General features: G+C 43.7%; 1 protein-coding gene across 1 annotated transcript; it reads left to right on the top strand.

Moving 5' to 3' along the window:
* Positions 1 to 38,988: 38,988 nt before the first annotated feature.
* LOC128136151 (leukemia inhibitory factor receptor-like) lies at positions 38,989 to 59,220 on the top strand. The gene is given in 10 exon segments (XM_052775324.1): positions 38,989 to 38,995; positions 41,892 to 42,071; positions 44,792 to 44,893; positions 55,387 to 55,482; positions 55,485 to 55,553; positions 55,950 to 56,111; positions 57,165 to 57,258; positions 57,814 to 57,892; positions 58,581 to 59,192; positions 59,194 to 59,220. Coding segments are annotated over 10 exon segments (1,428 nt in total).
* Positions 59,221 to 72,089: the final 12,869 nt, after the last annotated feature.

Below are 72,089 nucleotides of genomic sequence, written 5' to 3' on the forward strand. Positions count from 1 at the left end.
TTCAAGGTGTGACCACCCCTCACTGAGCATGCGCTCTGAATTTTCTCTAGTATATACCTTTAAAAGTAAAGCGAGTAGATTTTATACCAATCATAATAAAGGTATGTATGACTAGAGTCACTCAACCTCCACCTAAAAATAAGAAAATAGTATAAAAGGGCTTAAGAGAGGAGGAATGTGTGAGGGACTGAAAGAGTTAATGTCTCAAACATTGTGGTGAGGCAAGTTCTGCTTAACAATGAACTCTGCATAACAAGGAACTCTGCCCAGCAAGGAACCACAGATCAAAAGCAGCTGATCAGCAACAGGACAGGGAGGGTGTGCTGGAGGGTGCACAGCTCCCTGTTCTGATGTGCTGAGCAGGACAGCTCACCATGCAGGGAAGGGGAAGTTACTCCCCAAACAACCCCCAAGTCCCAAAGGCTCACAAACTGCTCATGACACCTAATTAGCCTAATGAGTTCGAGTGCCCACCCAAAGGAGGGGCAAGGATGATAAAAGGACACAAACTGAAGCCCCACATGCGCAAGCCCACTGGAACCAGACCCCTCAGCTGACTGGATCCCTCAGCTGACTGAACCAATGCTGGACCCAGGACCGGTGAAATCTTTCTCTTCTCTCTCTCTCTCCTTCTCTTTCTCTTTTTTTTTCTGTAATCCCTACACCTCATCCCTTTAGACATAAACTGTTGACCAAGTCTGGGACTAGGAGTGGATCCAGCCACCCCTAGGCTCCTCTCTGGGAAGGAGTCTAGAAAGCAAGGGGGTCTGCTCTGAACCTTGTGACTCAACGGGAGGGCTCTCCTTATTTTCTTCCCTGAACTGATCCCCAAATAAGCAAGGCTTGTAGTATATCTTTGGTGACTTATGGTTAGCACATGTTACACAGTTTACTGACGTAGTTTCATGCCGATTCTTGTTGTGAGTGAATAAAAAGTTGAGTTTTGTGACTTAAAGGATCCCTGGTGTCATTTCACCTTAATCCTGACCTGGGAATCGGTGAACCTGAGTCATCGTCCTGAGAAGTTGGGACATGACAGAATGTTAGGGAAGATACCATCATAGACAAGTTGGGAGGACATCGCTGACTTCTGGGATCAGTTGACGGGATGAACCTCTCTTCCCCCCCATAGGGACGCCTATTGTGTAAGATTCGAACCCTCAGTTATACTAAGTGCTTCCCTGGGAAACTTAGAAATCTCTAGAGTTTTTCCATAATTTAACACGTTTGTAGTCGACTATATTATTCATATTCTTGTACTTGCACATGCTTTGCAGACAGTGTATTTATCACCAGCAATCCAAAAGAACCTGCACTTCTGTTGCTTTAATAAACTGTACTGTTCATTAAATCTAGCCGTGGTAGTTCGTTGAACGCAACCAAACTTCTTAAGCTTGCCATGTTAGTTCGTTGAACGCGACTAGACTGAAAGTACATTGGACTATTTGTGCATCTGTAATCATGGCAGTTCAATATATTGAACGCGACTGGACTTATAGCATTGAATTGGGCATCACTCAGAATCTAAGCCTAGCCGCCCCCAGCCCCTCTGATATCTGAGGACAAGCTGGAACGCAAGGGGGTTTATTTTCTGCCAAACTTCTTTACCCTTTAATGCAACAACCATATCACTGACTGCAGTTTGGAAGGGTTTTTTTCTGATTATCAGAACTGTATGTGATAAACAAACAAGCCATAACCTATGGTCAAGACTCGTGTAAGCCCAACCAACAGCAGCTAGTCCAAATGTGTAGAGGTTCACAGTGAGCAGAGTGGGGATCCAAGGAGCTGTCTGTAGTAAAGTAACATACCAAGAGTACAGAACTGACAGCTTATTTATCACTACTTGTTAGTGTTTTAGTAGAGAGAAATAGTGCTCTCATCTGTTCACTGCAGTCTTTTCCTGTTCCAGTACTGAGCTGGTCTTTGAAGTGGCACTGTCTCCCCACTTCCCTTCTGACCCTATGATGTGTGTTTATGAAACTTCTTAAATCAATGGTGTGACTTTTTGCTTAAGAATACGGCTCACTGCCAACTCTGATTAGGGGAAACGTTTGAAGGGGTACAACAGGATGGTGCTTGTTTGCTTTACTTAGCTTATGCAGAAATTAAGGCAGCAATAATCTAAGGGTGCAAATACAATGCAGTGCCATGCAGAGATGCTGTACTGGGACCCAAATAACCACATTTGCATGCTACTGCATTGTGTTCAGACCTAGCTTGGGTGTTCCTAAACATTCCTATAAATGGTATTTCTATTAGTTTGTTATTTGGCCAAAGCTTGACAGATTTTCATGCAATCAATACAAGATCTCATATTTGCAGATTGTCCCATTATCATATTGCAAGATTTAGTCCAAATCTTGAAGTACTTGACAAGGAAAACTTTTGAAATTAATTAATAAATGTAATACAACCTATTTTCTCCTTATTTTACACTCAGGAATGGTGGTGGTGTTTTGCCAAAACTAGGAACAAACCAGAACAGCATATCAAGACTCCTTGAATGGTTAACATTTGGCAAAAGAAAATGAAGGTACATAATAGTATAATTGAAATAACAACTTAATATTGCCAACTGTCTTCTTTATGGTCAGTATCATTTAGATCTTTATTTCATAGAGAAAAGACAATGATCAATCAATTGATTTCTGGTTCTTAGAAAAGTCAATACTTTTAACTTGAAGTTTATATCTTGCTCCTTTGAAAATTAAGCTTTGAATGTGGTATGACCTTTGTATTTCTTATAACAGCCAGGTAACCCAAAGTTATTAATAACGTAGCATTTGGAAATGCCATTCTAGTTCTGGGCTGACAAGTGGCATGCACTGTGTTATGAGTTGGCTCTCTCCTGCATACCTTCTTAGGGAAGTAAATAGCTGGCACACTTGGAGACCTCTGGTTAAGATAATCTGGGGACAAGAACAGGGGAGCCGGAGGTGTTGGAGATGGATAGACAGGCATGATATCTGGCAAATACCTGCCTACACTATTTGTGGTTCTAACCTTTGCTTTTTATTCCTCCCTAATCATTAGCCCTGTTAAGAATTTTATATGAAAAGTTAAAGGAAAAGGTTAAGTGCAATTCCTTTTAGCTTTTTTGCAGTTGATAATTCTAAAGCCTAAAGCAACTCCTATGACAGCGTGACTCAGAGAGGGGAGAGAAGGAGAGAAAGTAAACCAAAGGGACAGTGACATTTGCTGCTAGATTCTTAGAAAGCATAAGAATCGGAGCATGGTAGATACCTTCAGTGCATGGCCGCCTTCTGAAAAATACTAAAGACCAGGAGAGTGAGTGTCCTGGTTTCAGCTAGGATAGAGTTAATTGTCTTCCTAGTAGCTGGTACAGTGTGGACACATATTTAGCTAACGGTCGCAAGAGCGTTCCAGATGCCTTTAGAAGGCCTTGAACAGAATAAACAAGAAGACAAAAAAAGAAAGATGCCAATTAGAAGAACACAGGTGCACATTCCACGATAAAGGGAACTTGGCACAAAGAACCTCAATTCGGCAGTTTATCTTGACCAATTAGACTGAGACAAGTTTCGCATGTTTTAGTTAATATAACCAATTATGTCTTATGTTTATGCGTGTGTACAGTGTTGATATAACCAATCATTAGGTGTAACTAGGCGCGTGGACAACACATGCTAACCAATCTTTAATCAGCTTATGCATGAACAGGAACCAGAATGAGTATATAAACCGAGCTATTTGGGCAATAAAGTGGCATCTGCTTGATCATATTGATTGTGTGCAGTGTCCGTGACTTCCGTGCCAACAGTACAGTGCTATGTTTTGAGTTCAGTATGCGAAGAATGTTGATAACACTGATGTTTTCAGTTGTTGCTAAGTAATGCTTAGTCTAAAGTCAAGGATTTTTCAGCTTCTGATGCCCAGCCAGCAAGAAAGCTGGAGGGGGACAAGAAGTTGGCACAGGACACAGCCAGGACAGCTGACCCAAAGTGGCCAATGGGGTATTCCATACCATGTGACGTCACATCTAGTATATAAACTGGGGGGAGTGGGGGCAGGGGGGGATCGCCATTTGGGGACTAACTGGGTGTCGGTCGGCGGGTGGTGAGCAATTGCACTGTGCATCGCTTGTATATTCTAATCCTTTTATTATTACTATTGTCATTTTATTAGTGTTATCATTATCATTATTAGTTTCTTCTTTTCTGTTCTATTAAACCGTTCTTATCTCAACCCACAAGTTTTACTTCTTTTCCAGATTTTCTCCCCCATCCCGCTGGGTGGGGGGGGAAAGTGAGTGAGTGGCTGCGTGGTGCTTAGTTGCTGACTGGGGTTAAACCAAGACAGTGAGTCATCAAAATGTTTTTAAAAATCTAGCCCCAGTTCCTTCCATTTTTGCTGTACTCTGCAGGATCAAGGCTATCCAGTGCCATCAAGGACACAGTTAGCTGTCTGTCCCCCAACTACAGAAATACGTGTGGGTTTTAGACAATAGATTCTCACAGAAATGAGCTTAGCACCATAGCCTCTCTCCTGCTCCACACACCAGATGCAGCTGATTGGCCTCATTGGTTAGCATCTGCACATGTGGCCCTGAGCAGGATAGTGGTCATCCTACAGCATTGCAGCCAGGACAAGAAGGGAGAAATTGCCTGTACCTCATAGCATGGCCTTTGACATAAAGGAGCCCTGCCAGAGGCACACTCTAGAACTACAGCCAGTCCCTGCCCCATTGTGTGACATGTTGACCCCTGTTTTTAAAGGAAATGATCCCCATCATGTGCCCTAGCATGCCTCCATCTGTCAACATCAAAGTCCCCTGCAATGTCTGCAAATGTCATATGCTGAACAGCTGATTTTCTTAAGCATTGAGTCCTTCCTTTCTTCTCTCAGACAGTTTACAATAAGACCAGTCTCTGACTTTGCAAAGTCAATTGTATATTGGGCTAAGTTTCCATATTAAATATGAGCTTCATGGGCCATGTTAGCTACAGGTTTTACTTGTGACTCCTGCAGCCTAATGATATGCAGCTAAAGAAGTACAACTACCTAGTGAAGAATAAATAAACCTCAACTTTCTCTGGTGCAAGTTTTCTTAAGCCTGTATCAGCAAGATTATTATAAATTTATAGTAATATGTCACTTTGAGTGGATCTCATGTCTTTTTTTTTAGATGACAATTTAAAAAAATATCTCGGGTAAAAAAAAAGCTGGATTATCTCTGCATAAAAAATAAATGCATGCATTATTAGATGCTGAAAGATGATTTTATGCACACTTTTCTGCTGTGCCCCAGTACCAAGTAAATATCATAGAATCATTGCATGAGTGGATGCAAGTGAAAAATTATGACAATTTCTTTGATGTATTTTACCTTTGGGCAGGGATTGTCTGTAAAAAGGTTATGATTTTCTAAAACTGAGTCATCCTTTGTATGCAAAACAGCTAAAAAGAATAAGGTTATAACAGAGAATTTAAGATTACAGCTTTCATGTATTTAAAATCCTTTTTCTTCCTAAGAAGCCAGTGTTTCTAAACACAAGAAAATCCCCAGAATATGCCTGATAATAAGACTACACCTAAATTTGGTATCCATTAGTTTAAATTGGGAGCCAAGGTTTCCCAAGACAGAGCACCTTTCCCACATTCTGCTCCCCAAGAACTACGTGGTAGGCAAGATGAAGAATATATTTTCCCCTTCCTCCTCCTCCCTTGAAGGTCAAATCATTACTCTGTTTCATAAGAACAGTCATGCTGACAAGCCTGTTAAGCAGACAAGATCTCTTGCCCAGTATCCTGTCTCTGACAGGGACCAGTAACAGATGCCTAGCAAAAGCTAGAATAATGTGACCTGCTGCCTGGTATACTGTCCTAGTTGTTGGTCTTTGGTGGCTTAATGACTTCCTGAGCCTGTGGTTGCATCTGGACAGTGCTTAACAGCCACTGACAGATTCAGTGTAATATTCTTAAATCCTTTCTTGAGCCTGCAAGGGTTGCGGTTTACTATGTCTTGTCTGTATATTCTCCTGGAAGAAGCAGGTCAGGTAGCAGAGAGGATGTCTGTTTTTGATGGCTGCCTCTCCAAGAGCACCTGAATGTACTTACTGAGAGCAGGAGAGAAAGGTGGGGAAGCACAGTACTTTCCACAGTGTGGGGTGGAGCAGGCAGAAGAGAGAAAGGCACAAAGGCTCATCTTCTGTCATTGCATTCACATATTTTGCTTCATAATTGAGCTCATAAAAGTTGATTCCTGTACTGGGTTTGTGTGGCAAGGTTTTGGTAGCCGGGGGGGGGTTACGGGGGTAGCTCCAGTGAGAAGCTGCTGGAAGCTTCCCCTATGTCTGACAGAGCCAATACCAGCTGGCTCTAAGACAGACCCGCCGCCGGCCAAGGCCAAGGCCATCAGCGATAGTGGTAGCGCCTCTGTGATAACATTTTTAAGAAGGAAAAAAAGTTGCGGGGCACACAGAAATGGCAGCTGGAGCGAGGAGTGAGAACATGTAAGAGAAACGACCCTGAAGACACCAAGGTCAGTGAAGAAGGAGGGGGAGGAGATGCTCCAGGCGCCGGAGCAGAGATTCCCCTGCAGCCCGTGGTGAAGACCATGGTGAGGCAGGCTGTCCCCCTGCAGCCCATGGAGGTCCACGGTGGAGCAGATATCCACCTGCAGCCTGTGGAGGACCCCACACCAGAGCAGGTGGGTGCCCAAAGGAGGCTGTGACCCCATGGGAAGCCTGCGCTGGAGCAGGCTCCTGGCAGGACCTGCGGATCTGTGGAGAGAGGAGCCCACGGAGCAGGTTTTTTGGCAGGACTTGTGACCCCGTGGGGGACCCATGCTGGAGCAGTGTGCTCCTGAAGGACTGCATGCTGTGGAAGGGACCCATGTTGGAGCAGTTCGTGAAGAACTGCAGCCGTGGGAAGGGCTCACGTTGGAGAAGTTTGTGGAGGACTGTCTCCTGTGGGAGGGACCCCATGCTGGAGCAGGGGAAGAGTGTGATGAGTCCTGCCCCTGAAAAGGATGAAGTGGCAGAGACAATGTGTGATGAACTGATCGTAACCCCCATCCCCCTGCGTCGCTGGGGGGAAGGAGGTAGAGAATCTGAGAGTGAAGCTGTGCCCAGGAAGAAGGTGTTTTGAGATTTGCTTTTATTTCTCATTACCCTACTGTGGTTGATTGGCAATAAATTGAGTTAATTTTCCCCAAGCTGAGTCTGTTTTTCCCATGACAGTAATTGGTTGAGTGATCTCTCCCTGTCTTTATCTTGACCCACAAGCCCTTTGTTATATTTTCTCTCCCCTGTCCAGCTGAGGAGGGGGGAGTGATAGAACGGCTTTGGTGGGCACGTGGTGTCCAGCCAGGGTTAACCCACCAGAAATCCTCAGCTCTTTAAAAAGAAATATTCAGATCAGAAAGAAAACACACAAGAAACATAAAAGCATTTAAAAGGAGAAGAAACATTTTCTGAAAGCACTGTGTATTGGGCATATGTATAACAAATATTCACACTTTCTCGTTCATCTTCTCAGTGGCTACTTCATTCCTGCAAAAGATAGAAGATAGCCAGGATAAAGACAGATATATAACCTGAGAAAAACAAGAAATCTTGATGGTGCTAAATACATTCACCCTATAAATTGCTTTGGATGCCTCTTTCTCTGAATCCACAACCCTGTCAGAGTGCTTTCCAACACTTCATCAATTTGTTTTGGAGAATGAAATGGAATGCTAACCTGGGAGGGTTCCTTTTTTCCATTGACATCTTCTGGTGCCAGTAAATCACTAGCCCCCTAGGTTGTTACAGCTGAGAAGTTAACATATTGAACTTAGCTAGACAAACTGGGGCCTAATTTGAAAAGTGTTCATCTGAGCTCTTATTCCACGTGGGGAATATTCATAGAGAGAACATTAATAAAATTTATGAGCATGATGAGAAAAGGCTAAAACAATCCCTCAAGTAAAAAACGAAAGGGACAAAAGTAGAAGTATTTTCTTCCTGACTCATTTCCTGGTTCAGAATGTTTAACAACATACATTATTTTTCTCTGCTGCAAATGGCATTTGCTAACATGCAGGTCAAAGTTGACTGACAGTTATAATATATGCTCCAAGAAAAAAGATTTTAGAGGGTCAGAGCCCATAATATGGTGAATTCACTGTTTTCACTCTCTTCCTCAATGCACCTTCAGAAGCATAAATCTGCTCTTGATAGAGTACATTAGCAACTTGATGCACAGGGACTTCACACAATGACACCAATTAAACTTAATGAAAGTTCTGCAGCTGAATTCCCACATGCCCTCAGCTGAAAATGTACTTCTAATGGTGTTTGAACTCATATTGTTTTTCTCTATGAGCATTATAAGCTTTTTATCTTTTATGTCTTTAAGAATTGCGGCACAATTTGCATATTTTGCAGTCACTATGTCCACATGTTCTAATCACATGCTTTTTCTCATCAGTTGAATTTGAGCAGAATTACTTTGCATGCTCTGAATAATTAACAAAAAAAGTCAAGATTTCCCATGTTGTGATGATTTTACTTTGGTCAGACTACCTTCCCATGACTTCGATGCTTGTTTCCTCTGAACATTTGATCACTCATTTTTTTTTATGGAAGTAGTTGTCAGCATTTACATTTATTATTGTCCTCACATATCACTATCATCATCCTTTGATCTGACTATTTTTTAAACAATTATGTGTGTATTTACAGTGCTCTGTTAAAGCTAAACATACTATATGGATTATAAATAATAACCAGTATAGTTTGTTTTCCTACATACTTAGAGCAGATATGCATTTTTCAGGTTAACCAACATGATTTTCTGTTAGAGAAAGTACATACAAAAGTAATCAGGAACAGTTTTAACAGTGGGACTGAAGGATTTTCATCTATCACTGGATCAGTTTCGCAAATGCTTAGTGTGAATGACTAATGTTCAACAACTGGACAGGCACACGAAATAGCAGTGGAGATGCTCTTCTCTAGGAATGTGCAGTACACAAAAAATAGAATCTCTTCTGCTTACCCAGCAGTAGATACTGCAGATGCCTATACTGGGCTTTTTACTTTATGCACTGTCAAAATATGGTGCAAATCTTTACATTCAATATACACACTGCACAGAAGCTACAATTAAGAGAAAGGGTCACACTGATTTTTCCAGTAAGAATTCTAATTTTTTTTTATTCTTAGCTCTCAGAAAGCCAAGTTATTAGCTATCAGTAGAGGTTGCAGGATGTTTGAACTCTTCTTTTTAGTGGCAAGAAAGTGAGATTAATGGGAGTTCTAGTGTCTCTCTGCTGACAAGAAGCCCATTTCCATTTTTGCTTTTAAAGGAAAGCACTGCATTTCTTGTAATTTGCAGGAGAGCCATCAGCTAGATATAGAGAAAAGAATATATATTCAGCTTCCCTTCTGAGATGTGGCATCCTGGTTGTCACATTTACTGGCAAATGAGCATGCAAAAGCACTGCACTTCTGTTTGTTGAGCAGTTAAGAGCAGACTTTAGTATACTGGGACTTCATAAACCACCCACCCCACTCCCCTAATCAATTAACACACCTGTTGACTTTGCAGTCTCCTCTGGGGCTTCTGTCCTGCATGTTTTTCCTCTGTCTGCTGCAGATAGTTTCACAGAAATCTGTACTGAAACAGGGTCAACCCCTGTGTCCTTTGTCAAACAGCTCTTCCCCAGTGAACTTGCCTTTGGGAGCTGTGGGCTGTGGGGAGTGAAACATTGCACAAACTGTTCTGTCTCCACTGGTTTGTGTGCAGAGTTGTAACACAGACTTGTATTTGCCCTGAAAAATTGTCTGGCACCTTTTGATTTATTGTGCAATAAATTTTTCCTCCTTTTCTTTTCCCAATCCCCATGTACCAGCAATGATAAGAGGCTGCATGAAGCCTGTTAGCCTATGTGATTTCTGTAATGTAGTGTTTAACTCCTAGGCTCCTACATTTCTTGTGAACTGTAGAGGAATTCCCAAGAATTTGTATATTGTAAGCCATTCTTGGACTGCCCTATCTAGGTTGTCCAAGAATGGCTTGCAATATATTAGTTAGACTCTGTTAGTTCAGCTGTAGTTTTTATGCCAGTCCTGATCAGACAGCATAAAAAAATTCCATTGTTTTTCACTGTGGAGAGCAGGAAGGAGCTGACTGAGGAGGAGGATAGTGAAACCAACAATGTAAGGATTTTCCCCTCTTTTGCTAGCACCAGAGGGCATTTTGGTAATAAAACCTCCTCCTCTAACCCCTCCAGCTTTTTTGGTAATAATCAGTTTGGAAGCTTTAAACCTGGCAAATTTCAAAAATGAAAATGTTTGTTGAAAAGATACTTCTCAGTTGTTTGCTTGTTTTTAATCCAGAAATTATGTTCTGCTCTGTTCTGCTGGGAGGCAGTGTAGAGCACTGTGGTGGGTTGACCCTGGCTAGATGTCAGGTGTCCACCAAAGCTGCTCTATCACTCCTGCCCTCAGCTGAACAGGGGAGAGAAAATGCAATGAAAAGCTTGTGGGTCAAGATAAGGACAGGGAGATGACTCAGCAATTACCATCATGGGCAAAACAGACTCGACTTGGGGAAAATTAATTTAATTTAATTTAATACCAATCAAATCAGAGTAAGATAATGAGAAATAAAAGCTAAAACTTAAAACACCTTCCTCCCACCCCTCCCTTCTTCCCGGGCTTAACTTTACTCCAGAATTCTCTACCTCCTTCCCCCCCTGAGCGGCATGGGGGGACAGGGAATGGGGGTTGTGGTCAGTTCATCACACATTGTCTCTACAGCTCCTTCCTCCTCAGGGGGAGGACTCCTCACACTCTTCCCCTGCTCCAGCGTGGGGTCCCTCCCACGGGAGACAGTCCTCCATGAACTTCTCCAAAGTGAGTCCTTCCCACGGGCTGCAGTTCTTCACAAACTGCTCCAGCATGGGGTCACAAGTCCTGCCAGCAAACCTGCTCCAGCATGGGCTCCTCTCTCTCCATGGGTTCACAGCTCCTGCCAGGAGCCTGCTCCAGCATGGGCTTCCCACGGGGGTCGCAGCCTCCTTTGGGCATCCACCTGCTCTGGTATGGGGTCCTCCATGGGCTGCAGGTGGATATCTGCTCCACTGTTAACCTCCATGGGCTGCAGGGGGACAGCCTGCCTCACCATGGTCTTCACCACGGGCTGCAGGGGAATCTCTGCTCCGGCTCCTGGAGCACCTCCTCCCCCTCCTTCTTCACTGACCTTGGTGTCTGCAGAATTGTTCCTCTTACATATTCTCACTCCTCTCTCCCAGCTGCAATTGCTGTTGCCCAGCTTTTTTTCCCCCTTCTTAAAAATGTTATCACAGAGGCGCTACCACTATTGCTGACTGGCTCAGCCTTGGCCAGGGGTGGGTCCATCTTGGAGCCGGCTGGCATTGGCTCTGTTGGACATAGGGGAAGCTTCTAGCAGCTTCTCACAGAAGCCACCCCTGTAACCCCCCCACTACCAAAACCTTGTCACACAAAGCCATTACAATGCCAGTGCAGGGTCCTGTGAAAATGTCAGAAAAAGAATTAACTCTTGTCTCTCTCAAGCAGTAGTAAACTGGTTTGGACGGGCAATAGCAGGATTTAAAGGCAAAGTGTTTGCGAACCTCATTCTGAACTGACTTCTGCAAAAGTCCAGGATGAAGCCAGACACAATCTTAACCTGAAACAGGGGAAAGCCTGAGAGAGCATTTATTTGTCTTGCCTGACTCTGGGAGTGCACTGCAGGCTCCCACCTCGGTGCCCCAACCCCAGGCTGTGAGGTGGCCAGGCATGTTCTTGCTTTGCTTGCAGAACTAATATAAAGTAATTCTATCAGGAGAGTTAAGGCAAAGTGAGAAGCAGAAACTGATTCTGTAGTGTTTCATTTGGGCTGTTTGCTGGTTTTGATTATTTTTACAAGACAAATATGACAGTCTAGTTCTCCTTCTTAGATGGACCAAAAACAAATGATGAAGCCTCCAGGATTTTCTCTCAGAACATAAACTGTGTCCAGTATGTACAACAGACTAGACAAATTGTCTCTGGATGTCTCTCTTCATGAATTCAAGAGCAAACTTCTGCCCTGTCTTGCATAAGCTTGTTTAAGAGCAGAGGCAGAGTCCCTCCAGCTCTCCCTAGGCTTTGGTAAATGCATGCAGGAGCAGGACACACTGTATTTCTGGTATTGTCCTTGGCACTCAGGTGGGTCTTAGCTCCAGCACGTGCTGATAGTCCATCACTAAGAAGAGGCAGTTAATAAAACACTGAGAGCAAGCTTCCACATCTCCCTTTTCCTCCTCCAGGCCTTTGCACATGTGGCTCTTTTTGGTCGAGTAGAGTTTTAGAGGTCATGTTGTTCCAGCCCTTTGAACCTCAGTGTTCTGTACACCCTTTGAAACATTCTGTCCTTCATTACACACAGCTTCCAACCTGTTTCCATCAGCACATTTGGTGTAGGAATCTGCTCTCTGCATCTCAGTAAATATGACCTATTTGAACTTTTAAGATGAGGACATGTTTAATCTCAAGTTCGCTAGTCAGCTTTTCTACCCTAAACCCATTTCTCAGGGGATGAAGTGCAAAAAGCAGCAGCTAGTTTCTGTAAAAAGTCTGGAATTGGTCCAAGGAATTTGGTAAAATTTGGGGGATTTGAATATAAAGGCATTGCAGGGGGGGAATTTAAAATTGAGAGAGAGATTCAGATCGCTTAAAGAATCACCTCCAATTGTATTAGCAATAGAAAAATGATTTAATAGAAATTTGTATAAAAGTGCGACTTCACAGAATTTGTTGGCAAGGTTCACTCTATTACTTAGTACATGGATAAAATGCACACAGGAAAATTAAATCAGAATCAAACTGAACTTATGTATATAGAGACCGAAAACATAATAGGGTAAAAGGAAATGTGGGAAAGGGTAAGGAAGACCCTCCCATTGAGTCACAAGGTTCGGAGAAGACCCCCTTGCTTTCTAAACTCCTGTCGGAGTCTAGGTGCAGCTGGATCGACTCCTAGTCCCAGACTTGGTCAATGGTTTCTATCTAAAGGGATTTTGAGTGCAATAGCAGCCTAAAATTCATTCACAGTTGAATAAAAATCACAACAGTAATTTAAGTATAAATTTGAAAGTAATAACTTATAATATATCTTATAATGTACTTGCTATAACTTATAGTGTACTTGCTATAACTTACTTGCTATAGCCTATTCAGGTTAGTACACATGCATGCATAAAGACACTAAGAGAAATACATAAGAGAGTAAAAGAGAGAGAAAAAGAGGTATACCTGTTAAAACTTCCCCTTAAGGTCAGTGAAAATATTCACGTCAAATGCTTTGGCATTTGTCTCAATGGGCGAAGGGTCGAGCCTCAAGGAGCAAAGAGAATCAGCCCAGGTCGTGTCGGCTTTCAGCGACAGACCTCCGATTTTCACAAACAGGAAAGTTTGCAAGCTCTGAGAGGCATCCCACTCAGAGAGAGATGCTGGTCACAGCCCGCTGCAGTCCAGGAGAGCTCAAAGAGCCTCGCTTAGTACCACTGTTTATAGGTTTGGAAGATGATTGACTTTCGTCATTAACAAATTTCTAGAATCCCAGCTGCGCTGGAAAATTCCCAGACTGTTTGAGAATAACTCAAAACATAGATAAGGGATGCTCCAAGATTGTCAGGGGAGGATTGTAATGTCTCAAGGTTGTTATGAGAAAGAACTGGCTGCAGGTTGTTATGAGAATTGGCTATCTCTACTCCTGTCCCCCCGCCTTTGCCAGGCAGCAGGAGTTCTTGAGATGCACAGCATATCTCCCTGTTTTAGCTGTGTAAGAGTTCCTGGCACAGTCAAGGGTCGCTTAACTGCCTGACTCATTACACTTATGCTAAGGCCTAGCGAGCCTTCCTGAGTTCGTAAATCAGCCTGGAGAGGGGGAAAGAAATGCACCACCACAAAAGGTGTCCTGGTTTCGGCTGGGATAGAGTTAATTGTCTTCCTAGTAGCTGGTACAGTGTTATGTTTTGGATTTAGTATGAGAAGAATGTTGATAACACATTGATGTTTTCAGTTGTTGCTAAGTAATGTTTAGACTAAGTCAAGGATTTTTCAGCTTCTCATGCCCAGCCAGCAAGAAGGCTGGAGGGGCACAGGAAGTTGGGAGGGGACACAGCCAGGGCAGTTGACCCAAAGTGGCCAAAGGGGTATTCCATACCATGTGACATCATGCCTAGTATATAAACGGGGGGGGGGAGTTGGGCGTGGAGGGATCGCTGCTCAGGAACTAACTGGGCATCGGTCAGCAGGTGGTGAGCAATTGCATTGTGCATCACTTGTTTTGTATATTCCAATCCTTTTATTATTATTATTGTCATTTTAGTATTGTTATTACTATCATTATTAGTTTCTTCCTTTCTGTTCTATTAAACTGTCTTTATCTCAACCCACGAGTTTTACTTTTTTTTTCCCCGATTCTCTTCCCCATCCCACTGGGCGGGGGGGAGTGAGTGAGCGGCTGCATGGTGCTTAGTTGCTGGCTGGAGTTAAACCACGACAAAAGGGTACAGTGTGTTTTCTGCTTTTGATTTTTCTGCCTCTGCATTCAGCTATAATTTGTGGAATCACGGTTAAGTCATGTTATGCCGCTGACATTTTTGTATGGTTTATCATTCCTGATTGTTGTCTCTGCCCTTTGCTAGCTGGTTTCTCTCTGCAGTACAGCTCTCTTGAAGGGCCACAATAAAAAACAAACAAACAAACAAATAAATAAGAAAGAAAAGAAGAAGAGTACCAGTAAGGGCACTTTATTTTCATCTCTGAATGTTTGAGTAAAGCAGGTCTCCCGTGGAAAATGAAGCCAAATGAAATGCTGAGATAAGTTAATATATCACCTTGTCATCTTTCTCACCAATTTCTTTCAAAGCAACGGACACTTGCTCTCATCAGCAAGTCTTGAGGAGCCTTGATTGCTGGAAAGGAAGCAGTCCACATCCTAGTAAGGCATGTACCTCACCATGAAAGGAAATAAAGGCATTATTCACATGAAATCTGTCCTGTTTCTGCATTGTACCATGTGAATCTCTCTTGACCTCCTGGCAGGCCCTAGCATGTGTGCCTTACTGTTTCTAGTCATTCTCTGTGTGCCTGGGTGGACAGGTTGCAAAGGAGGCCTGTCTACCCATACAGACAGTGCATTCTGCCAATTCTGTCCTATGCTGGCCTCAAACAGTGCAACAAGGAAACTGTTCTCTGAACAAACTGTTGCTCATATTGTGAATGAAAGGCAGTGTTGTGGCCTGGCACTGGAAATGTCAGTTGAGGCTAGCTGGCTGGGAAACACTGAGAAGCTTCCTCCGCTCGGGCCATATGCCCACAGTCTTCACTGTGTTGTACTCCGCATCGATATGCCTGCATCTTCGGAGTCAGGAAATCTGTAGACAATACCATCCTAGATACAAAAGAGTTTGTTACTTTGGAGACATCGCTTGGAACGTATAAGCAGTGTTGCAGTAGGGTTTTTACAAAGGCATCGACTTTTGTATCACTGGCATATTGTCTCAGGTAGCATTTAACCCCATATGGGTTTTAAACATTACTACAGCACATCTGGCTCTGAGAGGACAAAACATAGTGTCTGAAGTCTTTTTCATTCTGATGCTACAAAGTGGTGAACTGTGTATGAAGCCTTTTCAAATATACTTTTAAACAAACACATTCTGGCCAGTCATCCTGGTGATACTAACTTCAGCCGAATACCTGCTAGATTCTTCCTGAGGGTAACCATCTCTTCAATCTCAGCTGATTTAATCTGCTAAGTCATTAGCTGGTGCGTTTTTGAGACAGGACTGTGAGCTCTGATGAGAGAGGATTCACTGACAGCTTACTGTCAGCAGTTTACAGGCACTGGTTATACTTATGATCTTATGTAACTCATTAATACAGAAAGAGGGAGCCAAAGGTGCTGGAGCTCACTATCACAGAGCATTTCTCAGCAGCTTTCTGTGTGGGATTCATATCACTTCAGTTTTTGCTATCGTCCTTCCAGTGCTATGATTGTGGTCCATAAAGCAAATGACAAAAGTGTATTTTAAAAGCATTTGTTTCCAAGCATACATATCAATACCCACAAGCAAAGAAACAAGCAAAATGGAAGAAACTGAAGTAATAAATGAATATGCAAAGTTTAGGCTAATTTTCATGTGTTTATAAATCAGAACCATTATGGCAGCTCTTCTCTATATGCCATTTGGATCATTTGTTTAATGAAAAAAGCTGAGATGTCTCTTCATGAGCTTATTTCAAGATTTTTTTTTTTAATATGAATGCTCTATATTCTTTACATTTAGCCTTTTGGACATTTTTAGCCACTTTAAGTTCTTCTTGTAAATTATAATATCTAGCATCCCTGCTCAACTCTATTATCTGTATAAGGCGGCAATATGAATAATGAGTCTTTCAAAGAATGTGTTATGTAAACCAACCCCATGAAATTTGAATATACAGTCAATCTTTTGTGTATGCTAGTGCCTATTACCACACACAAATTCTAGGGTTATGCAAAAATTTTACTGGCAATGTAGGCCCTTACATTTGAAAATCTTATCTTTAATATCTCTGTGCATTAGGTCCCATTTGTAAAAACTATGAGATCTAATTGGCCTTTGCAAATTTTTTTGATTAATAGAATTCAAGTCTGTATGGGACCATGGTAATTATTTAATCTGATATTTTGCAGAAGACTGACTGATATACAGAGCTCTCCAAGACCAGGGGGAATTTATTTTGCTTTGTACAGTTAAAGAAGAACAAAGGCTCTTCCTTGCAGTTGAACTATACCCTATTTTTCAGATAACAAATCAATTTAAAGACTTCAGGGGTGAAATTTGTCTCATATCATTTCAGCTCTATTCTTTGGTGATTGTGTAGGTTTCCTCTCTAGTCGACACAGAGAAATGGGCATTGCAGGCTGGCAGGTCTAAGAAAGATGGGCTCTATCACCTCCAAGAGCCGTCTGCCTCTCCCCACTGACTATAGAGGGAACCTAGACAATTAGTTGAGGACAGATTTTCATAAGCAATAATGGTGAAGTAAATCCCACCCCAAGTGCTAGTATGGAGATATGCCATCAATTCTCTAATGACTAAAGCTCACATATCACAATTTATTCTTAATTCTTTCTAAGTATCGCTTCCCACCACCAGCTCTTGCCTAGACCCTTGATACATTAAATTGCCAGTTAGGTAAATGAGAACACTTCTCCTTGTGGTATATACTTGTTGTGGTTTAACCCCAGCCAGCAACTAAGCAACATGCAGCTGCTCACTCACTTCCCCCCACCAAGTGGGATGGGGGAGAAAATCGGGAAAAAAAAGTACAACTCGTGGGTGTAGGAGTTGGTCAGAAAATCAGCATTGCCTCAACATTGTCATCAGGAACATGAACAGTACGTTACCTGACAACAGCCTGCTTGGAGCGCAGTGGCCGATCCCAAGAACGGAATGTGCAGTACAAGGCTCCTGGAAGGTACCTGGCTAGAGCCGTTAGACTGTCAAAAAGGATGGATTGCAACTGTTGCCATAACATCGATGAAGAAATCATGAACTTTAGAGGAACTTTGCTTCATTATAATACCAAAACACACCTCCTGGTCGAAGGCTACACGCCTCCAAGACTTACCACGCCTCAGACACTGACCCTGCACCTGCATGATAGCCTCGCTCGAGAAGGGCGGAGACTCCTGAGGCAGAGGTGGAGCAAGGTGTGTTACTAAGCATAAAAGATGACTTCTGAACAACGGAAATTTGAAGCTTCCCCACCAAGGACCACGACGATCGACGACGCAGCATTAGCTGGACCCGGGACTGTTAGGACGTCTTGAGATCAGCAGTGGCAGCTATAACTTCTCTTTCTCCTCTCTCTAAACTTAACTTTACTTTTCTCCTTTCTTTCACCCATCTCTAACTATCGTGTGCCTCTTCACAGGCAATACAATAAAGTTTTACTGTGTGAATATTGCTATCCCCTTTGGTGCTGGTCACCTTAATTTTGCACTTTCGAGATCATAGCAAACGAACCATCACGAGTCCACCGAGTGGACCGTGACAGTGGGTTGAGATAAGAACAGTTTAATACAACAGAAAAGAAGAAACTAATAATGATAATGATAACACTAATAAAATGACAACAGTAATAATAAAAGGATTGGAATAGACAAGCGATGCACAGTGCAATTGCTCACCACCTGCCGATCGACACCCAGCTAGTCCCCAAGCGGTGATCCCCCTGCCCCCACTCCCCCCAGTTTATACACTAGATGTGACGTCACATGGTATGGAATACCCTGTTGGCCACTTTGGGTCAGCTGCCCTGGCTGTGTCCTGTGCCAACTTGCTGTGTCCCTCCAGCTTTCTTGCTGGCTGGGCATCAGAAGCTGAAAAATCCTTGACTTAGTCTAAGCATTACTTAGCAACAACTGAAAACATCAGTGTTATCAACATTCTTCTCATACTGAACTCAAAACATAGCACTGTACCAGCTACTAGGAAGACAGTTAACTCTATCCCAGCTGAAACCAGGACAGTATCCACCCCTTATTCTATACCATTGACGTCATGCTCAGTTCCCATACCTTTAGTTACATCCTGGTCAATCATCATCACCTTTTCCGTCCCTTTGGGACATATAAACAATGAGAGAGATATATATATATATGTATGTATGTATATATGTATACACACACAGAGATATCATTCCTTTAGTTTATGGGTCGTGTTCATTAAATGTTCGTTGAGTTCATTTAGTTCCTGTCTCTGGGCTCCATCTGTCATACCAGTCTTTCTGGGCAGGAGGGATGGTGCAAAGTCCTCTCAGTCAGCAGAGCAGGATTGGGCTTCAGTGCGGTGTGACGAGCAGGTGACATTTGGCGCAGCAGGAGGATGGTGTGTAGTGTTGGATTGTTGCATGCTGGAGTCAGTTCTGGTTCCATCACTACTGCGCTTTGCTCAGTTTTATCACAGTTCCTTCTTGCTTGATCTAAGTAATTCTTACTATAGTACTATGGATATAGCATATAACAATTATAGTAAGGATAACATACAGTTGCAGGTTTATATAGCAACTAATATCATACAGTTTAATTCTGGCTGTTCTCACCTAAAATCAAATCCCCTTGAGGCACACATCGGACTTCCCCATCTTTTCGCATCACCCACCAAGTGCACCCAGGTCCTTGAGCAAAAGCAATCCCACAAATGGGTTTGCCTTTGCCTGAGGCAGTACTAACCCAGACTGCCTTCCCTAACATATTTTTTATGTGCACTACAGGGACTTTGTCCCCTTCTACAGTATGTAAAAGTTCTGACTGGGCAGGGCCACCCCGATTGGCAGATCCTCTGGTGTTGACTAACCAGGTGGCTTTTGCTAAATGTGTATCCCAATGTTTGAAGGTTCCACCCCCCATTGCTCTCAATGTAGTCTTTAACAGTCCATTGTATCGCTCAATTTTCCCCGGAGGCTGGTGCATGATAGGGGATGTGATACACCCACTCAATGCCATGCTCTTTGGCCCAGGTGTCTATGAGGTTGTTTCGGAAATGAGTCCCATTGTCTGAATCAGTTCTTTCTGGGGTGCCATATCGCCACAAGACCTGCTTTTCAAGGGCCAGGACATTATTCCGGGCAGTGGGATGTGGCACAGGATATGTTTCCAGCCATCCAGTGGTTGCTTCCACCATTGTAAGCACTTAGCGCTTGCCTTGGTGAGTTTGTGGGAGTGTGAGTCAATCTGCCAAGCTTCCCCATATTTATATTTCAGCCATCGCCCTCCATACCACAGGGGCTTTAACCACTTGGCTTGCTCAATTGCAGCACGTTTCACATTGTTTTGGGTTTGTGTGGCAAGGTTTTGGTAGCTGGGGGGGTTACAGGGGTGGCTTCTGTGAGAAGCTGCTGGAATCTTCCCCTGTGTCCGACAGAGCCAATACCAGCCGGCTCTAAGACGGACCTGCTGCCGGCCAAGGCCGAGCCAATCAGCGATAGTGGTAACGCCTCTGTGATAACATTTTTAAGAAGGAAAAAAGTTGCAGGGCACACAGAAACGGCAGCCGGAGAGAGAGTGAGAACATGTAAGAGAAACAACTCTGCAAACACCAAGGTCAGTGAAGAAGGAGGGAGAGGAGATGCTCCAGGCGCCGGAGCAGAGATTCCCCTGCAGCCCGTGGTGAAGACCATGGTGAGGCAGGTTGTCCCCCTGCAGCCCATGGAGGTCCACGGTGGAGCAGATATCCACCTGCAGCCCATGGAGGACCCCACACCAGAGCAGGTGGGTGCCCGAAGGAGGCTGTGACCCCGTGGGAAACCTGCGCTGGAGCAGGCTCCTGGCAGGACCTGCGGATCTGTGGAGAGAGGAGCCCATGTTGGAGCAGGTTTTTTGGCAGGACTTGTGACCCCGTGGGGGACCCATGCTGGAGCAGTGTGCTCCTGAAGGACTGCACGCCGTCGAAGGGACCCATGCTGGAGCAGTTCGTGAAGAACTGCAGCCCGTGGGAAGGACCCACGTTGGAGAAGTTCGTGGAGGATTGTCTCCTGTGGGAGGGACCCCACACTGGAGCAGGGGAAGAGTGTGAGGAGTCCTCTCCCTGAGGAGGATGAAGCGGCAGAAAATAACGTGTGATGAACTGACCGTAACCCCCATTCCCCGTCCCCCTGTGCTGCTGTGGGGGGTAGATAGAGAATCTGGGAGTGAAGCTGTGCCCAGGAAGAAGGGAGGGGTGGAGGAAAGGTGTTCTGAGATTTGCTTTTATTTCTCATTATCCTACTCTAGTTGATTGGCAATAAATTGAGTTAATTTTCCCCAAACTGAGTCTGTTTTGCCCGTGACAATAACTGATGAGTGATCTCTCCTGTCCTTATCTCGACCCACAAGCCCTTTGTTATATTTTCTCTCCCCTGTCCAGCTGAGGAGGGGGAGTGATAGAACGGCTTTGGTGGGCACCTGGCACAGATAACTTGTGTGATACTGTCCATGGTCAAGTCCACCCCTCGATCACGAGCCCATCTATATGTTGTATCTCTTCCCTGATAGCCTGAGGTATCATGGGCCCACTGAGCCATAAATAGCTCACCCTTATGTTGCCAGTCCAGATCCACCTGAGCCACTTCAATCTTGGCAGCCTGATCCACCTGTTGGTTTTTTTGATGTTCTTCAGTGGCCTGACTCTTGGGTACATGAGCATCTACGTGACGTACTTTTACAACCAGCTTCTCTAGCCGGGACGCAATATCTTGCCAGAGTGCGGCAGCCCAAATGGGTTTACCTCTGCGCTGCCAGTTGCTCTTCTTCCATTGCTGTAACCACCCCCACAGGGCATTTGCCACCATCCATGAGTCAGTATAGAGATAGAGCACTGGCCACTTCTCTCTTTCAGCAATGTCTAATGCTAGCTGGATGGCTTTCACCTCTGCAAATTGACTTGATTCACTTTCTCCTTCAGCAGTTTCTGTGACTTGTCATGTAGGACTCCATACAGCAGCCTTCCACCTCCGATCATTTCCCACAATGCAACAAGATCTGTCAGTGAACAGGGCATATTGCCTCTCATTTTCTGACAGTTTATTATACAGCGGGGCCTCTTCAGCCCATGTCACCTCCTCCTCTGGCAACATTCCAAAATCTTTGCCTTCTGGCCAGTCTATGATCATTTCTAAAATTCCTGGGTGACTGGGGTTTCCTATGCGAGCTCATTGTGTGATCAGTGCGGCCCACTTACTCCATGTGGCATCAGTTGCATGATGTGTAGAGGAGACTTTCCCTTTGAACATCCAGCCCAGCACTGGCAGTCGGGGTGCTAAGAGGAGCTGTGTTTCAGTATCAACCACTTCTGAGGCAGCTCAAACTCCTTCATATGCTGCCAATATCTCTTTTTCAGATGGAGTATAGCAAGCCTCGGATCCTCTGTATCCCCGACTCCAAAACCCCAGGGGTCGGCCTCGGGTCTCCCCAGGTGCTTTCTGCCAGAGGCTCCAGGTAGGGCCATTCTCCCCAGCTGCAGTATAGAGCATATTCTTAACATCTTGTCCTGCCCGGACTGGTCCAAGAGCTACTGCATGAACAATCTCCCGTTTAATTTGTTCAAAGGCTTGTTGTTGCTCAGGACCCCATTTAAAATCCTTCTTCTTCTGGGTCACTGGACAGAGAGGGCTTACAATCAGACTGTAATTTGGAATATGCATTCTCCAAAAACCCACAACACCTAAGAAAGCCTGTGTTTCCTTTTCATTAGTTGGTGGAGACATAGCTGCTATTTTGTTGATGTCCTGGTTTCAGCTGGGATAGAGTTAATTGTCTTCCTAGTAGCTGGTACAGTGCTATGTTTTGAGTTCAGTATGCAAAGAATGTTGATAACACTGATGTCTTCAGTTGTTGCTCAGTAGTGTTTAGACTAATGTCAAGGATTTTTCAGCTTCTCATGCCCAGCCAGCGAGAGAGCTGGAGGGGAACAAGAAGTTGTCACAGGACACAGCCAGGGCAGCTGACCCAAACTGGCCAACAGGGTATTCCATACCATGTGACGTGTGTCGCGTCCCAAATTTGGAGCGACTCAGGTTCGTGGATTTCCTTTGTCAGAATTAAGGTGAAACGACACCAGGGGAGTTCAAACAACAATCAACATTTATTCAGCCTAGCTAAACTTGCCCAATTACACGTGAACTTATCAATATGAACCTTGCAACATGTCATTAAGCCGCTCTTTGAGAAGAGAAGGAAGGTGTAGAAAAAGAAATGGAAAAAGGAACATGAAATGTATCAGAAGGAGAGCCCTCCCATTGAGTCATGAGGTTCAGAGCAGACCCCCTTGCTTTCTGGACTCCTTCTCAAAGAGGAGCCCAGGGGCGGCTAGATCCACTCCTAGTCTCAGACTTGGTCAACGGTTTATGTTTAAAAGGATGAGGTGTAGGGACTGTGGAAAAGAGAGAAGGAAAAGAGGGAGAGAGAGAAACAGAGAAAGAAAGAAAGAAAGAAAGAAAGAAAGAAAGAAAGAAAGAAAGAAAGAAAGAGAGAAGAAAAGGGTTTCACCAGTCCTGGGTCCAGCATTGGTCCAGCCAGCATAGAGATCCAGTTCCGGAGGGCGCGCGCTGAGAGCTCGTTCTCCCTTCTTTTATAGTGTGTTAGTCGATGGTCTCGACACGCGCAGTTCCCATTCCCGGGGTTCTCTGGAATTGGTCGGTGAGCTTTGGGGGGGGTGTTCATTGCGGAGTTGCCTCTCTTTTTCTGCTGGCATGACCACTTAAGACAGAAGCACAGTCCCATCTTCCATGGGGCCTCCTCCTCCAGGCGCATATGCTGTGCTCCTTCTCCTGGTCTCTTAAGATAAGGAATTGGGGCTTTGGAGAAGTTCGGTCCCACCCTCCACGGGGCCCTCTCCTCCGGCCACATTGTCCTGTTCACAAAACTCCAGCATTTTTACAGAGGCCATTTTCTCCACCAAAGTTCTTTAACGAATGTTTGAGACATTGACTATAATTTGTCAGACCGTCACACCACCCCATGGCTCAAATAGTCGCTGGACTTTGATTCTCGTTCATATCATCTTCGTCTGTGGTGATTTTAATATAGCGGACAGTAGGAGAAGAGAGAGAGACAGCTGAGGATAGTAAGCGGCTAATCATACATCTTACTATGGCAAAGCCTGTTATTAAACATATAAATCCAATTAATATCATGTCCAATATTTACAAGCCATTTTCCCCACCCCGTCAGTCCCAAGGATCCCAAAATGGAATGTAGCCATGAGTTTGGACTCCAGCCATCAAACCAGTCAGCTGGTTGCATTGCGTGGCAGAGTTCCCCCATCTGGTCGACAATCTCCTTCATCTTTGCCCGGGCTTCTTCAATGGAGGTCGGATTCAGTCAAGTTTAACATACCACACACACCTTGTTCTTTTAACAATAACATATCTAAGGCTAAATGATTCTGTAATGCCATTTTTGATACCTGTTGCACTTGCAGATTTAGTTCCCCAAAGGCATATCGAGTCCAATTACTTAATACATGTACTTGCCAAGTTAGGTTTTGTAGCACCCATTGGTGCCGAACAATAAACCCAGATGGTGCAAAGAATGCTTCTAGCTCTAATGATACCTTCTGTCCCCAGGTATAATAATCGGGTTTTAGAATGCTTTGAATCCACTTCTGGGTGCTACTTGGGTCATCAAGTTCTCGTTTTTTTCCTGTGAATAGGTGGTGTGGTATATTCAAAGATTCGCCTGGGACACATAGTAGGAATTCCCAAAGCACACTGCAATCCAGCCTGTTTGATAACATTCAAGTGCGAGTACATTTTCCCATCTGAGCACCCCCAGATGGTCCCCTCAGGGGCGGCATACAAAGCGTTTTGACAAGTAGCTGCATCTCCCCGAGGTATTTGATTATCCTCCCCCACCTTATGTCTTGGGAAGTGGTTAATGGGAATTCCACATTTTAGCCAGATATTAACATTATTGGTGATCTGATTACATTGGCTATCTCGGTTTCGGTATCCAAAATAAGGATATCCCCAACAGGTGCACATATCTTGAATTAAGGTTCTAACTTCCAAACTGATCCACGTTTCGATGGGATTGCCAGCACCTGTGGTACAATCTATAATGCGGGTACAGTTTAACAAATGGGCATCATTGGGGTTGGGCGTGCCCATGAATTGTTTCTTTAATAAGTGAAGAGGTTGGGTTTTTAACATGTGTTTCACTGACCATCCCCAAGCAGTGTGGACGTTATTCATTAAAAGATATTGTCCCTTCCTGTCAGGTATGTGAACACACCAAGCCGAATCCCATCTTACATTATATTGTAATTCAAAAGGGGTAATTTCCGGGGAAGCAGGCCAAAAGGGCACTAGATTACAAGATATATTGTGATAGGAAGGGCAGCCTGTTATTCTCTACCAGGATGGAGGAGGTGGGAATCGTCTGGAATAGCCTTCCTTGAATCCTGGAGGACACGGTGGGCTTTGACTAATACCAGTTTTGCGACTGACCTCCAATCTCCATTGCTTACAAGTTTTGTTTATTAAGTCAGGCCACCCCGTGTCCCGAGGGATCTCATAGAAGGCTGCTTCATCTCACCACCATCTGCCAGAGGAGGTATAATCACTTCGATATTGATACTCAAAAGGAGCATCTACTAACCCTATAATGCCATTGCTCATATTATGTTTTCCAATATTGAGCCTCATGGGTATCAAACCAAATCTAATCCCCTGCTCGGCAGAAGTAGGAATCTGAATACAGATCCCCTGATCCGTTCTATTCCAGCCGTGTATGAATCTTGTATCACTTCCCAAGCTAAATTGGAGGTCCTTTCTCCTTGTCCAGATGCACCAAAGGTAAGAAAGGCAAGGAGGAAGGAGTTCCAAACCATCTTTCCCTGTTGTACCATAAAAATATCACAAACAAAATCAAACAAACAATACAGATAATGGCCCACTCATCAAGTGAAAACATAAGTCCTGCCGTGGGCTTCTGATAACCTGCAAAATATATACAAAAATAAACAATCATTAGAGGGATAGGATTGGAGGAGATGCCAAGCAGTGTTGCTAGTGGTTGGGATCCATCTGAGAGGCTGAGGTGCACCCTCCAAGGCGCTCATGCAGCTTCTGTAAAACAACCTCATACAGGCCATGTGCAGGATGTGTTACTTATTATAGATGCATACAAACTAGCCTTAAACTTCAAGCTCTCTTGACTGGAATTGCTCTGATTAAAGCATCTGTAGATCAGCAGAATGTGCTCATTGTGTGTAAAAAGGCTAATAAGTTCATAGCGACCTCTTGCTCTTGTGTGGCATCAAAGGAACACTGCCTGAACTTTGTGGTGAAGGAACCACATCCTAACCAGGTAAAAAAGCGACCTCTTGCTCTTACATGGCATAGGTGCCGCTGCAAGAACTCCAACGCGGTCTGCTGCCAAGCTCCCCATGTCCTCCCCCCAACTCAGGAATCCTGAGAAGTCAACACAGCATCACTAGTCAGAAATACAAAAGTAACAAAAACATAAGCAAGCAACCAAGCAGCTATAGTCTTAGCACTATAGCAGAGGGTTAGGGTTATATTGTGTATCTTAACTGATATGCTTGTTAGAATCCAGCTAGTGGGATACAGAAAAAACATATTCCCATCAGCCATTTAACATCGGAACAACTTTAATTCAGGACATGAAGGCCCACTTAGAAGGATGGGACAACCCATCGGGTATTGATACGATGCTCCTTCCCATGGGCATCTGTGGCCATCCAGGAATAAAGGTTAAGGGGCGTCTTTAGAGTTAGGGGCACTTGCCCCACAGTGGGCAGTTCCACTAATACTGGTTGTCCAGCATAGTGGAGCAAGTGTACAGGGTCTTTGCCACCTTTCGTCCCTGGAACAATAGAAGGAGGTGTGGGACAGAACGCTAGGAGTCGGGGGCAGCCATTTGCCCCCCACTGGCTATTGATTCGGTATACTGCTTCTGGTACTCACGAGGCCCACCCTGGGTCATGGGGCCTCAGAGCTCGTTTTAGAAGTCCGTTCATTCTCTCCACAATACCATTAGCTTGAGGGTAGTAAGGGGTGTGAAAAACCCACTGGATTTCCTCACCCTTAGCCCATTCTTGCATTACTCCAGCAGTGAAATGGCTCCCATTATCAGATTGAATTGATTGAGGCTTGGGTAAGCAGCTAAACCATACTTTAAGACTTTTCACTGTATTTTCTCCTGTTGCTCTGGATACAGCTTCAGCTTGTGTTAGTCCTGATACTACCTCAACTCCTACTAACACATATCGTTTTCCCTCTGATACCCGAAAGGGGCCAATATAGTCAATTTGTCACGTTTGCCATAAACCTTTGTTTGTCCTTAAATGTAGGGGTTGCTCTTTTAAAGGGTTATATTTTTCCAAACGAATTCGACATTGACCGCATGCAGAAATAACAGTATTACATAATTCTTGTGTAACGGCCCATCCTCTACTAATAGCCTCTTTGTACAGGTCTTTACTCCCTGAATGGCCACGCTTCACGTGCAGCCACTCCAGAAGATGTTCCCATTTCTCTGCTTCGCCATCGATGGCAAGACTGGCTAGACGTGTTAAGGAATCTACTTGGTTATTTAGGAGGTGAGCCAGGTTATCCCCTGCCTGGTGTGCAGCAATCCAGCCTACCAAGAAAGATCTCTGTCTGGAGATATTCAGTATTTCTTCCCATTTGTCTCGTTGCCACACTGGCACTTGGTTTACTTCCCATTGGTTTTGTTCCCAAAACAGTAACCATTCAGTGCATCCTTTAAACACTGCATAGGAGTCAGTATAAATGTATACTGGTTCTGTTGTCTCAGCTTCCTTAATGACTATGCTCCACACAGCAACTAACTCCCCTACTTGGGCACTACCCTCTCCCTCAGTTATCACATGCTCCCCTGAATCAATATGTAATGCTACTGCTCGATACTTCCACGCCTTTCCTTCCCTTTTTGTGGAAGCATCAGTGTACCACACGTTTGTTAAATGGGGTTTAAAATGAGGAGCCACTTTGATGTACGATGGAGGGGGTTCTGTATCTGGGTGATCAGAAGGGGGATCCTGTATTTGGAGCATTTTGGGTGTTCCCTCCTCTATCTGTCTAGTGTGACAGTAGTGGTCTAACTGGGCATACCACTTCCTTACTGTTTCTCGTTTAGCTACTCCTACAGGGGGAGGAGTTCCAGCCAATATTGGTTTCAGGATCTTAAAGGGCCCTCGTAAGATGATGGGCTGCTGTCGTATAATTCTCTCGGCTTCCTGTAAGGCTAGGTTAACCACAAAGAGTCCTTTCTCCCAATCTGAATACTGTTTTTCAGCATCCTTAAAGCTACATGAGAAAAACCCTATAGGACGAGTAGGACCTTCAGGTCCACGCTGCCACATATGTATAGATAACCCATGAATTGCAAAACCCCATTCTACATGGAGCGGGTCTGTTGGATGTATCGGCCCTAGGGCCTGGTAAATCCCTGCTTCAAAAATTAATCATTTCAGAGCCTCTTCATGGACAGATGTCCAGTCCCAAGCAGTTCTTTTACGGGTTAAATCATATAAAGGGCGAGCTATGATAGAAAAGTCGGGGATGTGTTTTCTCCAAAACACTAGCAAGCCTCAGGCATGCTGCAATTCTTTCTTATTTTCAGGCATTTTCACTTGTTCGAGGGTGGACAAGGTTTCGGGAGGTATACACACAGTCCCTCCTTTCCACCAGATACCTAAAAATTTTACTTCAGGTGATGGGAGTTGCACCTTTTCAGCAGGAATTCGGAGCCCTAAATTCTCTAAGTGACTAATGATTTCTCTCTGGGTTTGCCCCACCACAGTGGCATCTGGTCCTCCAATTAGCACATCATCAATATATTGATATACTCTTACTCCATCTTTAGGAGTGATCTGATTTAGTTCCTGGGCCAATGCATAGTGAGCAATGGTTGGTGAGTGGCAATAGCCTTGGGGAAGCCGTGTAAATGTATATTGTACACCTTCCCAGGTAAAGGCAAAGCGGGTCCCTATCTGCTTCTTGCAAGGGAACCATAAAGAACATGTCTTTCACATCAATGGTTGCTAAAATCTGATGACCCTGTTCTTGTATGGTTGCAATTAATTCTGCTATATTGGGGACTGCAGCTGTTAATGGGCCAGTATTGGCGTTCAGGCGTTGATAGTCAACTGTCAATCGCCACTTCCCATTTGCCTTGCGGACCGGCCATATTGGGGAATTATAGGGTGAGTGCGTAGGAATAACTATCCCCTGTTCCCGTAACTCAGTTATCACTGAAGTGATCCCTTCCCTTGCTCCCAAAGGCAAAGCATAAGGTTTGACATTAACTATCTTTGAAGGGGGAAGAGTTGGTGCAGACTGCAAAAGCCTCACAGAGATTGCGGGACACCCAAATTTCCATTCTCTTCCCTTAGAGTCTACCCATGACCAGCCCTTTAAGAGGTCGAGTCCTAGAATATTGGTGGGTAGAGGACCTAGTATCATAGTAACCTCAACAGGGGACGAATCCCCTGGCAGCCAGCATTTAACTTTAGCTGTCGGCTGCGGTTGGAGCTTCCAAAAATGTCTGTGACCCATATCTGCTTCTTATCTGCAATTATTCCATTGCGGTTAGCAACATCCGCCCGGAGTGCTGACATCTGAGCACCCGTGTCAACTAAAAAAGTTACTGGGGTCTTAAAGGGACCAAGGGGAAAAGTGATCAACAGGTGTCCTGTCTTATTTTCAGTGAGCCTCCTTAAATAAAACCACTGGCCGTCCCCCGGCTCACTTACTGGGGACGGCCTGTCTAGTTTCCCGTCCTTCAGTCATACCTTCCTCTGGGGCAGTAGGCGTTTGGGGAGTGGGAGTTGCCAGCAACTGTGGATTCGCCCCCTTATAGCCTCGAATGTCTAACTCAGTATGGGGAGGCTCCTTGTTCTTGTCTTTCCACCCTAGGACCAACTTTTCTAGGACAGAGGTGGGCAAGCCGTCCATCACATCCCGGGGAATTCCCTTTTCTATCCCTTCTGCCCACAACAAGTTCCATTGACCCCCATACGGCTTTTTGGTGTTTACAGTCTTAGATGGGGGAGGTCGGCCAGGTCCTTCTATTCAGCACATAGCAGGCTTAGCCCTGCTTTCTTCCCTTGTGAGACCCATTCTCCGGCCATAGTTAATCAATTCCTGTGCCACTTCTCCCCAGGTCAGGGCCCCTCCTGCATTCCGCCTGCCTCCTCTAGGTGCTATCGCATCGCGTAATCTATCCTACAGTTGGATAGCATATAATTTCAAAGAATCTGGTAAACCTCGGATTAGAGGAGTCATTCTGTCAGGATTGGCATTTAACAACATTGGAGAGGGCTGTTGTGGCACTAATCGCCTATCATGCATTAATTGGAGACAAGCAGTTTTCTGTAAGCTCTCAGTTAACTGATTTATAGAAGGGGTGTCTATCCATGTTGGTTCTCCTCGTTCCATTTGGTCTATTCCCCCTGCCCAGTAAGCTGCCCGCTGCGTCAGAGACCATGGTTCCCTAGGATCATCGGTAGTTAGGAACACTCCAGGCCCCCAATATCCTTGGGCTTCATCTTCTGACAATAAAATCCGGTCACCACCAGTTAGTGACACCCTCCACACATATTCTGTTTCGGTCTCCTTTGCTAGTTGGATATACTTTTCCTGAATTTTAGATAATTCAGTGGCACAATATGGTATCGTCTTAATGGTCACGTGTGGTGCTCTGCCATTTTGGCCATTGTCTATGGTTTCTGTTTTAATTAATGGCCTCATTGCTATCCCTTCATCCTCAGGGTAAAAAACTTTTCTGGTACATTCTAACTCTTGATTTGGGTATAAAGTTTTTTGCTGTTTCACCTGAACTACCTCTAGACCTTGCAGGTCTAAGTCCGGGTCAGATCGTTTGTCCGCCTCGGCTCGTAAAATTCTTTCCCGATCTAATGCATCAGACAAGGCGGCATGAAGCCGCTGTGTTGTATTACGCTCAGCAGTTAACTGCTCTTGCAGGACTTTAACTAAATCCTGCAGGGACTGAATCTTCTCCTTATCTGCCTGCTCAGCTCTCATTGTTTCCTGTCTGTCTTCCTGGGCTGCTACGAGTGCGGCCCCTAAAACTGCACACACTACAGCCTTCCCTTTTCCTGGGCGAAACCTGCCTTCTTTTGCTAGCTTCTCAATTCTTCCTACAATGGCTTTTGGGTCATGCCAGTGGTCTCGTGCCCAGGCTACTCCTTGTGGGGAAGGGTGGGCTTTATAGGCAATTAGCTTCTCTAAAACAGGGGAACAGTCAGACACAGATATTTCCCGGGCCTCTATGTCTGCCACTGCTTGGATCTCTCCCGACTTATTGTTGAGAGATCCTTCCCAGATCCTCCCCACCCGTTCTCCGAGTGGAGGTCCGGTATCCCGTTAGAAACTCCCTTCCAACAAGGGAAATCCTGTCCGTGATGCCAATTAAGATGTCACGTCCCAAAGTTGGAGCGACTCAGGTTCATGGATTTCCTTTGTCAGAATTAAGGTGAAACGACACCAGGGGAGTTCAAACAACAATCAACATTTATTCAACCTAGCTAAACTTGCCCAAGTACAAGTGAACTTATTGATATGAACCTTGCAACATGTCGTTAAGCTGCTCTTTGAGAAGAGAAGGGAGGTGTAGAAAAAGAAATGGAAAAAGGAACATTAAATGTATCGGAAGGAGAGCCCTCCCGTTGAGTCACGAGGTTCAGAGCAGACCCCCTTGCTTTTTGGACTCCTTCTCAAAGAGGAGCCCAGGGGCGGCTAGATCCACTCCTAGTCTCAGACTTGGTCAATCGTTTATGTTTAAAAGGATGAGGTGTAGGGACTGTGGAAAAGAGAGAAGGAAAAGAGGGAGAGAGAGAAACAGAGAAAGAAAGAAAGAAAGAAAGAAAGAAAGAGAGAAGAAAAGGGTTTCACCAGTCCTGGGTCCAGCGTTGGTCCAGCCAGCGTAGAGATCCAGTTCCGGAGGGCGCGCACTGAGAACTCATTCTCCCTTCTTTTATAGTTAGTCGATGGTCTCGACACGTGCAGTTCCCATTCCTGGGGTTCTCTGGAATTGGTCGGTGAGCTTTGGGGGGGGGTGTTCATTGCGGAGTTGCCTCTCTTTTTCTGCTGGCATGACCACTTAAGATAGAAGCACAGTCCCATCTTCCGTGGGGCCTCCTCCTCCAGGTGCATATGCTTTGCTCCTTCTCCTGGTCACTTAAGTTAAAAAATTGGGGCTTTGGAGAAGTGCGGTTCCACCCTCCGTGGGACCCACTCCTCCGGCCACATTGTCCTGTTTGCAAAACTCCAGCATTTTTACAGAGGCCATTTTCTCCACCAAAATTCTTTAATGAATGTTTGAGACATTGACTATAATTTGTCAGACCGTCACAATGTCCCATCTAGTATAGGAACTGGGAAGTGGGGGCGGGGAATCGTCGCTCGGGGACTAACTGGGCGTCGATCGGCGGGTGGTGAGCAATTGCACTGCGCATCATTTGTACATTCCAATCCTTTTATTATTACTGCTGTCATTTTATTACTGTTATCATTATCATTATTAGTTTCTTCTTTTCTGTTCTATTAAACCGTTCTTATCTCAAACCACGAGTTTTGCTTTTTTTCCCGATTTTCTCCCCCATCCCTCTGGGTGGGGGGGGAGTGAGTGAGCAGCTGCGTGGTGCTTAGTTGCTGGCTTGGGTTAAACCATGACAGTTGATCACGTCCATTGGGATCTGACGACGTCCATCTTGTCATTTTATTCCTAAAAGCTGGATCTCCTGTGCAGGTCCCTTGACCTTACTTTCTTTTATGGCAAAAACGGCTTTCAGAAGGATTTGGATTATTTTCTTCCATTTCTCAAAGACTTCTTCTGCTGTGTTGCCCCATACAATGATGTCACCAATGTATTGCAGGTGTTCCAGAGCTTCACCTTTTTCCAGTGCAGTCTGGATTAGTCCATGGCAAATGGTGGGGCTGTGTTTCCACCCCTGGGGCAATCGATTCCAGGTGTACTGGATGCCCCTCCAAGTAAAGGCAAATTGTGGACGACACTCTGCTGCTAGAGGGTTTGAGAAAAACGCATTAGCAATGTCAATTGTGGCATACCACTTGGCTGCCTTTGACTCTAGTTCGTATTGAAGTTCTAGCATATCTGGAATGGCAGCACTCAGCGGTGGTGTGACTTCATTCAGGCCACGATAGTCTACTGTTAGTCTCCAATCTCCATTAGACTTTCGCACTGGCCATATGGGACTGTTAAAGGCTGAGTGAGTCTTGCTGATCACTCCTTGGCTCTCCAGTTGGCGAATCAACTTGTGGATGGGAATCAGGGAGTCTCGGTTGGTGTGATATTGCCGCCAGTGCACCGTCGTGGTAGCAATTGGCACTTGTTGTTCTTCAACCCTCAGCAACCCCACAATCGAAGGGTCTTGAGAGAGACCAGGCAGGGTAGACAGCTGTTCAATTCCCTCCGTCTACAGGGCAGCTATACCAAAGGCCTAAATGTACCCCTTTGGGTCCTTAAAATACCCTCTTTTGAGATAGTCTATGCCAAGGATACACAGAGACTCTGGACCAGTCACAATGGGGTGTTTCTGCCATTCATTCCCAGTTAGGCTTACTTCAGCTTCCAATACAGTTAACTCTTGGGATCACCCTGTCACACCAGAAATACAAATGGGTTCTGCCCCTTTATAACTTGATGGCATTAAAGTACGCTGTGTGCCAGTGTCTACTAGAGCCTTATACTCCTGTGGGTCTAACGTGCCAGGCCATCGAATCCACACAGTCCAATAGACCTGGTTATCCCTTTCCTCCACCTGGCTGGAGGCAGGGCCCCTCTAATTCTGGTCAGAGTATCCAGTATTCACTTCTCGTAAAATTGGCTCAGAAGTCCCTTCAAGAGGATCAGAAATGAGATCAGCCCTTCTACTCTGTTTGGAAACCGGAGTGGCATTTTTCCTGGTGGAATCCCCTTTTGTGGTGGTTTTTCCTCGCAACTCACGTACCCGTGCATTTAGGACCGAGGTAGGTTTTCCATCCCATTTCCTCATGTCCTCTCCATGATCACACATGTAAAACCACAGGGCAGCTCACGATGTGTACCTTCTATATTCTGTCTGTTGGGCAGAGGAGCGCTCACTCCTAATAGCTGAGACATTGGTCCTTACAAGTGGGGAGAAGGACATATCCTCTTTGATTGCTGGACATCCTGGAATAGCTTCTCCACAGCCAAAATGCAGCCTTGTAGGGAGGAGAGATTTTCTTTGTATTGCTGGAGTTGGCGAGCCATTTCATCCTGACGTGCGGAAAACAGACTCCACAATCAGTGAGATTGTAAAGTAGGTATGTTCATTCAGTGCTGGGCAGCACAGGGGGTAGTCCCACCAAAGTCGTGCGCACCCGACTCAGCAGTTCGCTTCAAGTTTATACAGTCAAGTGTTACATATTCACAATACGCCTATACATAGGCATGACCTATCCCCGCTTCATATTAAAATTAGCTCCGAGAGGTCATTTCCATAGTCTCCTCTCAACTGCGCTTGTGCAGTGCCTCTTTATGGTGGTCGTCTGGTGGTCGCAGAGATGAAGATAGACGACTCCTCTTCATCACCGCTAGTAACCTCTTTTCTTGCGCAGGCTCAGTGGTTTCTTGGTATTCACCCAATCCGCAAGACTAGTCTTGGCTGGCTCTTGGGGCCAGCTCCTGCTTCTTATCAGGAACTGTCTCTGCCTCATTGGCTGGTTCTTGGGGCCAGCTCTTCTTATCAAGGACTGTCTCTGCCTCAGCTAATTTCAACAATGTAAGTGCTAAACATCATCTTTCATCCCCCTTTATTATGTCTACTGAGATTCTTTTGACTCCCCTTGTCTCAATCCACCATCAGTGCCTCTTCGTCTTTCCAGGTCAGTATCGCCAGTGAGTTGGCATACGATGATGGTGCGCTCCGTACAAACTTCCACCACATGGGTCGTGTGCATTGGACTTCGTCTGGATCTTTGGGTAATTGTAGGTTGTCCGGGTCATAATGAATTGTCCCTATCATGGCTAATTCCCTCAGATATTGGATACCTCTTTCCATGGTGGTCCACTTGCTTGGTTGACATATAACATCTTCCTTAAAGGGGTACCTTTCCTTCACACTTGACAGGAGTTGCCTCCAGAGGCTGAGGGCTTGTGTCCCTTTTCCAATTGCCTTGTCAATGCCACCTTCCCTGGCAAGCAATCCCAGCTGCTTGGCTTCCCTACCTTCTAATTCCAAGCTATTAGCCCCATTGTCCCAGCATCGGAGGAGCCAGGTGATAATATGCTCACCTATACGGCAGCCAAAATCTTTTTGCATATCCTGCAGCTCACTCAAGGATAGGGACCGGGTGATTACCTCTGCTTCTGCCTCTTCCTCCTGTTCCCATGATGACCCTGGTTCACCTTCATCCTTCGCTAAGTGAACTGATTTTTTTGTATATTTCTTCTTGTGTATGGGGGCAACTGATACTGGTGCGGGTTGGTCCACTGGTTCAGTTGCAGTACTGCTTGCCGAGGTTTGGGTAGCTGCAGTGCGTGTCACCAGGGTTGGAGGGACCTCAGTGCCCATCGCCGAGGTTTGGGTAGCTGCAGTGCCTGTCGCCTTTTTGTTAGATCCAGAGACCTTCTCTTCCCCTTGAGGTTACTGAGTGGTGTTGAACAGGGCTCGATAGGCATGGGCCAGGCCCCAGCACGTTGCAGTGATTTGTGTCTCTCTGGAGGTGCTGGGGTGACAGCATACCTTTTCCAAATATTTTACTAGTTCTTCTGGATTCTGCACTTGTTCAGGGGTGAATTTCCAAAACACTGGAGGTGCCCACTTCTCTAGGTACTTGCCCATACTACCCCACACACCCTGCCACTCATAATTATCCAGCCTCGGGGCAGACCTCTGGGTGATCTTCTTAAATAGTTGTTTAACTTAAACGAGAGCTGAACCAAATTCAGGAGCATGCTAATTCCTAGCAGTAGGGCTAGGACCGTGCTGGTCTCAACATCCCAAGAGTATTCAAATTTTTCAAAATTCTCAAACGCCGTTGTAACTGGACTGAAGGAGAAAGGAGAGGGGAAGAAAGGTACCCCACCCATAGATTGGCTCTCCGAGGAGGAAAAGTAAATGGTGTAATTATTAATAGTTTCCCACAGATGGCACCTGAAGTATAGAGGTGACAATGCTGAGTGCAAGTACCGGATTAATCCCACAACCGATAACTTTATCATACCATAAACCAGTGTTATACAATACATCAAAGCAAAAACCTTAATCCACCTCCCACGGATGATAAGCAGCAGAACAGGGACTACATACAGCAAGTGAGGTGATACATAACAGAACTTTAAAAACCAGAGCAACAACTCTAAGAACACATAAATCAACATAATGACCAGTGACTATTACACCAATATAATGAATGCTTATAACAAGTTCGTTTTAACAAGCTCTGGTCAGGTTTGTCGTTATCTCAATCCTTTGTGCCCAATGTTGGGTGCCAAAATGGACTGTCGTGGGTCCACCCCAGCCAGCAACTAAGCACCACACAGCCGCTCACTCACTCCCCCCCACCCAGTGGGATGGGGGAGGGAATCGGGAAAAGAAGCAAAACTCGTGGGTTGAGATAAGAATGGTTTAATAGAACAGAAAAGAAGAAACTAATAATGATAATGATAACACTAATAAAATGACAGCAGTAATAATAAAAGGATTGGAATGTACAAATGATGCACAGTGCAATTGCTCACCACCCGCCAATCGACGCCCAGTTAGTCCCCAAATGGCAATCCCCCCCTGCCCCCACTCCCCCCAGTTTATATACTAGATGTGATGTCACATGGTATGGAATACCCCATTGGCCACTTTGGGTCAGCTGCCCTGGCTGTGTCCTGTGCCCCTCCAGCTTTCTTGCTGGCTGGGCATCAGAAGCTGAAAAATCCTTGACTTTAGACTAAGCATTACTTAGCAACAACTGAAAACATCAGTGTTATCAACATTCTTCTCATACTGAACTCAAAACATAGCACTGTACCAGCTACTAGGAAGACAATTAACTCTATCCCAGCTGAAACCAGGACAATACTAAAAGACAGTGACGCAGTGTAGTTTCTAATCTTTCACAAGCTTAGTAGATCAATCTCTTTTTAATCTCCATTAATAAGCCATATTTTCCAAGCCACGAATCATCTCTGCTGAAATACAGAGATTCAGAAAATAGTCCTGCAAAAAGACCTTTAGAGGTTGTTCAGTCCCTCTCCTTTCCCCAGAGTAGGATCATCTCCTTTCTCAAGACAGAACATTTGTCATTCCTAACAAATATTTGCATAGCCTGTTCTTAAAAGCCTCCAAAGGTGAAGATTCCACAGCTGCTGTAACCAAGCTATGCTAGAGACTCACTATTTTTCATACAAGAAAGTTTTCCTTAAGATTTAAGCTTCATCGTTGCGGCTGCAATTTCAAGTCCATTATTACTGCCTTTTTAGTCTTCCACTCTCTGGATATATAACAGTAGTGGTTTTCTCAACAACAGCATATACACGAAAACCTTCACTTTGCTCCCCTCCCCTTGTTTCATAGAAATGCAAAGCAGCATGAATATATGATCTCCTTTTTTTTTTTTTTTTTTTTAAACCTCTGTGTGGAGTATATGTGTTACCTGACAATGTGTTTCTGTCTATGCACCAGTAACATAATTCCTTGTTAATTTTATACTGATGAGAAACTGAGGTATACATAGGTGAAACCCTTCTGAATTTGGGATACTAAGTGTAGACAAAGCATGACTAACAGTTCTTAATGAGAAAGGGCATGCTCAAAATGTAATCACCAGACTAAATACAGAAATAAAAGGCATGGCTGTGGGAAAAGCATTCTGCTGGTGGGTTAGAGTCTAATTTCTCCAGATTAGAAAAGAGCATCAAGACTGTAGCAGCTGACAGGCTATTGTTCTTTCCAGATACAGAATCTGCAGAGACAGGAAGGTGAGGAGATGGGTAGCTAAGTTTTAACTTGCATGCAAAGCACCGCCAGAACAAACAAGCTTTCCAGATCATTTCCTACCAAGGAATCAGGGATATCATTTTACTTCAGGGATGTATGACCAACAGAAGGTTGCTGAACTAATGAAGTTCAGATCTCCGTGTCATACATAACACCACAAGCTTCCAGAGTTGAAACCATCCAGTGAAAATGATGGTCATATTGAGCAGGGAAAATGCTTGACTATAGCCAACTAAGACTATTTGGCTTATCTTTCTCCAGCTGTGTGTGGTATAAATGGAAATCAACATTGTTTTATAGGGATTTAGGTCAGTATCCTTTCCACTGTGCCCCTTCTGAGTGGTTTAGCAGCTGCAAGCGCATACAGAAGAATATAGTAGCTCTTCAAGTCCACCATTTATCTTGTGAAAAAAATCTTCTTATAGTTATAAATCTGCAAGTTCTCCCATTCCTTACAGATTTAACCTTCAGCCTACATGCATACTGGCTTGGCACAGACCAGTATGCCAGACACCCAGTATGTGCATCATAGAAACACATGACCTAAAGAGAGACAGTGCTTGGTATAATTCGAAACATCTTGGAGTGTACCTGCATGTCAATAAATATGGGATCTTTGTAACAATTCCAAAGTAGGACTCTATATGGTTTAAATCTGAATGGGAGCCTGAAATGAGAGTGCTGACTCTAACTGCTACTGTGAAGTATCAGGTTGCTTAATTATTTGGAGAGTCAAACCAACCAGACATTCTAGAAAGAACACAGGACCAAGGGTTACAAAGCTGTACACACACAAAATCTGCTCTCAAATTCTGTGAACTTTAGAGAAAGAGAAAACAGTCTTTCATAGCATTTTTTTCCTTTTGAGCCCTCATTTTCTTCTCTGTCCATACCGCAGTCTTACTTGTGGTGCTTCTGTCAAGGAGAGTCTGTTTCATCATCAATCAGGGTCATCGCTGAATATCTTCATAACCCCCTTCTTTAGAGCATGCTGTCATGAATGAGATTTTGTTACATGGCTTTGGTTTAGCAGCAATTTAGGATTTATTAATATTTTTGAGATAGATCACAAGATTAGGTTGTATAATTTTAACAGTACTTAATCATCAGCCAATTTAACAGAGTGATTCAATGGAATTTGTTACAATCAAATTTGCGACTTAGTTAAAGATTTGAAAATGGCAAGGATCACCCGATAGTTACAGCAGGGTTGCACACAGATGGAGGTTAAATCAAATCACACACATGCACAGACAGATAAAACAGTTCTAAACCACATACAGACAGGCAAATAATTCCGAATCAAACTGCAAATGCACACACACAGATACAATAGTTCTGAACCAAATTTTACACACACACACGCACAGGTTAACCTATGATTAAAATTTCCCTTTCGTGAGTTTCATGAATTACTCACTTTTACATGCTGGCATTCATCAATGGACGGTCCGTAAACCTCGTGAAATCAGGCCTTTAAGTCCTTGTGAAATCGTCAACGGACGATCTTTCAATCCTTGCAAAATCTACCCTGAGAGGCATCCCAGCTCAGGGGGAGATACTGGGTCACACAGCCTGCTGCAGTCCCAGAGAGCTCCAAAAGGTCTCACCTTGGATTGCTATTTATAGGGTCTCGAGATGATTGGCTTTAGTCATTATTTTACATTCTGGCCACAATTCGTGCCGAGTCATTCTGATATACAATTCAGGCAGCAGATGGCCCAGGTGTGGCCAGGGGGTGCCTGATGCCCAGAAGTCTCTGCACTTGTAATCAAGATAACAGCACAATGGGAGGTTTTCCCAAAGCATGCATGGCTTATCCTGAGATCTCAGAGTGTCCCCGGGGGCTGCACCACCACACATGCAGCGAAACCAGAGCATGCAATAGCTGTCACCAATTGTAACATCTCTATTTCTGAAACAGTTTTTGGCTGTGATAGCATATGTCCATACATTCTGTATGGTATGTCTAAATATTTTGATGGTTTTAATATTTTGTACCAGCCGTGGAAACTGGTTTGCTGCTAGGTGACTGGAAGAAGTGATATTTGGTAAATAATTATTAGAAATCTTATACTAACACTATGATTGAAACAATAGACAAAAGTGTAGCCAAGTAATTAACTAGTAGAGGTAGTTACTCATAAGTTTTGCAGTTCTTTGCTCTTATGACTGGATGTTCCTGTACGCTAGATGAGAATAATATTGAAACTGACCATATGTGACTGAAACCATGTTAAGCTCCAAGATCAAAGAACAAGGATGACGAACAAAGACTTGAAGGTCAGCCAACAGAATCTCAAATGGGTCGGTGGTCGCAAAAGCAGCCCTTTGACTCAAATGAAGAACCATTGTGCATGATCGGATGTAGGCAGTACTATGATAATCAGTTACAATAATTTTTATGTATATGTATACTAATCTGATTAATATGCAATTAGTTATTCTATATAACCTGTTAGTGCTGAAGCTGTGGTATGCACGCTAGGTGGAACTATCCCCCGTGCATCCAGCGCTGCAATAAAGAATGCCTGCTTTCTAGAACTCCAAAACCAGTCTTAGAGAGTTTCTTCAACCGGCTTTTTGGTATCAGCTGGAGCCTTCATCCAAATATTCACTGGTTGAAGAGCCTTCTTGCATGATACATGGCTGATCAAGCATGAATAGTGTATATCAGATGAGCTTCATGCACTGAAAACAATGGTATGGTCTAAGAACAGTGTTATAAGGGCATGGACAAAAAAATGTTTTCTTTTGCTACTGAAAATGAATTGTCTTCCAATAATGTCAGTATGAAAATGAATGAAGGCTGAGGAGAAGGCAGAGAGCGCAGCAGTGAGCAAAGCTGCAGTACAAAAATAATTAAGTAAAAATTAGATTGCACCTGTTGCAAATATTTTGCTAAAGAAATTAAAATTTGATTATATAAAAGAGATTGGTTTGATTAAGAAGTAGAAAATTGTGAAGCATAGGTATGGGAGTGTTAAGTTTGAAATGTAGTCATAGGAACTTTAGAAAATGTACTATGTGTAACCATAAGAATTCAAGTATTGTCTAAAATCAGTTAACCACAGAAACTTTGACAAAGATTTGTTGATTTGTAGTGTTTTGTTTTAGGAAACTAAGGAAACCATTATGGACACCAGTTTGCTGCTTGGAAACCCCTTACCCTTCCCACCTTGATCTAATTATCGAGGATTCCAATCAGTAGAGTTAAGTGAGATTAACCAATGATTGTTTTAACATAAGAATATTAATAAGATGGTGTGACTGAAGGACCAATTATTAGAAAGGTTAAATTTAAGAATAGACATAGTATGCATTTTTATGTAAACTAATATAGATGATGGTGAGAATTGTACTGCGCAGAATCACCTAAGAGAGGTCAAGAAGCGGACAAGTGAGGAAGACTATGGAAGACCACCAGAGGGCTCCTGAAGACCACCAGAGACCTTCACTGCGCCTGCGTGAAGAGACATTTACATATGCTAATGATTTATCAGAAAGTTAATGATTATGTATAACATTTTCCAGAAATTTAGTGAATATGTATAACAGGTGTGTATTTAACCTGCACAGTTAGACTAGACAGGTGCACACGATAGGTGGAGCGATCCCCCGTGTGCCCAGCGCTGCAATAAAGGAGTGCCTGCTTCTTAACTTCTCATTGCTGTTAAGGAGTTTTATTCCGGATTTTGGTAACAGCTCTGCGGGGTCCCATCTGACAGACAGCTGTGGAGGGAAGCTGTAGGAATCAGAAGTCATTCACTTCAAGGGCAGCTAAACCTTTGATAATCAGAAACAAAAAAATAGACTAAAGGAAAAGCAGGGTTTTTTTATTTACACTTGTTAGACTGGAGCCTCCATAAAGTTCACCAGGGACTTGACTTTTGCTGTTAATTCTCAGTGAAAACCGGTTGTCTGTGGTCAGGCAAGTGACAGCAAGACACTGAAAGAAACATAAAGCAAACTGTTTGATGAAATGACAGCAGGAATTTATAGCTGGAGGCTCCTGCCAAATTGGTGTCAAGTCGGATTTGAACCTGATATCTTCTGTAAATCTTTACCTTGAAAATATGCTTTTTAGCCAGTCCTGAACTGCAGCACTTATCATCATACTTCAGGCTGGCTGAGGGATTTGCTGCAGGCTATGTCTGATTTTCAGCACTTCAGAAAGCACAGTTGTGTGCACCACTTCAAATTTCACAGTACCAGAAGTCGGGGTCTCATTCTTAGAAATGACTGCAGTTTATAAAACCTTTGTGCTGTGGCTGGAAGGCTTTCTTCCAGCTTGGACTACAGATAAGTGTCTGCTCTCTGATGGATTTTTGTGTCGTCTTTGCAGACAATGTCAAAACAGATCGGGCTGTGGCAATGGGGAATGGGATTTATGTTTCTTGGAATTCTTACCCCAACATGACCTGTGGCTACATAGTAAAATGGTGTCATTCATCTGGGTCTGAACCCTGTCGTGTGGACTGGCAGAAATTTCCTTCAAAAACAACAGATGCAGTGATAAAATCTGGTAAGTCAGAAATCATTTTTTGTGTCTTTCTGGTTGAGAGCCTGAGCAGTGAGTGGAATGAGAGCAGCACCAATGCTATTGATTGAGGATTGTTGCATTGCTGTGTGCTTGTGTATATAAATGAACCCATTCTTGGTACTGTGTTTATTTTAATTTCTTACACAGCCTTGCCAAATCCAAATATCAGTCTTGAATTAACTGTTATCATCCTATGTTTATTAACTGTTTTGAAATTACCTCTTCTAGCTACATCCAACAACTTCCTAACTCAGCCTAATGCATAATGGTTAATCTAGGGTTTGGGGTTTTATTTGAATTCTAAACATAAACAGTGCTGCTCAGGATGGGGGGAAGACTAATCCATTGTTTTTACATGAGGTAGATTTTAAGTGTGACCTCCATGTGTTGGCTTGCTGTCAGCAATTGAAATCTCCTGGAACAGGGCACATTCCAGGTCTCTAGATGCTGGTGGGCAGATCAGGGAAATGAAACTCAGCTGTGGTGGGACTAGTAGGAGCAGAAGAGGAAAGAGAGGACCCAAGAAAGATGTAGGATTTTTCTCTGCTCTCTAAAGGTGTCCCAATCCAATGTCGGGGAAGGTTTCGATATGATCCCAAGAGTGAGATTAAGACACAAATGAGGTCAAATGCCGTATACCCAAAAGAGCTTTTATTATCAAAAGTAGAAAAAAGTAGCGATAGGAAAGAATGGAAAAAAAGGCAGAAATCAAGCAAGCAGTCAGGATAGAGTAGCAAGGATAGTCACCACCATGGATCCAGCGGCGTCCCGTTGGTCCTCAGTCTTCAATTCTTCGGTGGTGGGTGCACACCACGGCTTGTCTCCACAGTCTTTTATAGGGCATATTTCAGTGAGGTATGCACATATGTATTGTTCATGCACTGTTCACACGCTGCAGGTTTCGTCTATCACACGACCTTCGTGTGATCAACACCAGAAACCAGTATCTTATCTCAAAGACTATAGTTTCTGTGAGAATGGTAGCCTCCACATTCTTGCATGCTTGTCGGCTTCAGCCCGTTTCCTCTCCTGGATGCCTCAGTGGCCTAGTAATTGTCCTTATGGACGGAGGAATGTCCTGCTTAGACAGGCCATCTCAAAGGGCTCAAGATAAGCAGTTCACAAGTCTTGAGATGAATGGCTTGAGATGACAGTCCAGTCTCTCACATCTAACAATCTTTGAGACAAACAGCTCAAGATAACAATTCAGTCTCTCACAAAAGGGGTATATATTTGGTTTTTAGAAGAGTTTAGTATATAAAGTCTCCATTAGAGAAAACAAATTGGAGCTGTGTACACAGGAAAGTTAGGGGGGGAGGGACCTGGAAGGGGGCAATAGGCTTTCCTGCCTGTAATTTCTGTGGGAGAACTTGTGAGAGAACGAGGGAAACTGCGTAAGGCACAACTGTTATTCTCTGTTTGCTAGCACAAGACACTACTGTTCTTTGTTATAAGTTTGTTGAAGTAAGCACAAAAAGTAGAACAAGGTCGGGTGTACGTGACTGATAACAGGAGGGCAACGTGACCGAAGACAGGGTGCAAGACAGCATGCAGGTGGAGGAACTATTCGCGTGATCAGAAGACTTTATCCAATTAGACTATCGTTTAAGCGCGTGAATGGCACATGTTAACCAATCAACAAATGGCTTATGTGTGAGTAGATACTAGAAACATATATAACCGAGTGTTGCGCAGTTAATAGACGGAGAAACCGTTTGATCCACAGTATCTGTGTTAGTCCGTTTTCTCCCCAGGGCGAGTCCCTGGCGATGTGTCGTTTTCCCTAGATTGTCGCAGCGGAGAAAGTGCGGCAATTTCAACGCTGTGTCCATGTTGTTTTCATTTGTGCTGGCTAGAGCTTGCTTTTTCAAAGCAGACAGTGGTGTGTCTGTCCTAGGATGCACTGCTCTACTCCTGAGCTCTTTCCTGGGATGCTTCTTGCAGCGCATTGTAGGAGTTACCAGACTGCTAGGGCTGGGCTCACCTCTGTGCTTAGTCCTGCCAGGAGAATCTCTCAGGCTGGACCTGAACTCTTGCAAAACCCACTTGACTTCTGTAGAGGTTCAGTGGCATCTTGTTTAGAAAAAATCTTGAAAGTAGTGTACACCCCTGACTTGAGGAAATCCCAGGAAGTGGTAAATTATTTACACATTGTAGTATCAAACACCTATGCCTCCATCAAAGACATGTGAAACTGAAATTTGATTACTATCTGTGTTTTGCAGAGTCAGTTCAGGCCTGGAGTTCATTGCTAAAGTGCTTCAGTATCACTTTTGGGAGTTCTCTGAATTTCTTTTGTACTGTTGCTGTAATAAGCCTGGGTATTTCAAAATGCATTTGTATTTGAGGAGGTGGCAGGATCTACATGGCTGCCATGGGAGGAAAGGAAGGGGATTGTTTCTGGTAACTTCAGTTTGTGTTTCCTCGTGGAAAGAGCAATTTATGCAATTTGAGTAGCCTGTATTGAATCCTAATTGTTTAGAACCAAAATTTCTCCAGGAGCTAGATTTGCTTACTGCTTCTAAACTGCATCTGATGGCATAGCTCTTATAGGAATTATAACTAGTGATAGTATTTATACCTAACACTGGTCTAAGACTTTGTAATTTTTTAATATGTATTTATAGAAGTCTGCATCATGTGAAAGCTAAAAGCATCACTCTTCATAAGTGAAATATTCTTACAGCAATTTTCTCTTGCAGCTCTGTTTAGACCTGGCGTAAGATACAACTTTTCACTATATGGATGCAAATCCAGTGGATATCAGTTATTGAAAAACATAACTGGGTATATGAAAGAGCTCCGTAAGTGCACTTTACAAAGTGAATTTAGACTGTGTCTATTTTTAGCTCAGTGTTGGCAGAAGATGACTGAGACCAGAATCCCCATGCAGTACTACTGACTTCTGCTTGTTCTCTGTATATAATTGTAATACATTTCTCCAGCCACTTCCAGTTCCCAGCATGCAATAAAACTGTGTCCTCCAGCTCGTATGGAGGCACAGGGTGCCAAAGAAGCTTGCTCTGAAGACAGTGGTCTTCAGAGTTGAAGGCACAGGCATAATTTGAACCACAGGGATGGGGTCACTTCCAGAAGAGGCAACTTTTTTTGATTTGTCAAGTCAAAGTAAACTTCTGAGCATATTTGGTACAGCTCAGCAAATATAAAAGATTTCCACAACATTCCTGTTTAAAAGTACTTCTTAGACTAGAACTAAATCCTAGTGACGTGCGGAAAACAGACTCCACAATCAGTGAGATTGTAAAGTAGGTATGTTCATTCAGCGCTGGGCAGCACGGGGGGGTAGTCCCACCAAAGTCGTGCGCACCCGACTCGGCAGTTTGTCTCAAGTTTATACAGTCAAGTGTTACATATTCACAATACGCCTATACACATGCATGACCTATCCCCACTTCATATTAAAATTAGCTCCGAGAGGTCATTTCCATAGTCTCCTCTCAACTGCGCTTGCGCAGTGCCTCTTTATGGTGGTCGTCTGGTGGTCGCAGAGATGAAGATAGATGACTCCTCTTCGTCACCGCTAGTAACCTTTTTTCTTGCGCAGGCTCAGTGATTTCTTGGTATTCACCCAAGCCGCAAGACCAGTCTTGGCTGGCTCTTGGGGCCTGCTCCTGCTTCTTATCAGGAACTGTCTCTGCCTCATTGGCTGGTCCTTGGGACCAGCTCTTCTTATCAAAGACTGTCTTTGCCACAGCTAATTTCAACAATGTAAGCGCTAAACATCATCTCTCATCCCCCTTTATGATGTCTACTGAGATTCTTTTGACTCCCCTTGTCTCAGTCCCCCCTTTTCTAGAAAATAGTAAATTCTTTTACTATATCTAATCCTAGTACTTCTAATACATTGTTTCCCTATCTAGCATCCTCTCAAAGTATTTGTTGGTCTCGAGTTTTCGTCGTAAATGATTCTTTTTCCATTCACTGTAAGAGTCTCCTGTACTCTTACAGCACAAAAAGCCACACCGAACCATTATGCAAAAGACCACAGACAAGAGAATGATGATTATTATAGTGACAAACAATTGCTTCAACCATGCCAAATTTGGCAACCAGGAGGTTAATTTTTCTAATATGCCTGTCAAGCCCCAAGAAGTGTCATCTTGGGAAGCTTCATGTAGTATTTTAGTCTTTTCCCATATCTCTTCAAGATCTGTTTCAGTTCGTTGGTTTTGATTGATATAGGTACAGCAAGTTTGGTTTATAACTACACATAAGCCCCCTTCTTTTGCTAAAAGCATGTCCAATCCCATTCTATTTTGGAATACTACTTTACTTAGGGACTGTATTTCCAGTTGCAGCCCTTGAATCGCATCAATTGTAGCATTTTCTATAACCTCTAATGTAGCAGATATATTCACGATAGCTTTCTCCAACTCACTTACCCCTAAAGAGGGGATTAACCATCGGACAAAACTATGGTACCTAGTACCTCAAATAATTACTGGGTTTTCATTCCGTTTTACACGGAGCCAAGGTGTTCTCAAAAACCCTCGGGGAGGCAAAGTTCCCTCGAATATACTGATCTGAGGTGCAAGGTACCCCCGAACACAGTGTCCCTTCCAGTTCTGGGGTAAACTCTTTCTGGCTCTGCCATCCCCACAGAGCCACCAGTATCCGGGCCCTGTGTTGCATCTTGGACCGAGATGTGTCTCCCTTCTGTCTTGTTCTTGCCCCTTTTCTGGCCCCCTCTTTGGTTTCCGGATATAATAGAAACTGATAGTTAAGTTCAGTCCAAGACGTTCTAATTTTCCTTTATCAAAAGTTCCCAGATTTTCCGCAAGGCTACAATTATCCATGTCTCCCCAAATATTATCAGTAATATTTAAGCAACGGCCAGTAATTAAGACCTCTTTAGGGTCAGGTACCTCCAGATCGAAGCTGGGTCCCCGCTGGGTATTTCCCTTTCCATAAAGGCATAATCCATTCCTGTCTGGCCCGTCTTTAATAAGAGATGTCCAATTTGGTTGGGACTCCTAAAAAGGGGAGTTCCATGTTCCCCTGAGGAAGGGGATTACATACCCAACAATCTGATAAATTTAGTACTTTCGAGATACTCTCTGTCATATTTAAATAAGTATTTCGATCCCAAGCCTGCCCCTTAGGCAAGGTCCAACTCAGGAGCATGACAATCAATGTCTCACAAATTTGAGCTTCAAAGGTCCCTTTCCTTGTGAAGTCCATTGTCCTTTGGGTGCCATCTTCACCCTAGTGTGATGGATCCAGGCGCTCTGTTCCTTGATCCTAATCGCGGTGAAGGAGGTAAGTAATACTTGAAATGGTCCTTCCCACTGCGGCTCCAGAGTTTTTTCTGTAAGAGACTTTATATACACATAATCTCCTGGTTGTATATTATGTACAGGCCCATCCAAACCTCTCCCTCGAGTCCCTACCACATGCTTCCTGATTTTATTAAGTTGCTTACCTAATGCTACCATGTAAGAAGTCATAATTTCATCCCCCGCTTGTACAGACACCCCTCTCTGTATCCCATAGGGTTGTCCATACAGGATTTCAAAGGGGCTCAGTCCTTCTTTCGCCCTTGGTCTTGTTCATATACGCAGAAGGGCTAAAGGGAGAGACTGAGGCCATGTCAAATTTGCTTCTTGTCCTAATTTCACAATTTGCTGTTTGATTAAGTGGTTCATTTTTTCCACTTGACCACTCGACTGGGGGTGATATGGAGTATGAAGCTGCCAATCTATACCCAAATGGCAGCTAATTTGTTGTACTATTTTTGAGACAAAATGTGGTCCTCTGTCAGAGGATATGGTTGCTGGAATCCCAAAACGTGGTATTATCTCTTGTACCAGTATTTTAGTTAGCTCCCGAGCTTTAGCCGTTCTTGTTGGGAATGCTTCTGGCCAACCTGAAAAGGTATCAGTTAATACCAATAAATATCGATACCCCCCTTTTCTTGGAAGTTCTGTAAAATCAATTTGCCATTGTTGTCCAGGCTTATTGCTTTTTCCAATCTGGCCCATTTCCGGCTTGGGGGTATTCTTAGGATTAGTCTGGAGGCAAAGATCACACTGTTGAGTCACCTGTCTCACCGTGGTGTATAAATTTCTAGCCACAATTTCTCTTATCAAATTATTATACAGAGCCTCTGTTCCCCAATGTCTTTTCCTATGTTCCTCCCGTATCAAATGCTATAATAAGCAAGAGGGAACGATTAGCTTTCCTTGTGGGGTATGAGCCCACCCCTCTTCATTATATGACCCTTCTAAATCTGTAATGAGCTTCTGATCTTCCTTGGTGTATTCTGGCTTACCTTCTAGAGAAATCTGCCTATCAGGAATTAAGGCCCCTTCTGTTTTTACCTTTGTTTTGGCCACTTGTCTTGCCTCTCTGTCCGCCAGCTCATTCCCTCTTTCCAAATCTGAGCTCACTTTCTGGTGTGCCTTAATATGCATAATTGCTACTTTCTCAGGGAGCTGGACAGCTTCCAGTAAGTTCAGAATTTCTTCTGCGTGTTTGATATTTTTCCCTTGGGAACTCAATAGTCCTCTCTCCTTCCAAATTGCTCCATGTGCATGTACAACTCCAAAGGCATATTTTGAGTCTGTATAAATGTTCACAACTTTGCCCTGGGCCAATTCCAGGGCGCGGGTCAGAGCAATTATTTCTGCCTTCTGTGTGGAGGTGTTCATGGGCAAAGCCCCTGATTCTATTACCTCTTGGCTGGTGGTGACGGCGTATCCCGCATGTTGATTACCATTTAGGACATAACTGCTTCCGTCTGTGAACCAAGTTTCCCCGTTTTCCATGGGGCTGTCTTTCAGGTCTGGGCGACTGGCGTATGTTGCTTCGATGGTTTCCAAACAGTCATGATGTACCGGTTCTCCTGTGTTCCCGCTGAGAAAAGAAGCTGGGTTGACAATGTTAGTGACTACAATCTCCACATCATCCTGCTCTACCAATATAGCTTGATATCTCAGGAATCTTTGCGGAGAGAGCCAATGTCCACCTTTCGCTTCCAGTACTGCACTGCTGATACTGTGTGAGACACCAAAACATTCATTTTCTGGCCCAGAGTAAACTTTCGGGCTTCCTGTATGTTCAATATCACAGCCGCAACCGCCCGCAGGCATCCAGGCCAACCTTTTGCAGTCGTGTCTAACTGCTTAGAGAGGTAGGCAACTGCCCGTCGATATGGACCCAGGTTTTGTGCTAATATTCCCAGGGCAATGCCCTGCTTCTCGTGGGAGTAAAGAAGAAACGGCTTACTCACATCTGGGAGTCCTAAGGCCGGGGCCGACATCAAAGCCTTTTTCAGTAGCTCAAAGGCTCGTTCGGTCTCCTTGTTCCACTCAAGGTGTTTCTGCTCAGTGGCGTCCATGTCATACAATCTTTCTCTGTTTTGGTGGTGATCAGGATATCATCCACATACTGCAACAGCTTCCCTTCCTCAGACGGGGCTTCCCAGGATTCTAAGTCTTTCGCAAGCTGATTGCCAAAAATGGTAGGACTATTCTTAAATCCTTGTGGCAACACCTTCCAAGTGAGCTGGGTCTTTCGACCACTCTTGGGGTTTTCCCATTCAAATGCAAATAATTTTTGGCTGGCTTCATGGAGAGGGAGGCAAAAGAAAGCATCCTTCAAATCTAAAACAGTAAACCAAGTCAATTCAGGTGTTAATACGGTCAACAGGGTATATGGGTTCGCCACTACTGGGTAAAGATCTTCAGTTATCTTATTCACTGCCCTTAAGTCTTGGACCACCCGATATGACCCATCGGGCTTCCGAACAGGTAATATAGGGGTATTGAATTCAGACTCACACTCTTTTAATAATCCCAACTGCAAAAATTTTTCTATCACCGGCCGGATTCCTTCTCTGTCTTCCTTCTTTAGGGGATATTGTTTAATTCTTACTGGCTTTTGGCCTTCCTTGATCCTAACTTCTACAGGTGGAGCACTTTTCGCTCTTCCAGGTGCATCAGTAGCCCATACCCCTGGGTACACTTGGTTTAAGATTTCCTCATTAATGCTTCCTTCTAGGGGGAGGCTGGTTAAGGTTAGGCTCAATATTTGAATATATTGCTGATCTTTTACCTCCAGAGTAATTTCTCCCTTTCTGAATACAATTTTTGCTCCCAATTGTTCCAACAAGTCCCTTCCCAAAAGTGCCTTTGGGGAGTTGGGCATATATAAAAATTTATGAATGCCCCACTGTTTTCCTCATTTATATTCTAAAGGTTTACAAAAATATGCCTTTTCACTTTGGCCAGTCGCTCCTTTCACCATGACATAATCATCTCCCAGGGGCATCAAAGCTTGATTCAGAACCGAGTATGTTGCTCCTGTATCTACCAAAAGTTCTACCTCTTGTTGTGTTTTCCCTAGCTTAATTATAACCAGTGGATCCGCTAGGGTAGATTCCCCAGGTTCCCGTCAATCTCCCTTCACATGGGCTACCGTTCTTCCTGTTTGAGCCCTCTGATCCTCCTTGTTCCTTGGGCATTCCTTTTTCCAATGACCGAATTTCTTACACAAAGCGCATTGATCCTTGCCCAGTCGGGGCAAGTCTCGTCTAGGCCCTCTTCCTCTTTCTTCCTGGATAATAGCCATTAATTTCCTTTGCCCCTGCCTATATCCTTCCTCTCTGTTACTAAATACTCTCCATGCTTCATCCAACAATATTTCTAAATTCCTACTCTCTGTAGGCCGTAATTTCTGAAGTTTGTGCCTTATATCCCTTGTAGATTGACCCCAAAAACAGGGAGACTAATTGTTGTATTCCTACCTCTGACCCAGGATCCAGCGGTGTGCTGCGGTGCATTACATCCCTCAATCGATCCAGGAATTCAGATGGAGACTTGGAAGGACTCTGTTTAACTGCATATAAAGCTGACCAATTTATAGTTTTGGGGATTGCCCTCTCCATTCCTTTTGTAATCCACTCCTGATACCCCTGCAATCTTTCCATATGTGCAGATCTATTAACATCCCACTTTGGGTCTTGGAGAGGGAAATATTCCTTAATGTCCCCTCCTGTAATCTTATAATGATCTTCAGCTAGGTTCCCTGCTGTTTTTAAAATCAGCTGTTTCTCTGTCTCAGTCATATATTCTAATAATAGCTGTATATCCTTCCAATCAGGGTTATGCTGTTTTACAATAAATTGGAAATGCTTAGTTACACCTATCGGATCTCTCCTATAATCTTTAGCAACCTTTTTCCATTCCCCTAGGTCAGCAGTAGAAAAGGGTACTTTGATTAACATCGTCCCACCATCCGGCCCCACCGCCTCTCGGAGAGGTGCTTGTAAAGCAGTTGAGGTAGTTTTCTTCCTAGTACGGGAAGATACAGGGCTGTTCGGGGGGGTCGGAGTTCTCTCCGAGTCTGCATCCTGTTCCTGTGGTCAAGGGGGAGGCTTAAACAAATCAATTAGATCTTGTTCTGGTGCCTGATGGATTTTATTTGTCTTTGTACATCTTTGTCCAATACTACATGCCGAACAACACCGCCTCAGTTTACCTCTAAGCTCCTTGTTGTTCTCTCGCTCAAGTGCAAGCACCATGGGGTCCTGTGGGGGTACCATTCCACAGTCCCTTTGCCACTCCGGATGATTTCAGAGGGTGAAAAACATGTCTGCATACGAAACCTCATCCCATTTTCCTTCTCTCCTTAAAAACAGCATTAGTTGTAATAAAGTATTATAATCTATTGACCCATTAAGTGGCCACTTAGCATCACCTTCTAACTTAAACAACGGCCACCACTGATTGCAATATTTAATAAGGTTCTTTTTACTTTCCATACCTCCAGTCCCAACAATATCTTTCCAGTGGGCAATTACACAACCCAGAGGACTCTTCCTCAATACTCCTCCTTGATTGTTTCCCATTTTAATACTCTTCCTAATAATTCTTAAGTTTGATTTTGGCTTCTCCTTTTAATAAGCTTCCATGCAAATCGTTCCTTACACTTCTTTATAGTCTTCCCCCAGTTTCCCTCCCACATGTCCCAAATTTCTGGAATTAAATTTTCCTTTACACACCAATCTCACTATTTTGGATTCTTAGTGAACTGTTTCCCAATCATAAAAGTGTGGAATTTGGGGAAAACACTCAAGGCAGTCTGGTTTCCGTCTGCTACAGTACTGCTACAGTACCACCTTCTCCCACAAGATTTACACTTCAACAAAACCCAAGCCAGATGCTAATTACTATATAGTCCAGTTACAAGCCCACATACAAAGCAGGGAATCACCCCTATTAATACGTAAAGACATTCACACATTAACAAACATACATACGCCTATAAATTTCAACATATCATTTCCACACACCCACACAACATCTTTAACATAAATTTCCAAACATTCACATCATACAATCATCGCTCCAGTTGACAACCTTTCAGCAGCTGCAAAAATAAACCAAGCACAATTGCGAGGGGGTCCTCTTACCCCATAACCCTAGCGCAATTGCGAGGGGGTGCGCTTACCCTTCTCCTGCCTCTTATATACCAGTCATCAACAGGTCTGTCCTGGCTCCCGATACTGGGATGCAGCGGTCACCCCGGATTTGCTCGATCTACCCCCAAGATCACAAGTGGCCGCTCTATCGGTCAGCAAATCCCCCCTTGTTACCATACAGGGTACCCTCCTCCCATACGGGGACTACGCTGCACGCCAGACGTATCTGTGCGATTTACCAGCTGCCCCGGCCCGTACAATTTACAGGCTCCCTCTGAGACACATACCGTTTGGTCCACGGCTTCAGGAGGTTGTTGTCTGCTCCCGCGGTGAGCGGCTGGCAGCGGAGGCTCCTCCGAGGAAAGTGCTCGGGGCGCGCCTAGGGGCGTCCGCTCTGCAGTCAGTCCTGCAGCCGAGCAGAGAATCTCCTGCCTGGCTCGCCAAACTGACGTGTGGAAAACAGACTCCACAATCAGCAAGACTGTAAAGTAGGTATGTTCATTCAGCGCTGGGCAGCACGGGGGGTAGTCCCCCCAAAGTCGTGTGCACCCGACTCGGCAGTTTGTCTCAAGTTTATACAGTCAAGTGTTACATATTCACAATACGCCTATACATAGGCATGACCTATCCCTGCTCCATATTAAAATTAGCTCCGAGAGGTCATTTCCATAGTCTCCTCTCAACTGCGCTTGCGCAGTGCCTCTTTATGGTGGTCGTCTGGTGGTCGCAGAGATGAAGATAGATGACTCCTCTTCGTCGCCGCTAGTAACCTTTTTTCTTGCGCAGGCTCAGTGGTTTCTTGGTATTCACCCAAGCCGCAAGACCAGTCTTAGCTGGCTCTTGGGGCCTGCTCCTGCTTCTTATCAGGAACTGTCTCTGCCTCATTGGCTGGTCCTTGGGACCAGCTCTTCTTATCAAAGACTGTCTTTGCCTCAGCTAATTTCAACAATGTAAGCGCTAAACATCATCTCTCATCCCCCTTTATTATGTCTACTGAGATTCTTTTGACTCCCCTTGTCTCACTAGAGTACTGTCGTGGTTTAACCCCAGCCGGCAACTAAGCACCATGCAGCCGCTCACTCGCCTCCCTCACAGTGGGATGGGGGAGAGAATCAGAAGAATAAAAGTGAGAAAACTCGTGGGCTGAGATAAAGACAGTTTAATAGGTAAAGCAAAAGCCGCATACGCAACCAAAGCAAAACAAGGAATTCATTCACTACTTCCCATCAGCAGGCAGGTGTTCAGCCATCTCCAGGAAAGCAGGGTTCCATCATGTGTAGTGGTTACTTGGGAAGACAAACGCCATAGCTCCAAACATCCCCCCTTCCTTCTTCTTCCCCCAGCTTTACATGCTGAGCATGATATCATATGGTCTGGAATATCCCTTGGGTCAGTTGGGGTCAGCTGTCCCGGCTGTGTCCCCTTCCAATTTCTTGTGCACCCCCAGCCTACTCACTGGTGGGGTGGTGTGAGAAGCAGAAAAGGCCTTGACTCTGTGTAAGCACTGCTCAGCAGTAATGAAAACATCTCTGCATTATCAACACTGTTTTCAGCACAAATCCAGAACATAGCCCCATACTAGCTACTATGAAGAAAATTAACTCTATCCCAGCCCAGCCAAAACCAGCACAAGTATAAACCGCACAAGTATAAACCACTTTGAGAAGTGCACTTGTGTTCCCTCCTGTACCAAGTTCACCCCCATCCAGCTAACTGCGGTTTGACCCACGGCTGAGCTTTGATTGCCTGGAGACGCATTAGTGGCTGAATGCTTTCTGTTCCCAGGAATCTGAACATGGCTTTACCCTTTAACATCACAACTCTTGTGTGAAGAGTATTGTAACTACAGTACCCATTTCATTTTGAAGTTTAATATGTTTTCTGCTAGAATAGTTTGCTTGGAAAACTGAGCTGCTGACATAATCTGAGCCTTTGGAAATGCCATTGTTTATCTCATAGCTAAGGTTGAAGGTGAGGTTAAGGCAATTTTACCAGAAACTCAACTTTCAGTCATTTGCATCTCTGTAAAAATCCTGAGCAGTTTCCCAGAAGGCTTTTCTATATGTGTTCTCAACAGATTGGAAGCTTTCAGGGTAAACAGATAAAGACTTGGGGGGAATAAAAATGCATTGGACATGCAGAAGAAACTTTTTAGGAACTGAGAAATGTATTCATTTTGCACAAGAGCAGAGATTTATTCTAAAACTTCAAATTTGCCTTTGGACAGATAACCATCCAGACAAAATAGATGCATTCTTGCATGAGTTCAGCACTGGTAGGTAGTTACAGATCAATGCCAAATGTCAGACTAAGTCGTGTTACATGACCTTACACAGTATCTGCTGTAACACTTTCAGTGGGGTCCAGGTATTGGAATAAGGACTTTTGATGCCTGCTAAGACTATTTCTTTTAAGCTGAGATAGATTTCCATGATAGGAATGTGGAGTTTGTTTAATTTGAAGAGAAGCTGTGCAGTCACAGAGTTAAAGCCTTTAAAAGCTAAGCAATTTGTATGCTCTGAATGTTTATGCAGTCTTTTGGGGTTTGTTGTAGGAAAAAGGGTATTTACATGTATGGGTCTGTAAGAAGGGTGCCCAAGGAGAGATTTTTCTTTCAGCTCCTGTTAGTAGATAATACTGCAGTAATTAATAGCAATGAGACTGACATACTTGTATCTTTGTAATATCACCTACTCCGTCTTTTCACATGTTCTTGAGAGTGAGAGAAACATATTCAGGAAAAAGCTGAACATACTAGCCCTGAAATAAAACTGATGAAACACTTAAGAGGATTCAGTATTTAATGATAGGGTGGTTTCTTACTAGCTTTCTCCTTCATAATTCTCCCTACAGCTCCAAAATGTGCACCAAATTTTACTGTAGAAGAAACTTCTTCAGATTCTATATTGGTAAAATGGGAAGACATTCCTATTGAAGATTGTCAGGGTTTTTTGAGGGATATCGGCTTTCCTTTGCAAAAGGTGAAAAAGATGCTTTAAAGCCTAGACTTTCAGAATCAGGTAAATAAAATCTATAGATTGCAATTTCCTTGCTCAAGGTTGTTGTTTTTTTTTTTAAATAATTTAATTTCACTTTAAAAAAATATGTTTGCATTTCAGTTGCATTACTTCACTGGCATAATTGGCCCCTGATATGTGACAAAGGCATTTGAAATAATCAGCTCATTGTGCGGGTAGCACGGCTGGTTTTTAATATAAGGCAAAAACACACTCCTGTGCTGTTTGGTGCTATGTAAGCAAGCAGCATTGCTAGGATGCTTTACTTTAGTTTTCTTTTACACAGACTGTTCTTCAGGTTTAATATGCTGACTTCAAGAAAGTCTTGCTAAAGCTGAGGCTGTCTTTGTGAATCCTTTCTTACAAGGTATGCTTTTCTTACTGCTTCCAAACAAACAGGGAATCCAGAATTTAAAGTTAAGAATATCACCGACTTAACAAAAAAATCTTTGAAAATACTTGATCTTCAAGGCAAAACAAGTTACCAACTGGACCTACAAGCCTGTACTGCTGGTGGGTTGAGCCCTCCAAACAGCCTCAATATGGTGACAAAGGAGGACTGTAAGTTGAATAACCCTGTTCATTAATATTCTTTAGCACAGGGCCTGTACAATGTATATAAAGCTGAGTTTATTTGTTTTTTTCTGGTCCCTTTTAGGTAGTTTGGGCCTACAGTCTAATTTTTAATTTATTTAGTTGCTTATTTTTAAATACAAAAATTGGTACAGCTCAGGGTGAGGAAAAGATCCTTTCCTATTACAGCTACTTTGTAGTTCATGGTAATGTATGCAAGAAAAATAACTTCTAAACTACTACTAAATATGGTGGAGTCTGAACGTAGTCTTCTCAAGCAGCTAGTTGTTTTTGTCAAGTTTCCCATGATGAATATCTGCTAATACATGGTGGGAAGAAAGACATTGTGGAAATATTTACCAGTTACAGAATTATAAACAGATGCCTCTCTGCTTTGAACTCAGTTTTATCGATCCCCTGACAGAAACAAACCCAGAAAGACAGTTAAAAAAAAAAAAAGAGAGATTGACTTTGGGGAACAAGGAGGGGGGAGTATTTCATATGGAAGAAAGACTAAACACTGGGGTGCAACTAAAATACACAAAAAAAATCGAACTTGAGGCATTTAGCATCAATGGAAGAAGGCAGTGGGAATGTATCAGAGCTAAACTCTTGGGATTAGAAGCATTGTAAACCATATAAAAGGCAGTACAGTTTGTGCAATGAGTTGTTGGCCTATAAGAGCCATTACCAGAGATTTGGCCAGCTCAAGTAACCTGAAAGTGCAATTCCAGTGCTTACTGAGAACAGAAATTACAGTGGCAATCAGTCTTGTGTTGCACATGAAGCCTTTTGCAATTAAGCAATCAGAGAGAAGTATCCACTGATTCCTGTAGTTATCACTGAATCAGCTCTGTTTATGGATGGACTTTTGCCCTTCCAGCAAAGGGGAAGTGTATGGTATAGGTCACTGTTTGCAGACCACTGTTAGATGAGTTTGATGAAACGGTCTCTAATCTGTGAGAATGTTAGAAAAGGCATAAAACTTGCTGGTAACTTTGGATATATGTTTACTGTCTCTTCTTTTTTTTTGTCCCCCAGCTGTAGGATTAATCATTGCAATTCTCATCCCTGTGGCAGTGGTTGTGCTGTTTGGAGTGGCGGCCAGCATCTTCTGCTACCAAAAGAGGGAATGGTAAATGCATTCAGTTCTGATCTTTTCCTGGATGTGTTTGCTTCAGTGCTAGAGTTTTCCATGTTTTTAGTTACTCTCTATTTTTTTCCAAGTAACTAAAAATTTCAGTGCGCTTTTACAGACCTTTGTGTAAAGGTGGGCGGCAAAAACACATTGTAGAAGGTGAGGGAGAAATTGAGTTGGAGAGAGGTCAGAGTGAAGAATGCAAAAAAGTTTTGCAGGAGCCCATCTCCCAGTGAGAACCATTTATAAATAGTTCCAAAATGGAAATAAGCTGGCAACATCATAATTTGTGAGCCATCCACAAACACTCAGGTAGACATCCCATCTTCAACCTCTCGTAAACATGGCATATCAAGTTCCCCAGTTTAAAAATAAAAATTGGGTTTGCTGTTCTTTCCATTAAATACTCAGTGAAAGTGTAATGCACTAAATCTTTGTGCCAGATGTCTTCAGTATTCTGAATTAAAGGGAAATGTCCTGACTCCTTTAGTGTATTGGCAATCTGTTTCAGGACTTGGTAACTTTTAAAAGTTCGTTCTTTCCTCTTTAAAGGATTAAAGAAACGTTTTATCCAGAGATCCTGCATCCTGAGAACAGTAAGGCACTGCAGTTTCAGAAGAGCATCTGTGAGGTAATCCTCATTTTAAATCTAGTATTTTAAACTTCTAAAAGGTATTGTGAGTAAAGAAGTCTTTTGTAAACTTTGAGTCTTCTGCTCCAGTTGTAAAAAAAACCCCAAACCTCTGTGGCAGGGGGGAACAGGACAAGCTACCGAGTAACTTTTGTCAGGTGCTATCTAGAGCTGTCATGTTGTTAATGTAGTTACTTGCAAAGTTTGAACTAGGAAAGGACTGCTGCATTTCTCTCCTCCCACACTAATGGGAAGTCTCAGTACATGATAACGATGTGGGAGTAACATACCCATCTTTGTCATAGTGTTAGGAGAAGTAGAAAGTGTGGAGAAGCACACATGCCACATCTCCAACCTTCTGGTAGACATAATAGCTGGAACTGAGCGTAACATTTAAATAACCTTCTGGAATGGGTTATACAAAGCCAAGATTTGGGGAAAGAGTTCTCAAACACTTACTGCAAGATCTGGAGTCTCTTTAAGTTGACTGAAATACTTTTAATGTTAACAGGAATATGTGATGAGCCGGAAAATGAGAATCAAAATGCTTTTTTAATATTGTACTAATGGCAGTGGGATGAATGCAAGCCACAAGCCAACATACTGATTTAATTTGGGCAAGTTATTGCTTTCAGGATTTGCAGGTATTCTGGCTAGCCTCTCCCCCTTCTCCTTTTTCTCACTTCAGGGGAATAAGACACTTAAAACACTGGAAATGACCCCCTGTATTCCCAATAGTGTTGAAGTGGTGGAAACACGGTCTGTAGCTCCCAAAATTGAAGACACAGAAATTATGTCCCTGGCAGCAGACACCACTGTGCTGGAAGATGGCTCTGACTCAGAAATAGAGAACCACATGGTTGTGTCCTACTGCCCCCCTATCATTGAAGAGGAGATCTCAAATCCCCCTATGGATGAACTTGTGGGGTCATCTCAGGTGGTTTACACTGATATCCAGTCAATGTATCAACCTCAAATTAAACCAGAGGAGGAGCCAGAAATAGACTTAGTGACTACAGCAGGCTATAAGCCACAAATGCAGCTGCCTATCAGTGCCCTGAAAAGAGAGAGTTGCTCACCTGCAGAGGAAGAATTGGATAAAACTGCAGGTTACAGGCCTCAAGCAAACACAAATGCCTGGAACGTGGACACTCCAGACTCTCCTGGATCAGTTGAAAGCAAAAATGAAAATGCATCTTTTGGGAGCCCATGCTCCATTAATTCCCGACAGTTTCTGCTTCCCCCAAAAAATCATGAAGACTCTCCCAAACCCAGTAACATAGGATGGGCCTTTACACACTTTTTTTCAGAACAAACCGAATGATTAACAGTGAGTCCTTGTTGCACCTGAACCTGCCTTCTAAATAAGTTCTTATTCCTGATGTAAAGAAAGGAGGAAGAAAAGTGCAAAAGGCATGAATTATTCTTGGAGACAGTCAGTAGAGGTTCTAGCGAGCTGAATGTTACCATGTTTAAGTTAGTGAAAGTGTTAATGTTTCATTTTAATAGAGGCCAAATTTATAGCAATTTAGTTATTATCTAGTAAAATATATTGGATATAAAGGGTATTGAGTTTAGAGCTCCTGATAATCATACTTGAAGAACTCTGCCTAGCTTCACATAGTGTTCCAAGATTAATATGATCTCATACAACTTATAACTTGGAAAGATTACTTTGCTTTGTTGTACTTGTTCTCAACTGTGCATACTCAAATGATGCAGCCCCAACAAGTTTACTCACTGAAGGTTTCATTTATCACAAACCTCAGCCTAACACATGGAACCGATGTGGTTGGAAACTCTTTGAAATCTTTTATCTAGTCATAAACTAAGAACAAATCAGAGTGCTACTTTTTTTTCTTTTTTTTTGGTCCCTGTTTAACATTTCTGAAGCCATGGCCATTCAAATCTGTTGCTTTTTAACTAAACACTAGTTTCTGTACCTACTGCACAATGTTTATTCAATGATTGACTCAGGGGTACAAACTTGGGGAAAAAAGTGTAACACTGATTTTAAACCTCAATAAGAACTGCATAAAGTTTAAAAATTTTTTTTTTAAACCTTAGAATGCTCTTCATTTTTTTCTATCCTTTGGTTAAGAAGTTAATCTTTCCTAATGTATTGCACTAATGCATTTTGTATTTTATAGCTTCAACTCCAGATCTGCTTCGAAGTGGTACAGTACTCCATTCACCCCCCAGTGTTCAGCAGTCTTTGCACTATACAGTAATGTAAGCCATGGGGAAATCTCTATCTACTAACATTAGCTGTCCAAGCAGTTTGGCATGAGAAATTAGAGGTAGTAGTACTAGCTCCTTGAGAACAAATTGCTCTTTGGATGGTCTTTATTATATTAGCTTTGCTACCTGCTGCCTGGCTGTTCCCCAGTGTCTACCGGACAGGATCTTCTCTACAAATCCTACCTGGGAGTACAAGGTGGGATTTCTCCAGTGGCAGGAAGAAACCCAAGGAGGTTTTAGTGCTGCTAATTCTACCTCTCCTTTACCAGACACATGATGCAAAGATAGCTTTAATGATGTACATTTGTGTGCTTAAAGAAGTGTTCAGAACAATCATATTTGAAAATGTTTTCACATATGCATCTTTAGGCAGCTGTAATAGTAACATTTCACTGTGTAAACTTCAGACTGTGGCACACATATGAATTCCACTAGTTTACAGGAGAAAGTGCTTTCTAACTTGCCTGTTCCTTACTGTAAAACACAGTGGTGAGAGGGTGAGAGGTCAGATGTTAAAATGCTTGATCAAAAAGGGTCTCCATAAAGTCCTAACTGAATCTTTTTTTTTTTCCTTAACCAGTTTGTGGCTTTTTGAATAAATAAGATGGGGGGAGTGGATTTCTAAACAAGATCCCGAAACAGATAAGGAGACTGAAAGACTGAATTGGCTAAGCTGCTAGTTGTAAAGGTGTGAGAGCAGACCAGGAGGATGGCTAGCTTGGCAGACATTTGGTCTCCAAACCATGTGACCTGGCTATCAAAATAAAACCGAGCATTAGGTTAAACCTAATTGCAGCAACAGATGGTGCAGTTTCAGATGTTGGTACGTCTCTGCCATCTCCATAGAATGAAAATACAGAGGGATTTCAAAACTGTGAAAAAGGCAAAACACTAGATAGCATCCAAATCATCATCAGTAACAACTGCCTGTGTGTGCCTCCTGGAAGACCGAAATATGAAGACAGTAAAAATAGATCTGCCTGCAGACCTGACAGAGTGCAAGGCCTGTCTGAAAGAACAGAAAGTGTAGATAGGATTCCGCTTTTGAGGTTGAATCTTGGAATTAATAGAGCTGCGAGTGAAAAGACAGACAGGCAATGCAAAGAACTGGTATCCATCTGTCACCAGAAAGTTTCATGCCTAATCTATTACTGCCTATTATTCAGAACACTAAACTGCGGGGACTCAATCAAGCGCTCAAGCTCTCTGTGCAAGATTCCCTTTATTTCACAAAAGAATCCAACTTATATATGTTTCAACAAAGATCTAGAAAGTACTAACGGCATACAGCCAATACTACTAACACAGGAGGGCATATCTGGCCCAGCTGGGATGTTTGCCAGTCCTCAGAACAGTTAAAGATAAAAACATTCCATAGACATACTCGTGACTGTCTTCAGCCACATCTTCCCAGGCATACACCAGGCCATCCTCCAACCTGACCTTGTGAAACTAGTTCTTCAAAGGCTTGGCAAACATGCAGCACAACAAATTCTAATGGTTCACTCTTGAAAACAAATGCCAGGTGTTCCGAGCTGCTCCCACATCTCCCCCTTTTTTGCTTAGGAACATCAGATTCACGAGGAAGGCAGCGAGGACTCTAGCTTCGAACCGACGCAATCCTCGTACTGCTCCTCAGATGATTCTGATTGCTGCAAACACACAAATGATTAATAACCCTCCAATAGCGATACAAATTCAGATACACAGATTTAAACCTTCAAACCATGTTTTTGGATTTAACCATTTAACACTATTAGACAATTCTTTGAAAAACACCTTATTCTGCTAATTTTGTATATTTCCCATTTGATCTTGTAATATCTGTGCAAGATCTTAGATCTCTCCTGCAATATTAATAGCAAATGCGCCTTCACCTAATTCCAATCTCACACGCTTTCATTCCGTTGTAAAGGAGTTACACAGAGCCCTTGTTTTTGAAATTCCCAATTGCAATGTAATTTCATTCTATTTTGTAATGCATTTTGTCTATCTCTATGTGATGGGTTGATCCTGGCTGGACACCAGGCACCCACCATAGCTATTCTACCACTCTCTCCTCCACAGCTGGAGAGGGGAAAGGGAAATGAGGTTTGCAGTCAGTTCATCACACATTATCTCTGTCACTTCATCCTCACTCAGTGGCAGCACTCATCACACTCTTCCCCTGTTCCAGCATGGGATCTCTCCCACGGGAGACAGTCCTCCATGAACTTCTTCAGCATGGGTCCTTTCTGCGGCGTGCAGTCCTTCAGGAGCATACCGCTCCAGTGTGGGTCCCCCACAGGGTCATAGGTCCTGCCAGAAAACCCGCTCCATGGGCTTCTCTCTCCACAGTTCTGCAGGTCCTGCCAGGATCCTGCTCCAGTGCAGGCTTCCCACGGGGTCACAGCCTCCTTTGGGCACCCACCTGCTCTGGTGTGGGGTCCTCCACAGGCTGCAGGTGGATATCTGCTCCACCGTGGACCTCCATGGGCTGCAGGGGGACAGCCTGCCTCACCATGGTCTTCACCACGGGCTGCAGGGGAATCTCTGCTCCAGCGCCTGGAGCATTTCCTCCCCCTCCTTCTTCACTGACCTTGGTGTCTGCAGGGTTGTTTCTCTTACATGTTCTCACTCTTCAGCTGCCATTTCTGTGTGTTCCGCAACTGCATTTCTCTTCCCCCTCTCCAGCTGTTTTTATTATTTTTTTCTGTCTCTTCCTCTGTCTCTCCTCTTTTTTTTTTTTTTTTTTTGTGCACAGAGGTGCTACCACTATCACTGATTGGCTCGGCTTTGGCCGGCGGCAGGTCCGTCTTAGAGCCAGCCGGCATTGGCTCTGTCAGATACAGGGGAAAACCTCCAGCAGCCCCTACAGAAGCCACCCCTGTAATCCCCCACTACCAAAACCTTGCCACACAAACCCAATACAGCCCAAGCCAAATTACCACTGCTTCCAAAGCATCCAATCATTCTAGTATTGTTGATCAATTTGTACCTGGGTATTCATTTCAGCTGTAACATTTTCTAATACATTAGCTACTGTGTGAGCAGTCTGAACAGATTTCACAAGCGCCGTGGTAGCAATGGCGGCAGTAGCTGCAATAATGATAGCTGATATTATAAAGGCAATGAGCCAACCTATAAATTGTTTTGGGCGACTAATTGTCCGCTTTAAAAGCCTTGATAATTGACTTAATCCTTATTCCCTTTCCCACGATTTGGTCATATTTAACAGGGATCCACAATTCAGCACGACATCATATTGGCATGATTACTGTAAGACTTAATTCAGATATATTCTTATGAGTAAAACAGCTAAAATACCAAGGTTAACTCAGATTAGTTTCAAAAGCATGGTTATGTAAAGTGATATCTAGAAATTGAGCTCCTACAAAAACATAAGGATGTGAAGTACATATCATCACTGAATCTTTGTGATTCTGTGTCAGGTTCAAACTTATAAAAGAAATGTTTTTTTATATAGTCACTGTGGCTTAGGCTCAACACCTTCAGTGGGCCCAATAAAAATGCTGCACCCAAGCCACAGTGACCCCGCAAAGAAAAAAGATCAGAATTCTTACAATACTGTTGCTGGCCACTATTGCCAGGTATGCTAAAAAAGGTATTCTTTGGAGTAGGATACACGTTGCATCATCATGCTAGCTTGTTGTTGCATTCTCTTCAAATGTCCCTATGTGATAGCTTTTTCATTCTCCATGTGCTGCTTCCTCCTCATTTGTCTCTTCTCCTTCAAATTCAGAGTCTTCATCTGTGGGATTGGGTTGTCCGGGTGGTTTCGCCAGCTCATGATATGGCTTCACGTGTTTAGCTGGAATCCACTTGGTTCCTGTGGGAAGAAGAACACAAGCATACCCTCGCCCCCACGTGATTAGTTCCACAGGTCCATTCCAACCAGGTCCACTAAAAGGATCTTTATACAGTACTTTAGGTCTGTGTGAAATAGAATCAGGATGTCCTGGTTTCAGCTGGGATAGAGTTAACTGTCTTCCTAGTAGCTGGTACAGTGCTGTGTTTTGAGTTCAGTATGTGAAGAATGTTGATAACACACTGATGTTTTCAGTTGTTGCTAAGTAGTGTTTAGACTAATGTCAAGGATTTTTCAGCTTCTCATGCCCAGCCAGTGAGAAAGCTGGAGGGGCACAAGAAGTTGGCACAGGACACAGCCAGGGCACCTGACCCAAACTGGCCAACGGTGTATTCCATACCATGTGACGTCCCATCTAGTATAGGAACGGGGAAGTGGGGGCAGGGATTCGCCGCTCGGGGACTGGCGGGGTGTCGGTCGGCGGGTGGTGAGCAATTGCACTGCGCATCATTTGTACATTCCAATCCTTTCATTATTTCTGTTGTCATTTTATTAGTGTTATCATTATCATTATTAGTTTCTTCTTTTCTGTTCTATTAAACCGTTCTTATCTCAACCCACGGGTTTTGCTTCTTTTCCTGATTTTCTCCCCCATCCCACTGGGTGGGGGGGAGTGAGTGAGCGGCTGCGTGGTGTTTAGTTGCTGGCTGGGGTTAAACCACGACACAGGAGTTTTAAAATGCCGATCTATCGCTGTGCTGGCCATTAAGTCTGGTGAGTGATTTAAAAAATTCAAAGTAAACATAGCATTATCTAGCTGTTCTTGTGGTGGCATATTCCCCCTTTTTTGTTTATGCAACATGGACTTTAAAGCATGATGCGCACGCTCAATTATTGCTTGTCCAGTAGGTGAATGTGGAATTCCTGTCACATGGGATACCTGCCACTGTTGCAAAAATAATTGAGTAGATTTAGCTACATACCCTGGACCGTTGTCAGTTTTAATGGTTTGAGGAACCCCCATAATTGCAAAGCATCGTGACCAATGTCGTTGTACATCACATGCCCTTTCTCCAGAATGAGCAGTAGCACAAATATAAGAGGAAAAGGTATCAATAGAAACATGCACAAATTTCAAGGAGCCAAAGGCAGATACATGTGTAACATCGCTTTGCCAAATGGCATTAGAGTGTAAACCACGTGGGTTAACTCCAACGCTCACTGCATCAGAAGCAACTCTTTGACAATCTGGACAAGAACGAATTATATCTTTAGCCTGTGCTTTTGTCAAATTAAACATCTTTTGCAATGCTGCAGCATTTTGGTGAAAAAAGGAATGAGAGGTCACAGCAGAGTGGAATTGCACTGTGCCAACAGTAAAAGAGTCAGCCACGGCATTGCCTTTAGTCAAAGGTCCTGGCAGCACAGTGTGCGACCTAATGTGACAAATAAACAAAGGATAAGCTCTTTTATTTAAAAGAGTTTGCAATTCCAAAAATTTGTTGAATAAGTCTTCATCATTTATCTCCTTTAAGTAAGATCCTGGTAACCACTGTACAACACGTACGACATATTCTGAATCAGAAATAATATTGAGTGGTTCCAATGGAAATAAAGCTAGAGCGTGTAAAACAGCCTGTACTTCCACACGCTGTGTGGAACCTTGTAACAGAACAACAGATGTGTGCCATACTCCATTATCTAGCCAGGCAACTACACCTCGTCCAGTTTTTCCAGAGCCATCCACAAAAACTGTACGAGCATTAACAATAGGAGTATCTGATACTATCGTCTGTGGTTTGATGTTTAATGTGTGAAGGTTTTGCAGTAACTTACATTTAGGCAGTGAGAAAGAAATTTTGTTCGTGAAGTCGGCCAATGCGATTTGCAGTGATTGTGATTGGACAAAAAGGTAATCAAAATCTTGTTTTGAAAAAGGAAGATACAAGGTATCGGGATCAAAACCAATGAGACACTGAGTGGGTGACCGTGCTTTTTGTACCACAGTCACAATCATTTCTAAAGGCTGCGTAATAGTTTTCTTTAAAGTGTGAGAGAGAAACACCCATTCCAAATATAAAATTTTCTGAGCGACTTTATCATGTTGCCCTATAATAGCAAAAGGTTGTTTTGGACCTTGTATGACATATACATCAACAGGTAAAGTTAAGTCCCTTCTATAGGCTTGTAACGTAGATATCTTTTGTGAAACTAAATTTAACTCTTCCTTGGCAGCTGGGATTAAGATCCGTGGTGATGTTAAATCAGGATCACCTCTCAGAATGTTAAAGAGATTACTTAATTCCTCTGTGGTTATACCTAACATGGGTCGTACCCAGTTTATTGTTCCTAATAATTTTTGAGCATCGTTCAGAGTTCGTATATCTTTCTGCAACTTTAATGATTGAGGCTGTACTGTTCTTTCTGTAAGAATCCACCCTAAATATTTCCAGGGCGGCATCTTTTGAATTTTTTCTGTAGCAATTTGAAGTCCAAAGGTGTGCAAAGAATTTACAAGATGTTGCACAACACTTTCCAAATACTGTGTTGTTTCTGTTGCAATTAAAATATCATCCATATAATGATATATTATAGCATTTGGAAATGCGTCTCGGCTCGGTTGAATAGCCGCAGCAACTACTATCTGACAGATAGTAGGACTATTCATCATGCCCTGAGGTAGCACTGTCCACTGATAACGCTGCATAGGCTCGGCGTTATTTACACTAGGCACTGAAAAGGCAAAATGTGCACAATCATCAGGATGTAAAGGAATCGTGAAGAAGCAGTCTTTTAAATCAATGACTTGTAATTCCCACTCTTTAGGGATCATTGCAGGATTTGGTGTTCCCGGCTGGGTAATCCCCATAGGTTGTAACACTGCATTTATCGCTCGTAAATCCTGCAATAATCGCCATTTTCCCAACTTTTTGGGAATAACAAAAATCGGTGTATTCCATGGACTAGTTGAAGTGACAATGTGTCCTTGCTGCAACTGCTCTTGAATTAATCTATGTGCTTGTATCAATTTGTCCCCTTTTAACGGCCACTGATCGACCCAAACAGGCGCAGAGGTTAGCCACGTAAGTTTGAGCAGGGGTCTTACATCAGCGACCCTTAGGATAAATTTGAATTGACTGTGGTTAGGGTAATGTGCCATTGTTTCAATAAATCTCTGCCCCACAAATTTACAGATGAGTCAAGTACATAAGGCTGAATCCATGCTTCATGCTTCTCAGGCCCCTTTACTGACAAAAGTTTGGCACTTCGCATGGGCTGTCGAGTGCCTCCTATACCAACAATTGTAGAAAGAGCTATTTGCAATGGCCACGAAGTTGGCCAGTCCTTTTTTGATATTATAGAAACGTCTGCTCCGGTATCTAGCAATCCTGAAAATCATCTACCCTCAATTTGCAATTTTAAAATCAGCTGTTGCTGTGTTATTTCCTGTGACCACAATACAAAAGGACTCCCGGTGCTATCAAAGCTACCGTCGCCTCGATTATTTTGCATGTTTTGAGGTACCCAACAAGGAAGCAATATTAATTGAGCTATTTTTGCGTTTGCCGGAATTGTACATGGAATTTGCACTGAAGCTAGCATGATTTTAATTTCCCCTTGATAATCTGAATCAATAACTCCGGGGTATACAATTATTCCCTGTGTCGTAGCACTAGATCGTCCAATTATTAATCCTAACATGCCATCAGGCAAAGGTCCGAATATTGCGGTCCCCACAATATAAATTCTCTGTTCTTTTATTGAGAGGTCGGCTGCTGTTGCCAAATCCAGCCCGGCACTCCCTGTAGTTGCGGGCTGGAGGTCATAGATGGTTCTTGCGTGCTGCCTGTTTGTGTAGCAGTCCCATCGGTTAGTGGTGCCTGCACTGAATACCAGACCCTGTTGGTTTGCGGGGCACCGGGTCTCGCGCCCCTCCTGTAGTTTCCCTGGAAGAGATTACCTTCTTTATCAAATTTCGATTTGTGTTGATTCGCCCAATGATATCCTTTACTACAATGAGGGCAGAAGTGATTTACAGGTTTACCACATTTGGATTTTTGTCATTTAGGACAGTGCTTAGCCATATGTCCCAATTTTCCACACTCAAAACATTTCACAGTAACTTGATTAACATTTAGTTGCTGTGACAGTGCAGCAGCTAACATGTTAGCTCTATGAGTTTCTGTCCCTATATTTTGACATATCTTAATATACTGCCCAATGTCAGTAGCTCTTCCTTTAACTGACTTCAGTGCAGCCTGACAGTCCGTATTTGCATTCTCATAAGCCAATTGAAATAATAATGCTTTTGCAGCTTCCGGATTTTCTACCTGCCGCGTTATCGCGTCTTGAAGGCGATCAATAAAAGATACATACGGTTCCTGAGAGCCCTGTCGTATAGAGGCAAACGAAGTGATACCTTGCCCAGTTTTGGGTACATGTCGTATAGCCATGATTGCAATATGAGTGGCTTGATCGAAAACTTGCTTCGGCAAAGCTGCTTGTGCCTGAGGTGTAATGTAAGGGCCTGTTCCTTGTAACATGTTTTGATCTATAGCTATCCCTGATGACAAGTTGTCCATAATTTGTTCCACTGACAAATCATTGTATTCTAATTGCCATACAGAATACTGAGCAGAAGTCAACACCGTTTTCATAAGCAATTTCCAGTCCCAAGGAGTCATAGTATAAGTGCCTCCAATTGCTTCCACTAGTCCCATTGTAAATGAATTGTGTAACCCATTTTCACGAATTGATTTCCATAATTCTTTTATCATTTCATAAGGTAAACCGTCATGCTGTGGTGGAGTATGGGGTTTGTATATAACAGGAAAAGTGAACACAGTATCACCTTGCTGTAGAGCTTTTTCTCGACAGCGTTGCATCAAGCTATGTGTATTTTTTCCCCAATCATTAAGTGAATTGTCACATTTAGTATCAAAGTCTGGTAAAGGCGGAGCTGAAGGCACTACAGATTTTTCTCCGCACCGCTGTAAAGCAGGAGCCACAGGATTAGACAGAGGCACAGAGTTAGAGGGATTAGTAGGAGAAGGAGATACAGGCAGTGCAGCAAAGCCAGGTTCTGTTTTAAGTTCTGCAAACCCTGGAGAGGGAGTACCAGGCGATTGGGGTGGGTGGGTGGGGGACGGCGGCGGCACAGCAGCGGCTGTGGCGGACGCAGAGGTCGCGGGAGGCAGCGGCGGCGAATGTGCGGCGGACGCGGCAGGCGGCGGCGGCGGCGAGGGGGGTGAGAAAGAGGCGGGAGGCAGCGGCGAGGCGGCGGGGACCTGTATGCGGTGGTGAGGGTCGGCGAGCCCGCGGAGCCCGTGCCGCCCGCCCACTGCCTGCCTGTCTGCCTGCCGGCGGGATGTGTGCGTTAACGGTGTTAGTGCAGGCGGTGGTGGAGGTAATGAGGGACATACATAAATCTGGCTCTTTTTCAGAGTCCACCCTGCCTGATACAAAAGAATTATTATCAGAATCAGAATCCTGCTCATTAGCGGCCTGCTTACAGACTGTCTCCTCAAAAGCAGTATCAGGCTGTATTGGTATGATTTTCACTGCTGGCTGTAAATGCACCAGCGCAGCATAAATAAATCTCCATGTCATAATTAAATTTTCTGATACACCAAAGGCCAAAGTTTTTCACGTTTGTAAATGCTCCCTGACTCTTTCCCAAACCTTGCTATCAAAAGTTCCCTCTGTGGGAAACCAGTTACAATTATCCTTTACCCATATTAAAAGCGAAGCAATTTGTCCCTCTGTTACTTTATTCCCAGAAGCCCGTAAAATGTGCTGCAAAGCATTTAAGTAGAGCTTATGCTCCTGAGAAACTGATTGCCCCATGCTACCGCAATCTCGCAACTCACCCGTTCCGCAGGGGTTGCTGTTACCTATTTTCTCGGAATCGTGGCCACTTCTTCAAAACTCTCCCCATTAGATTACATGGTCTCCGCAGTGAAGGGGAATCACGTTTTTTCTTCTTCTCTTGACCATGTCATTTTCTTCTCTTAATCGTGCCGGCTTCTTCTCTCCATCACGTCGTCGTCTTCTCTCAATCACATCGTCTTCTTCTCTCGATCACGTCGGGGTCACCATCTGCGGGGACTCAATCAAGCGCTCAAGCTCTCTGTGCAAGATTCCCTTTATTTCACAAAAGAATCCAACTTATATATGTTTCAACAAAGATCCAGAAAGTACTAACAGCATACAGCCAATACTACTAACACAGGAGGGCATATCTGGCCCAGCCGGGATGTTTGCCAGTCCTCAGAACAGTTAAAGATAAAAACATTCCATAGACATACTCGTGACTGTCTTCAGCCACATCTTCCCAGGCATACACCAGGCCATCCTCCAACCTGACCTTGTGAAACTAGTTCTTCAAAGGCTTGGCAAACATGCAGCACAACAAATTCTAACAGTCACTCTTGAAAACAAATTCCAGGTGTTCCGAGGGGCTCCCACAGGGTGCACTGTTGGACTGTTGCATGCTGGAGTCAGTTCTGGTTCCATCACTACTGCGCTTCACTCAGTTTTATCACAGTTCCTTCTTGCTTGATCTAAGTGATTCTTACTATAGTACTATGGATATAGCATATAACAATTATAGTAAGGATAACATACAGTAGCAGGGTTATATAGCAACTAATATCATACAGTTTAATTCTGGCTATTCTCACCTAAAATCAAATCCTCTTGAGGCACACATCGGACTTCCCCATCCTTCTGCATCACCCACCAAGTGCACCCAGGTCCTTGAGCAAAAGCAATCCCACAAATGGGTTTGCCTTTGCCTGAGGCAATACTAACCCAGACTGTCTTCCCTAACATATTTTTTATGTGCACTACAGGGACTTCATCCCCTTCTACAGTACATAAAAGTTCTGACGGGGCAGGGCCACCCCGATTGGCAGATCCTCTGGTGTTGACTAACCAGGTGGCTTTTGCTAAATGTGTATCCCAATGTTTGAAGGTTCCACCCCCCATTGCTCTCAATGTAGTCTTTAACAGTCCATTGTATCGCTCAATTTTCCCAGAGGCTGGTGCATGATAAGGGGATGTGATACACCCACTCAATGCCATGCTCTTTGGCCCAGGTGTCTATGAGGTTGTTTTGGAAATGAGTCCCGTTGTCTGACTCAATTCTTGGGTGCCATGTCGCCACAAGAACTGTTTTTCAAAGCCCAGGATGGTGTTCTGGGCAGTGGCATGAGGCACTGTCCTGGTTTCAGCTGGGATAGAGTTAACTGTCTTCCTAGTAGCTTGTACAGTGCTATGTTTTGAGTTCAGTATGAAAAGAATGTTGATAACACTGATGTTTTCAGTTGTTGCTCAGTAGTGTTTAGACTAAAGTCAAGGATTTTTCAGCTTCTCATGCCCAGCCAGTGAGAAAGCTGGAGGGGCACAAGAAGTTGGCACAGGACACAGCCAGGGCACCTGACCCAAACTGGCCAACAGGGTATTCCATACCATGTGACGTCCCATTTAGTATAGGAACTGGGAAGTGGGGGCGGGGAATCGCCGCTCGGGGACTAGCTGGGTGTCGGTCGGTGGGTGGTGAGCAATTGCATTGCGCATCATTTGTACATTCCAATCATTCATTATTGCTCTTGTCATTTTATTAGTGTTATTATCATCATTATTAGTTTCTTCCTTTCTGTTCTATTAAACCGTTCTTATCTCAACCCACGGGTTTTGCTTCTTTTCCCGATTTTCTCCCCCATCCCACTGGGTGGGGGGGAGTGAGTGAGCGGCTGCATGGTGCTTAGTTGCTGGCTGGGGTTAAACCACGACAGGCACAGAATATGTTTCCAGCCATCCGGTGGTTGTTCCACCATTGTAAGCACATGGCGCTTGCCTTGGTGAGTTTGTGGGAGTGTGATATAGTCAATCTGCCAGGCCTCCCCATATTTATATTTCATCCATTGCCCTCCATACCACAGGGGCTTTAAACTCTTGGCTTGCTTAATTGCAGCACATGTTTCACACTCATGGATAACTTGTGCAATACTATCCATGGTCAAGTCCACCCCTCGGTCACGAGCCCATCTATATGTTGCATCTCTTCCCTGATGGCCTGAGGTATCATGAGCCCACAGAGACATAAATAGCTCACCCCTATGTTGCCAGTCCAGATCCACCTGA

This window comes from Harpia harpyja, chromosome W (genome assembly GCF_026419915.1).
Source record: "Harpia harpyja isolate bHarHar1 chromosome W, bHarHar1 primary haplotype, whole genome shotgun sequence".
NCBI classification, from domain to species: domain Eukaryota; kingdom Metazoa; phylum Chordata; class Aves; order Accipitriformes; family Accipitridae; genus Harpia; species Harpia harpyja.